Genomic DNA, 72,089 nt, shown 5'->3' on the forward strand with positions numbered 1-72,089 from the left:
ACTAAGCTTTCTACAATGTAAAATCCTCTGTGCCCTGCCTGAATTAATTGCTGCAAAAGTCTTTATCATCTAAATCCTCTTTATGATCACAATGAAAGATTCTCTGTCCAGCCCATTTCACAAAAATCAGGTCTTTGATAAATGACAGAAAATAGGGGAAAATCTTCATTTTTCTTCAATCTTCACGTGACTTCCACACTATGTACACTATCTTAACCACAGACAGAGGCCTTTGGGTCTTGAACAGAAGTTAGCCCATTGTGGGTTAATTTGAAGAGCTTTGTCTTCAAAAACCATTTCACTATCATTACCTCCGTCATGTAAGGAGGTTATGTTTGAATTGATATTGGTTTGTTTGTTTGTTTGTCTGTTTGCAAAATAACTCAAAAATGTGTGAACTCATTAGAATGAAATTTGCAGGAAAAGTTGATAATGACACAAGAAATAGGTGATTAAATTTGGGCATTGATCAGGGAATTTGTGTGGATTTTTGAAGGATTTTGATATTCAGGCAGATAGGGTCAATAAACTTGGGAGTACAAGCTGCGCATTCCAGGTTTGCATGCACGTGCCCTAAAGCATGCTCTGCTCAGGTAAAGGCGCTGCATATAGCTGAAAGCTGATGACGTAAACAAAAGGCTTTATTGGGAAATTTGGCAATTTTCAGCTTGCATATGGGTGGAAATAAGCTGCTTGGTAGAGGTCTACGCTCTGAGTGCTTTTCTAGTTCTTTCAGTGGCATTCACACACACTGATGCTTCTTTTATCCACTACATACATGTAGCAGAGATTACCATAGAAAGTGGCCCTGAGATAGAATGTACCTTGAAACATACTCGCAGGATCATGATCACAGATCACGGAAAGACTGTCATTCTAGGTGTACCAACTACGCTAATTCACTGGCTGACACTAAATTGCAATGCATGCTGGTATATTGTGGAGGAAGGTGACATATCACACATACATGTACTGTAGGTAGGAAAGGCTTGCATCAGAACATCGTGAAACAAACTTTTTAAACCTCAATACACTTCAAGTAGCAAAATAATAGCAACAATGAGAATCATACTGATGATTTGAAAAAATACCATCTTAGTATCATGATGATAGTGACATTAACAACAATAATTATGTTAGTATATATTCTTATAATGGGAATAAAACTGACAATATTAACAATAACGGCAATAATGTTAATATCTTACTAAAATGATACTGTGGAAAAAATAGCTACAACAACTGGTAACATGTTGTTTGGAGCACTTGATCACACATTTCTTGGTACATTTATGGCATAAGAAATGAAATGATTTAAAAAGTTGCATGTTGGCATGTACATTTGTACTAGAACATCTGTAAAGTAAGAAAGACTACCATGAACTTCATATAGCCTATAGATATCACATTTACCTTGCCAAATGTTCTATAGTTGTGTTCTTCAATTCAACAGGAACTTGTCATATCTTTAGACTGTATTTGTAAACATTTATGATTTATTCTTTCATATCAGTTCAATAGAATCAGAGGATGGTTTTCAAGTCATTTTTCTGAAGATATGCCAACCCTAAAAATGCTGACTTTTAGACGGTAAGGTGTTTGTTTTTTCAAGCTCAAACTGCAACAAGAGACTTATGAGAGCTGAAATACTAATCATTCAAAGTGGAACCTGTTTTGTGTGCTTAGATCTTCGACTAGATACACAGTTTTGTTGTTGTTGTTGTTGTTTTGTCATGTTGTTTTGTTTTGTTTGTTTGTTTGTTTTTTATGGGGGGGTTGCCACTAAAGCAGATCTATTATCTACTGGTCTGATGACAGATCTGCTTTAGTGACAAATTTTAGTGACATTTTATCGTCTGTCATGAGTACTATAGTTTCTAAACTGTCAGTAGAAGAAAGAAATCCAAACTTTCTAGATACAATACTGCAAGCATAATACCATAAGCCACAACTTAGCCTAAAAAATGAAGGACCAATGCATGTCTACATGTATACACATATATAATGGAGCAAAGAAACCTTGTGTAAATAGAGTTAGACTCTTTTTAATCTGTAGCATGTAAACACAGCTTGTAAATACATCAGGTAGCCTACTAACAGCAACAATTCAAAAAGCGCCCTCTGGTGTTCAGAGGCAACACAGTTTTACATAGCAACACAATACAGCCACCCCGATTCTGTAGAGTTAATGTCTACATTGTTAAGCCTCCGAGACAGTCGTATCAACATTCATACAGTTTATTACTGTATCAGATTCAGGTAGTCCATAAAAACAAACTGATCAGTATCACTTCCACTACCAGTATTCCTGACTCAGAACATTTTCTTACTGTACATTTCCCTACTGCCGTTAACCACCCCCCTTTTAACTGTACATGTTTATTCGATCATTACAGTTATGTTGCCTGGTTCTGCAAAACAATTGTCATTTTGAAATTATGTGCAGAGCTCTTCTGAATGGGTATAACTTCACCTATGCCACTTGCAATAATTGATGTTAGAAATCACACAATTGCAGGGCTAACAATGCTACACACTCAAAAAAAAAAAAATCAAGATCATACTTGTTTTAATTTGGTGATAATGTACATGGAGTATTTGACAAAGAATCAGGGTACCTTTGTTGGAAAATATATTGTGAAATTACATGACGAAAAACAAAAAAAGGTCACCTCTAATACATTGTATATATAACAGAGCACCATTTTGTTTGTGTCAAATCTTAACCAGCAATATGAAAATGAGGAGCAACGTGTACTAGGGTGAATACAGGAAGGTGGGGTGGGAAGATGCTCTGATTGCAAAAGGCTCAACGTAATACTTGCTGCAGAGAGGGGGTACATGGGTACCTCTTGACATTATGTTGTACAGTACACTCCCGTTATAACAAACACTGTTAAAACGGAATTCTGGTGTCAATGAAGTAAATATTCAGGCCCTTACATTATCCGCTATATGTTTTTATTGATTGTTGGGTTATAGCGGAATTTTTATATTTAGACAAAAGAAAACTGCCGGCCTCAAGGATTACATTATAGCGGGAGTAGACTGCACACAGACATGATCCTTCCTTCCTCAGCCAAAGGGATAGTACAGTTTTGGTTGAGATGGAGCTTCAGGTTTCCAACATTTTGTGAGATAATGATAAGCCTCTGTAATATATAATATAAAAGGGCATACAATTCTAGGATGAATTCAAAGCTTATCTGATAAAGATTGGCTTTGACCCATTTAGGACGGGCTTATTTTGCTATAACACACATTTGCCATAGACACCTGCCCAAGTATACTCAGGACTTGACACAGTCTTCAATGGGTTAAAATAGCAGAGATATCCGAAAAGAAAGGTCCTGATAAAAGATGGGTCCCACTTTCCATTAGGACCACATTGTTTTACCTTGTTTTGGGAAATCTAAGTAACTTCAAAACCGATTTTCATCAAATAAACTTTGAATACAGGTCTCCTAGAATTGTATGCTCTTTATTATTTCATTAGTGGTTCCTAATTATCCCCAAGAAAGTTTATCTAAATCCCCCATCTCATCCAAAACTACAGAGTATGCTATCCCTTTCAAGTTACAAGGGGTGGAATATTACATGTTCTTAAAAGACAGTATGCAAATTACAAAGTGAGATTCTTACCTTTAGTTGATGCTGCAAAACCTACACCCTGTCCTCTCCTAGCACTCCCTGTATAGTAATTCACTGGGGATGTCATCTCTCTGGACACTGGGCCACAAGAAATACAAGATGAAGCATGTTGATAACAATGATACACACAGAACTTATAGCATAAAATGTTTGACAGACACTACAATCCCAACTCGGCAAAAGTGGGCAGACATTGTGCAAATTGACAAGCATCTTGTACAGTGTATGTCAAAAAACCAACAACCAACAACAATAAAAATGGTCTTTAGTGCTTCACGAATTCTTACTATCTGTTCAAAAAATCTAAACTGATGTAAGAAAGTGTTCCATATCACTGCTCAGTGCTGGTAACCAATAAAAGTTTGCATCCACAATACGATTATAAAATTTGAGCGTGGTTCAGTTAGCTAGGAGTTGGTGGTTCCTAAATAGAATCTTGTGAAAATGGCCGCCACAGAATTGAAATCCTGCTACCATTTTACAAGGTATTTATATTGTCACAAATGTACACACTAGTAGTTATGTACATATGTATGATGTACTGTATGCATGGCTGTTTTAATGTGTATGTACACAGGTTGACCAGATTCATGGAGAACATTCTACATGGTATAGATATAGTACATACAGGCTGACCAGATCAGTGGAGAATTTTCTAGGTGGTATGCAATGTAGATATACAGTACATGCATGTAGCAGGAAATACATTATAGCTCACTCAATTTAGATTGATTTCACCCATTCCAGAATGTTCTGGGAAGTGCTAACATATTTGGCTGAGTGAGGCACTGTCCCTGTAGCCCAATGTGATTGGTAGTTATTCTTGGTAATGATGTTTTGTACATAGTTAGGCAGTGAGTCATCCAGGTTTCCTGGAACTTGGACTGGCTAGTAGGTTGGAGAGAGTTATAGAATGTGCTAGAAGGGGGTGAATAGATAGTATATAAGCCAGAGAAATTCTGCAGTAGGCAGAGTACCCAACACCTCTGCTCTGAGAGTTACGTCACTCCTGGCTCTGAAGCGACTTGTTATAGTCAGTCCTGTGTTACCTGCTGACCTGTTATGTTTGTGGAGATACTTGGCCTGGGAGACATTTTGCCTGCAGAGAATTAATGTGCCTTCATTGGACTCCATATTTTATGTCAATGGACATTGCTATGGCAAAGCTGTGATGGGCTGGATTCTTAGCTGAACATTATTAAGTGAATCATCATTCAACGCATCAACTGGACGTGGTCGTCACAACGTTTGGACTCTGCACGTTTCGCCGTGGACATATTTCGTGGATTTTACCCCGGGTCTATACCGTGGACTATCGTAACCTGCGCCTCTGGAGTTACGTCGAAGGAATCATTCATCGGTGCATCACGGATCATTCATTTGTGCATCAAGCATCGTATTTGGACATTTCCAGGGATATTGCGTGTAATGTGTACGTAAGTGATTCCATTACTGACTTATATTTGTTTCTCGTGATCATTATTGTATTGATGTGACGCCGATTACCAGTCTGTACCCACAATATCACTGTTAATAAACCGCCTGAACATCAGTTGATTGTTTCTTTTGTGCGATCATTCTCAGAGTGATTTTGGTCGTAACAATATCAAATAATTCACATTACTCGCTCAGGCATTTGCAATAATTAATCGTTTGTCCACAGTAACTTTTGAACACATTCAGCTTTGCCTGGAGTGTTTCAAACTGTACGGTCTTTAATTACAAATGTACAGACGTATTTTCAGGTGGGTAATTCTTATTAAAGCCTTGTATAATGTATATTATTTATAGTATCAACCCGATAACTCCATGATGGACTCTTGAAATGTTTACTCAAAATGTTGAAGTAAAAAACTGCACATTTCTTCTTTAAAATTCACTACAGCAGTTCCATGAGACTCATCATACTTGAAAACATTCTTTTTCCATACATCAGGAGCTTCTACTTCTTCTTCTTCTTTGCGGTGTGTGTGTGTGTGTGTGTGTGTGTGTGTGTTTAAACTATAAAGCAATCCCCTGGATGCAACTCACAATGCAATCACTGTATTACCCTTGTCTTAAATTCTCTTTGTCGCATAGCTCTCCGAATCTGAGCACGTGTGGCACTCTAATTTTTTTTTACCTTTAATTCTTGGGATCGTAAACTTCCGGTTATGAACGCGCAATGTATAAATGTATGCTTTTATGCACATTGAACACCAAAGTACTAGCTAGTATTCATAGATTATCTCAAATTCTGTCTTATAATCTCACGATTAATAGAGTTATTTTCTAATCTGTAACTTTACATTCGATAAATGGGATTCTTCTGCGAAGCGGCCCAATGCTGGGCCGATGATGCCAAACGAAGAAATCAAGGAAAATATCCAGAGATGAAGGACGTGACGTGGGTGAAGTTCCCAACAAACAAAGTTCAGCGGAGAACTGATGTTTCTTCATTGTGATGTATGATGGGTTTTAGCTACTCAGCTTCTCAGTAAAATCACGTCAACTTCAACTTGTCAGACAAAATGCTTCATGAAATGCCCCCCTGAAGTCAAACTCGCATATATTTGTTTGAGACATTTCCAGAAAGGAATGTATGATCCAAGATCATACACTGTGTAGGATTTTTGGTACGATTTTCCAGAACCGCAAAAATGGAAGTATACGTCCCAAAAGTGATTGATCAGATATCGGTACTGCAACACGAGGTGATATTGCTTGATATCAGCTATATGCGATAGGGATACATTGTATGAATTCTATGCAACACAGTACTTGTCAAGCAAGAGGCACTGCCCCAACAGGCAGTCGATATCACCTACAGTTGTACAATGTGTAAACATCTACCAATGTATTGTATATTGATTGCAATTCATGACACAGAATTAAGAGAATGAAAAACTTCCACAAACTTACCAGGAACATTTGTCTGCTGATGTTTCTTCATTGTGATGTATGATGGTTTTTAACTACTCAGCTTCTCAGTAAAATCACGTCAACTTCATCTTTTGTTGATATCCTTTGAGTGTCGTGTGAAGATTTCTAAGTGGTATCAAAATATAGTAAGAGTCAAAATGTTAACTTGTAAGTCAAGCCCTTGGTAACACAATTTGTTTCCAGTCATTAGAGGCTACTATCATGGTTACATGTGCATTGAATTTTGATTCATCAGAGGAATAATGCATTCCCTGCTCCATTAGCTTTGATTGGCATGCAGTATTGGGTCATTCCATGGGGTTGGGTCTTCTCTAGATTTTCATGTTGTGTAGGGAATAAAAGTCATATTCTGCAAAATTTATCAAATAATTGTCTGTGGTTTGCAGTTATTCTTGGAGAGAAATGTGTGAAGAATTATTTGATGAAAAAAAAACAAGCCTGTGTACAAATGTATTTTGTCTATGACTGTTTCACTAATGATGTCCCATGGTTTTTTGTGGTTTATGTTGTGACATAAATATATGCCATTTTCATGGCAATGTAAAACAGGAATATACAACCTTTCAGCATTATGCCTATCATAATTAAGAGAGGCAAGGTGACTTCTACAAAGACTATAAGGCACATAAACATTTGTAACAAAATAAGAACACCAGAGCATCTTCAAGCAACCTCATACCTATGTTACAAACGATGTCCATGGCAATTTTTGTTGTAACATAGGTATAGCATGGTTTTACATACACTTCCAATCATAATATGATTAGAAACTTTATTTCTATAATGAGATTTATATTTCAGGAGTATTCTTATCCAAAAATTAGCATCAAAATCCTCCAAATAAACGAGAAAATACGGAACATATCACTGTACTTCAGTGCGATGTCCGGCCTCTTCGTGTAACGTAGGTAAGGAAAGATGCGTCTCGCGATAAAAAGAAGAGCTACTAACTTCAGCAATCATATTCATGTCACTGGCAGTCCTCCCCCAATGGCAGAAAAACTACTCACAGCCAATATACACCTACCTGGACAGCACAAGATCTGTTTTTCTGCCGTTGTCCATGTAACGTAGGTACAGGAGTTTTAATGTTTCTGATGTCAATTGGTAAGCTTTTACGCTATTTTACGAAAATAATAACATTTGTCATATTCTGTAACTCTATTAGAGGAAAAAAAACGACATCTAAACCTCTGAACTGGCCAAAAATACTGTGGACGATGATACTGTAGTCCCACATACTGAGATATTTGTTACAGGTTCATGTTCATAATTTTGATTGCCAAATTTTCCGTCCATGCCGGTCTCTGCAAAAGGAGCATATATTCCTCTCTTAGAAAACCATACAAAAGTATATCAGTGTATCTTCACTGCAATATTAAATTGTTTTACCTCCCGATTATTGTGAATTTTTGGACCCTTTTGTCATTAGGTATCTACCAAGGTAGACGTGCTAGAGTTAGTATTAATCACTATATACTAGTTGGAAAACGTAGATGTCCAGACTGCATCTGAACTAGAGAAATAGAGTTTGCCTTATTTTGCTGGTGATATTGAGGGAACTAGGAGCTGTGAAATTCTTTCTCTTTAACAGATTTACTTCGAAAATGTCAATGTTTTCCTTCCAAGATTTCACTGACCTGTTAGATGCTCTGATGAAGTTGTTAACATTTCACAAGGATTCACCATTTCCATTCCATGTTCACCCACTGTGAAGTCTCAAAGCTAAAATGCCAGTGTCCTATTCAGTTTGGGTGGGTAGTGGGTAGGAAAGGCTTCAATAAAATTATGAACCCCAATCAAAATTGGACTATTATTGCTCTACACTATCATTCAAAAAGAGGGCGACAATTTGGATGGGGGATGAATATAAAATAGGGCCTAGTATTATTTTGGGAGTCTATTAAGGACCATAACCGTAAACGTAACCCTGACCCTAGCCCTAACCTTAGCTAGGACACTGGGGGCAGCGACCTGCCCTTCCTACAGTGTAGCTTGCATCTGAAAACAAGTTTTTAGCATAGAGTATGAAAATGATATTTTCCTATGTTTTACATGCTATATTATTAATATTTACATCATTTTAAGCATAACCCATTTTTTTTTTCAATTTTGGTGGGAGGTACACATGGAACTCTAGCTAATGGGTATGCCAAGAGGTAGAAATGTAAGCAAAATTGTTAAAATTGTTTAATTTCATTCATAAACACACAGATACATCAACAGGAATATATAGTCAACCCCGACAAAAATTTTCTTTTAATTTTTTTATTCTATTTCTCTTTACACCTTTTGTTCAGTTTTTTGATGAATCTGCCATGGCTCCTCCTCTACCACCGCTACGTGTTAAACTACATGAAAGAGTGAAAAGGACACATCCACAGCACTCCACAAACAGAGAGGAAGCCAACAAAGCAACACCCAAGAAGAGCGAATGTAACAAACTAGACAAGAAGAAAACTGCACAGAGGGAAAATGGACAGAAGAAAAACAAAAATCGAGGGCTAAATGGACATTGGACAAAAGAGCAGAAATCAATTTCAAACAAAGAACATGGAAAAGACAAGAAGACTTGTCTGATTTCTCTTTATTAGTTTTGTTAGTTAGTTGCCAACTAGTTGATGATGTTGTTAGTGTATATTAGGTCAAATTGTGTAAAGCTTCACTTTCTTCTTCTTCTTCTGATTAAGTCTGCCTTCTTTCATATCAGAGTTACAAAGAATTGAAGTCTGTGTAACATAGGTATTGTTCCACAGGTGTGCAGTAGATATAATTCCAAAGAACTGTTACAATAGTGTTATTTGTGGGAACATACATAAAGTCTATATGTGTAGGTTTTAACATCTCACACCACAATAAAGGAAATCAGTTGATATGTCGTAGTGTACCTATGTTACAAAGACATACTGTCCGTGTAACATAGGTAGTACACTGTGGGCGAGGTTGTTTTCTGAAAACCCCTGATTATAACAATAAAATCATGTTTTCACTTGAATACCCATACAAATCACTTGCTTCAATTGTGGTGCTTTTAAGAATATTGTCATTGTATCACTCTTGATGAAAAAGTTAAACCTTTGATTGAAATTGTTTATGGTTTGTAGAAAAAAACATGTTAATAAAAGTGGCTTGCAGTTGACATCAGAACATACAATCTTACTAATAATGATCTCATGCGCCTGTTACATAACATGTTGATGTGCTATGGACGAAAAAAACGTGGATGTGTTCATTGTTATCATTTCAGAACACAAAATGATGAAGGATGTCAACAAATGAAGTCCGTGTAACATAGGTATTTTGCCATACCTGTTTACCCATGCTGACTGAAAGTGTGCGAAGTAATAAACAGATTTCTAGTGGAATATGTTGAAGAATGGGAGTAACAAATCAGGGGGAAAAAGGAAATTTCAATTTACCCAACTTGAATTTTCAACTTGTATGTCACAATTTCAGTCCCAACCCCATGGAATTGCCCTATTCTGAGAAAAGCTTAAGAGCCAAAAGGTAGTAAAAACCCATTCAGCATTTTGTCAGTTTCAGTAGTAGATGTGGCATGGAAGTAATTTTGAATGCAAAAAAAAATTGAAACACTTTTAAAGGTATATGTATGAATTTTAGACAGGTCACTTTGGGCGAAAGAAATTTCATGTTGTCTTAATTCTCTTCCAGAAGATGTGGTCTCGGCATGCTCAGTGAATGCCTAAGAATAAGCTGGGCAAGCATTGGAAGATGTATTTGACTACGAGTAACAACTAGCACTACATGAAGTCCTTAGTCTCAAGAAGTTTGCATCCCTCCATGTATGTTCCATAGCCTTTTAAGAATATCACTTTACATACAGTATTTGAATGAGATTAGCCCAGGCTACATATTGGATCATGATCAGCCGAGAATACAATCCCCAGCTGGGGCCTGTTGCATAAAACTTACCGTTGAATTTCAATGGTAACTACCGTCAAAATTAGGCATCACAGCCAATCAGCATCAAGGATTATAAAGTTTACCGCTAATTTGAAGACTTACCGCTAGAAAGGAGCGGTAAGTCCAGCGGTAAGGGTTTTATGCAACAAGGCAGCTCTGACCTAGACACCATAGCTCCGGAAAAGTAAGAGAAAAGTAGGTAGCTAAAATAAAAGCAAAGCACGCAATCTGACCATATAGCCTTTTGAAATGTCGTCCAATAGACATTGCTTTACTTCAAACACATAAAATGCATTGATCAGTATCCACACTCCATATGCCACAGGTCATCAGCATATTTATAGCGGTGCAGGCTAGAATCTCATTGTTGGGTAGCTAAGCTACACGTTGTAGGTCAAATAGATCTACCCAGGTAATCCTCCATTTGCCAAAAAAATTTCCTTCCACGGAATATTGATGTGAATCAAATACAAAACTTTGTATTGTAAGTCCCCAAAACTACATGTGAATATCATAAAATTACACCAATAAAAACTAGAGCACTCGCAATCCAGCACACGTACACTGTATCCCCCGAACCCATCTCCCATACAGTACCCAGTCTGGATTACTAGTACTTTTCAGGCCAGAATTATGTACAATATGGCAACTTTCACAGGATACAATAAAATCCAATGGGAAATGAGGCTAGTATATATTGCACATACAAGGAATATGACATGTCATCCTATAAAAGTTTGAACAATGAGAGCGCTGGCAATGAAAATTTTTGTTACCTAGAATAACTCCCCATAAACCTCCATAGCAAGTTTGAATAAAATCTGACAAGAAATGTGGCTTATACAGCATTATATACAAGAAATGTGACATGGCCTCCAAGTCGGAACACTGAGGGCGTCGTCACCACAAACTGTTGTGTCCTTCATGTAGAATGACTACCCATACGCTGTACATCTCCTCAGCAAGTCTGAATAAAATCCATCGAGTAACAATCAAGTTATTGAATAAATAAGCACATGATCAGGATGGCCTTTGACTTTGTAAAAGGTGGAACAGTGAGGGCAGCATTATCAATAGGTATAGGTGTATAGATTTGACTATGATACATTTACATACCAAATTTGAAAAAAAAAAAAAATGGTCAAGGAACAAGGCCAGCGTTGCAAACAAAAGCAGACCCTGTTACATTTTTACCTTTTCATGCATAAAGACGGAACAAGTATTGAGTGGTAATTCAGGTAGCCCATTGTCAAATTGTGAGTTTATAGATGGGATAGCTAACTATTTGAGTTGGTGGCAATGAAGTTCTTCCTTAATCGTGTTAATCCTATTGTATTGTTGGCCCAAAAAAAAAATTCTTGAGGATCCAAGACAACATCAGCTGACATACATGTGCACAAATTATTTAATACTCATGAAATCTCATTTCACCGAATACAAGACAAGTCCATATTATTAACATTGGTCACTGTTAATCAGGTTAATGCGAAAAATGGTCTAGCTTAGTACTTTGAAGTTTTACTACTACTTCTAAGATGAGGACCGAGGTCTAATTCAAGTAATTGCTTTTCAATACCGTACCGGTACAATAAAAGTATTAAAACTATTAAACCTTGTGTGGTGGCCAGTAGACTTATGAGTTATACTAGTTCTACTAGTACTAGCTAATTCATGATTGTTACCAAAGTACCAGATGAATCGTTAAGACCTGGTTTAACGTTAGTAGTTGTGGTAATACCTTGTTGTTATCTTGTTAACTTGGGCCTTTGGCTTTGGTCATTGCACATGCACGGCCCTCATATTGAAGTTCGCGCCTTGCAGTTGCACTTGCAGAGCCGATCCGCGATCAACCGCCAACATGCCTACCGAGTAACAAAATAACCTGCAGTGCAGTGTGACTGTGAGACGTAGGTTCTGGTTCCTGGGGAACTATTAACTTCGTCTGTTGTAATAATGTCGCATCCTCCAAAGTCCTGAATTGAATACCGAGGATACCTGTCTCTCGAGTTCTCTGCAGTCTGCGTTTAGCTTACACCGAACTGTTCGAGCTTGACCGTACCACTGCGTAGCTGCTTCGCCAAGCGCAGCCGGCCCGCCCGCGGGTAGTCAGTACCGTAGGCCTAGGGCCAAGGGTGCAGCTTCGTTGCGGAGCGCCAGTCAGCTGCATTGGTTGCCAAATCTGTGCATGCTGCCCTCATACGACCAATGCCAAATAATCTGAACTGAAGAAATCGCGTGTAGATCTCTGTGGTGTAGATACATACATGCTTGACGATCTTCATTCGACTCTGGAACTATCCGTCACAGAAGCGCAACAAAATGCCGGGCTATGAAGTAGCGCTGATTATGAGAGTGATGAGACGGGTATGAAGTTTAATTTATGAAAGTTTTTGTGTTTAATAGTTTATCCAGAGGACGGATTTCGATGTTGTAGCTTAAAGCTGCTGTCAAGCGCTTCGATTGCGAATGCGATTAATTCGGTCCTATATGTTCATTTACGTGTTAGTGCAGTGGCCGGACGGCCTGTAATTATGATAACCGCTGCGCTGACGGCATAATGTACACCGGCCCATGTTCATGTAAACTTACTGTAGACTACTGAGTATGTGGTACTGTATACACAGTCCCCAGGGACTGGGTACAACCGTGTAGGCTAGGCCCTTTTCAGGGCCAAATACACGTACATACCATAGGAAGAATACGTGGTGCACACTTAATCCTTCTACCACACAACGTTGTAAAATTGTACCGCTACGCGCTACGGAAGCCTTCGGCTTCAACGTTCAAAGTCCCAAAGATTTCATCAGACAAAAAAAGGACAAATGCGGAAAATGCACTGATTTTCTCTAAAGATTATTTCCTAGTACATTGAACTTTTATTTATTTGTCAGTAATTGGGGGTGGAGGAGAGTATTTGTAACGTTTGTTATACTTGTAGTAGATCACCACAGAGGACTCCCGTCATAGGTGACATAACGAAGTCCTCGCGACTTCAGGACCGGCAGTTTCTTTCGTTATATCGAAATTTCATCATAATCAAACAAACAAAAAGTAAAAATAAATTACATAGAGCCGATAATGTTGGGACCTGAGTATTTATTTCATCGTAACCGGAATTTTGTTATAACCATGTTCGTTACATGGGAGTTCACTGTAGTATAGTCAATGTACATGTACATTTTTTTTTTGCAACAAAATACATCCTTCTCCTATTCAAAAGAAACAAATTATGCTTTGTATTTACAATTATGCTGTTTTGAATTAAGATGAAAGGATGGTAATAATTTATGTATCTCTCAAACTTTTTCCAAGCCTGAAATGGTAGACGCTCTGAAGAGGTCCCTGACAGAAGTCATGAATAATGGTGGCATCGTGCGAAAGATTGAGAACCTGGGAGAGAAGAGGCTGCCCTACCGCATGAGAGCCCACCGTCAGAACTTCAGCCATGGACAGTAAGTAAACTTATTTTTATATGTATTTTATTTTCATGTCAAAGCAGAACATCAGTTGTCATTATATGATGACAAATTAAAATTCTGCACTGTCAAAATTAACAAGATAGAAAATTCCACTTTGCCATGCAGTAAGGGAATCACTTTGCTGTTTTATACTCGCAGAAGGAATTACATGTATCTACACTGAATCTGCTTTTCCCTTATCTCTTTTCTTTCTGTGATTGTATTTCCTTGTTATTTTGGTACACTTTGTATAAGAGGTATGACTTTGATCCTTTTACTGATTACATCCAGAAAGCAAGACTTCAGTTGGCCACCAGTAAAATAATGTTTGCACTTCAAGAGTGGAGTATTAATTGCTTGCAATGTTTATCCAGTGAGCTTTTTTCTGAGAAATAATCTGTGAAACCCACTCGATGTAAATTCAATTAATGTGCAAGGAAAGAACAATCAAATTGTACAAAAACAGTGTGGAAGTAAATCTTAAGAATTTCTTGAACATGTCTAGCAGTCTCAGAGGTGGAGCAGTATTTATCAGATGTCCAGAAACAAATGTTAACATGAATAAACTCTTGTGGTAATACAGAAAAATCTACCAGGTGTCTTTGGAACATGACATGTCAGGTCAGAAGTCATGTGCCAATGTCATATCCTGAAGCGACCATGACAGTGAAAGAATGTATCATTAAAATGAGTGATTCATATTTTTGCCAACTTGATATTAGGCTTGCTTGCTGAACTTTACCACTGGATATTTGATCAAGGGATCTGAGAAATGTGTACATACAGGTTTGGATAAGACAGGTCAAACTAAGTGTAGACTGAAAGAAAGGACATTGGAAGAGTTATAGGTTCAGATCATGCTGTTGAATTAGGCTGGTGTCCATGCTAGGTTGGTATGAAAAAAAAAAAAATTCTTTAAGAAAGAGTATGGTTGTAGATGCAGGTAGCTTAAATTAATATACCTAATGTCACTGATTATTTTTTCAGATATTTTGTGGTGGACTTTGATGGACCACCCACCATTGTCCCGCCGGTCATGGAATACTTCAGGAGGGACATTGACATCATTCGTCCTACAGTTCTGCGACGCGACACTGAGCAGTGGTCAGAAGAAGAGGTTCCATGCGGCAAGCCCTTTGACGAGAAGTACAACCCCGTGGTCTCCAGCTCCAAGAAACTCAAGACCAACATCGTGCAAGAACTGAAGGATGCCAACATTAAACTATGAAAACATTATACTGCTCTGCATTTCAGAGGACACTCTTATACTGGATTTTCATCCTCAAATTTGATGACAGTCTTGGACAGCAAGATGAGGCTGCCAGTGTGATGAGGCGTGCTGCTACTGTAGGCCTTGGTCTCTCCTAAACAGAACAATGATGAGTCGGGAGAAGGGGCCGAGAGAACAGACCCAGCTTGCAAGGCATGCTAGCATATTAGGAGCGCCAGACCTGGGCTCCACAGCCATGGACTCTGTCAGTACATCTTGGAGTAACATCAAGTCGTTTTGCATCTGCATTTTCCGTCTGAATCAGAGACAATTGACCAAATAAAAGCAAATACAGTAATTTCTGTCACAATTGATACCCTACATGGCAGATTTGATATACAAAAACAATGCACTATCACATAGAATTTGTGTGCCTTTTTTTTCACCAATCTGCAATCCGATGGTAGAGAAAACCATCATATTTTGTAGATGAGCATTGCATATGATTGCATTTTCAAAAGACTAGGACTAGCCTATAGTCAAAAGACACATGAATGGCATTCGACCAAGGATTGAAAAAATATTTTGAAAGAAGATTTGGAGAATAATCATTTCACTTGTGTGGGGCAACTGATCGATTTTGTGCATCACAGTGTGAATGGAATGGCTTTGATATACATGTACAGTAAACCGAGTGCAAGTGGACATGCACTGGACTCGGAGACGCTCTGTTGATCCGTGCAATTCGTTTGACTTATGCGATGTTGACTTATGCAAAGTTTACCTGATCGTCCTTCTCTTAAGGTGCAAATGCAATGTGGGTATTGATTCAAAGTGCAATCAGATCATTTACTGTGTCAAGTCAATAAGGAATTCACATCGCAAAAAGTCAGCCTGCATGTAGCCGAGGTTTTGGTTTCAGGAGTTGTATCTTTGACCTGAGGTGACAGCTGCTATTATGTGTACCTGGTACACAGTGAGAGAAGAGGTGTCTAAGTTACAGCAGAAGATATAGCTATGATCATGTAAAATCCTGTGTGCGGAATAAAACATACAAAGTGTAGACACAGAATACCAATTTGTGTATTGTTTTTCATAATAAATGTGAATGACAGCAGTGTGTGAAGAATGCAGGGCAGGGTGCTACAAACCCACTAATGTACTTGCCAGGGCAAGTAATAAAAGCTTTTTGCTTTTGGGCAAGTAGAACAAATACTGTATGCCCTTGAAGTACCATGGTGGTATGGCGTCTTGGCCCTTGCTCAAATTGCCATGTGGACACAACTTTCACAAATGAGAGAAATGTGTTTGTTTGTTTGTTTGTTCTGTTTTTGGGGGGTGTTTGTTTTTTGTTTGTTTTTCATTTTTGTTTTTTAATGAATGACCTATGAATGTACCATGTTTAGTATCAAATGTTTCCAACTGTATGGGTGTGTGTGAGAGTGTGTGTATGCATATATATTTACTACATTTGGGATAAAGCTGCACAATTGATATTTTGAACAGAATTTAAGTGCTCAGTTGGAAAATGTGCATTTGCTGCCTTTGTTGTCGCATCTACAGAGTGGAATTAGCAAGAGAAGTGACATTTGTTTTGTATTGTTTTTGTTTTTTCTGAAGGTGAGATACAAGCTAGAGTGACTGAAGGCAAGTAACATTTTCATGGTTCATGCCCTGAGATATGGCACATTAGTTTCTTGACATTCTGTTTACTATTATGCTATAGAGGATTTACATATTTACCAGGTACCCAAAAATAAAGATGATTACAAAAAAAAATAAAATAATAAATCCATATGAACTGTTGTGGTGTTTACAAAACTTCGCTACCATCAATCACAACTTTCCTTATCAACACAAAGTAGAGAAATCAGCGGATGGATAGCAACTGATCAGTGGGATGATCAGTAATGCGCAGTTTAATGTTTCCTGGTTAGCATGCCTGTACAGTGATGGGGCGATCGTTGACATTAAACTGCACATTACTTGAATATGAGACCATTCTGAAGCAAGTGATTTTCACACAACAATAGATATATAATGTACTCTTAAATTAATCCCACAAGGATTGGAACAATCATCCCCCAGCATTCCCACTGATTCCCACTGATCAGTTACTAGCTATCCCCTTTAAATGCCCATGTCAAAGGAGTACACTGTACTCCATTAGTTCATGAAGCTGCACTGCTTTTTATACTGGATATTGCAGTTCAAGCGTGAAGTAACCTGCTGCATTTCCATCAAAGTACAGTAGTTCTGCTGAAACTGCTGATGGACACTGCTCCTCAGCTCGTAATTTGTCTGGCCCAGTCTTATGAAACTTGGTACAAAGTATTGATATTGATTTCAAATATCATAAAACTTTCAATTGAGTTCAGCTTGAGATGAATTGCAATTATCATATACCGTGCGTAAAGATCAAAACTGAATTGCAATCAATCTATATGAATTGTGTTAATTTTATGTCGATATGGCACAAAGTATACAAGTAGGCCGACCTGAAATTTTGGTGTACGCTGATACACCACAAATACTGGTATTGAAAGAAGAAGAACCCCTTATGTACAAATATGACTACCCAGTGATCTTTTTCACTACTTTCATGGTAAAGAGTTGTATCTTTTATTCCAACGGTATTTGTGATTTGATGTCAATCATATGCCAATCACAACTTCTTTATTTATAATTATTATTATTCTAAGATGGATTTGAAATCGATGGGAAAGTTTGACAAAGACGTGTCCTACTTTCTTGGTCAGCTACTTTCTTGGCATGCTCGTATGTGCACAAACAACATTTGGCCATCCCCACAAAGCTAGCTGTGTACATGTATGTGGCGAATGATCGCGTGGTGTTGAACCTTCTAACAGGTTACGGCCGATCAACAGTTAGATCTCAATTGATCGGTAAGTTAATCCATCGAACTTATTTATTGAAAACCAGTCAAATCGACATGTTATTACGTCAATTATATTTTATACATGATGAGCTCTATGTTTTTGTTTCAATCTTGGACTCGAAGGACAACGTAGTGGTGATACACGCGAATGAGTCAGTACAGTCCCACTCGTTCAGTGTTGTGTGTGATTTGTCGTTTGACGGTGGAGGGACCGAATTCGAAGTAAATTACAAGTTGTATGACACAAGAGCAATAAATATATCACTTTAATTCTGCTGCGACCACTTGATTATAAATACTGGGTAGTCATATTGTCAATGAGATAAACTGGAGACTAACAAAGCCTAGCAAACGCGAGCGATGCCAGAGGCCTGTTAGTGTTATGACTCGGCTTCGTGTTGATGTTATTTCAGTTCGGGAAACCCACTCACAAGGGGGGCCCCTCCTTATAAGTAACCCGTCCCCCTTATAAGTAACCCCGTCCCCCTTATAAGTAACCCCCGGGGCACCCCTAATAAGGAGTCTCCACGCTTTTTTGCAATGCAACGCGAAAATGAAAGGACTGCGGCAATTCTCAAGCATTGCCGCGCCGCCGCGCCTGGCGACACTCACGCCAGTAATCGCTCGCATTTCAGCATTCGCATGGGTTGTTTGACATCGCATTTAAATCCATGATTTTAGATATGATGCCTCAAACCGATTTTGCTCAAATTTCGTGAGTAACTAGGAAACTTGTGAAGCTTTATGGACATAATCAAGCGAATTGCCGCAGTCCTTTCATTTTCGCGTTGCATTGCAAAAAAGCGTGGAGACTTCTTATAAGGGGTGCCCCGGGGGTTACTTATAAGGGGGACGGGGTTACTTATAAGGGGGACGGGGTTACTTATAAGGGGGACAGGTTACTTATAAGGAGGGGCCCCCCTTGTGAGTGGGTTTCCCGAACTGATTTGGGTTGTATTATTTATGTGTATTACTATTGACTATTGTCTAACGTTACACTTTTTAAATGTAACGTTGTACTCGAGAGTAGAATTTAAATCACATAGGTCTATGAGATGCATCGGTAACTGAACTTTTCATTTAAAATCAATCGTCAATAATGTTTGTCATCGACCGCAAGGCCATGATAATTCATCAGTCATCACTATCAGCTTCTCTTGTAGAGACTCCAACCCTGGCCAAACACCTTCTGATCTGGAGATTCTCCCGCCTGAGACCCCTGGCAAACAGGAGACTCCAACTTGATGTGCCCGAAGCGCGAAGTTCCTTGCGGCCGGCGGTCCAGGGCCCTTAAGCGGGCCCTGGAGGCTCTAGGGTTCTAGTAGCCCCGGAGACCGCACCGCAAGGCGTGGTCCTGGCGGCTACCTCGCAGCTGAGCGGGAGCAAAAATCACGAATAACTCCATTGCCACATTCACGGCGACTTCACAAATAAAGCACGGCTAAATTTCCATCATAAACACAGTGACGATAAGAAATGAAATATACATTACCATTTCGACTTGGTTTTTCTCACCCATTTATCTAGAAACTGCAAAATTTTCTGCATTTTTTAGGAGTAATAAGCGGCCTGCCCTAGTGCAACAGTAGTGGAGAGACTTGCTGCTATATCCATTAGTACGCATTACGCATGCTGTCAATGCACTGCACTGCATGCATGCTGTGCGCACGCCTGGGAGCTGTGCGAGTGATTGTGAGTTTCAGTGAGCATCGGTGAGCTGAAGATATTCGAGTTATAAGACAACATTTTCTGCATCATAAGCGAAGAAATGCTTCAAACAGTCGCCGAAATTAATCATTTAGGTTTAATCGACCCATGTAAGTATTCCTAGTAGTTTTTGTTGAAAAATTAAGGAAATATAGCGCCGAAACGGCACCGTTTTGTACAACTCCTCGATCTGAATGCGAAAACGTCACAGCCCCAACGCTGCACGTTGGGGCTCCGCAGTTAGGGTTCTAGATGCTCTCTAGTGCTATCTAAGGCTTATTTTTCAACATACGATGGCAATAAGTAAGGAATCATTTCAAGCGGGAGACACAGAGCCTGGGCGGGAGAAATCAAATCTCAAGCGGGAGAACGGGAGATTTTGAAAAAGTGGACTTTCAGCGGGAGATCTCCCGTCAAAAGCGGGAGAGTTGGAGTCTCTGCTCTTGTTTTGACATGGAATGTTGTTAGAACTGGAACTCGTGGAAGCTCTAGAATTTAAATATTGAGTAAAACACCCTGTTTGACAGATTGCGGCAGGCTTTGTACAGGGTGCCTATTTGCGGCAGGGGCCATTTTATTCATTGATGAAAAGGCTGAATCAGGTGTAACTTCCCATAACACTTGCAAGTAACTCCTGATTAACTTGTGTCCTATCTGGGACTAGGCTCACATTAAATGACATGTTCATCAGCTGTTTGAGTGTTTTATTGATGAATGAAAATACCCCAGCCAGAAATAGACACTCTGCTGCAGACAGCCAGGGTTGTTTACTCTAGTTTTGTGTTACTTTGACTTGGTTGCTCTTCATTCCTGGATCGTCGACTTTTCAATAACTCGATTTGAAGCACATTAAAGGTCTGTTTTGGTTGACTCTTTCGACCAGCTTACTTTATAGCTCTGTTAATTGTCTGTCAAAAATTCCCTCTTTCTCTTTGCTTCAATTACTACTTAGATCTAGGCCTTAGCCATTTCAGCGTTAGCAACATAGAAATGGCCAACAAGGAGCTTAGCAGGATGTCCCAACTGCATCGACAGATCCTTGCATGCATGTGTATAAGGTCAGAGCTCAGATGTCCAGAGGACAAGAAATTAAAAAGTACTTTGTAAAGATGTCTGACTTTGTCTTTGATGTAAATGACGATGATTAGCTTGATAATATGTTGAATGCATCCAGCAAAGTTGCTTCCATCAATTTCAAGATGACTTTCTCTTCATGAGTTCCAGTGATTTTTTCTCATTCATACAATGTAGGCCTTCCAAGTGAGTCTCAGTGGCAACGGCATCAACTTAAGCTGGATTGGGCTTCTCCCTACTCATGTTTGCCAGGGATGGCTGAGTAAGTGCCGTTCCGTCGCATCAGACTGTCTTCCACCGAGGATAGAGTGTCTTGAATAGTGACAGTGATGAGCAGCGGGGATTTGAAGAGGAAGTCTGCTGGGGAAGGCGAGGACACCAGAGATGCAACCAAGAAGACCAAGATGTCTTTCAGTCTCGGATTGAAGAAGTCGTCTGATGGATTGAAAAAGGCATCCGATCAGCAGGAGGAGGAGGACGGGGATTCTGCGCAAGAGACTACGGGGAAGCGCATCATGAAGATAGCCCCCGTCTCGATGAAGCTCAGCACCGTGGTAAAAGTTCACCCCTCAGTCTTTTGTTACTCACACCCATGCATCACATTTCTTTATTTTTCCCTGCCCCCCCCCCCCCCCCCCCCTCCACTGATCCTTTTATAATCTTCTCCTCTCTGTGATGAACAGGTTTGTATTGCTATACATCATTTTTTTTTTCATACAGAACCGCAGTTGTATGCATACATTAGATACAAAGTTAACTCTTCTTGTCTTACATTGGTAAGTCTGACTCAGTTGATGGCTTGCCAACTTTCCACTTTTGCTCAAAAGTGCACTGGTGCACAAACTGATCCATAAATCATGATGTGCCTCAGTACATTGAAAGTGCCATAGCCATAGTTTTGTCATTAAATTTGTGTCATAACAAAGCCAGTGATTTTCTCCACAACTTTGCCTGTACTGCATTACTAGCATAAACACTTCTACAAAAAAGTTTGGGTGATGCATTGCAATTTCAAAATGATGTGGCACGCAGGGCATTTACACCATGGTACACAAAGAGTTAACCACACTGGACAATGTACCAGTACAGTTTATTTCATAACACATGTAAAATGTACCATGAATAAAGTGCCAACAAGTCATGGATAGTATGTTAGTAAAATGGGAATTCAAGAATCTCTGAAGTAAACTTGTGAGTTGAGAATTCCTCAAGAATTTGGTTGAAGTCATAGTTCTCCATTAGTAAGTATAGCCTACCCTTGCTGTGACCATTGATACAAAATGAAAATGTATTTTAGACACCAGGTAAACACAAAAAGCTCTTCCTGCAAGTCAGAATAAAAATGTCTTTAAGCCTCTGCCCCAGAGGGCGCTAGAGGCATTATTTTGGAGGTTGTCCATCTGTTTGTCCATCCATCCGTCTCACATCTTGTTATTGCAATGTTAAACCGCCAAACAGATTTTCTTCGTACTTGGCCCATGTATGCTACTCAAGATAGAGATGTAATTTCGGGTCTTGGGCAAAGTCCCTGGAGGGGAAAGGTCAAAGGTCACTGGACGTTGGTTAGAAATGACTTTTTCTTTCAGGTGTAAATTTCACCGAGGACTGTCTAGTGATAAGTTATTTTGGTAGAAAGGGTGAAAGTACAGAGACAATCATTTACATGAAATGATAGTGGTGTAAGGTAAAAGATAGTGGTGGAAGGTCAAAGGTGACTAAAGGATTAGATAAAAATGCTATTTTCTGGCCATAAATTCCACTCTGTAAAAGTTCAGTATCTGATGTTATTTGGTGTAATGGATAGAAATGAGTTGGAAAATAATGTTCTTATGTATGCAGAAAGAGTTAAAGGTCAATCTTCTATCCATGGTGTACTAGATCATTTACATGTAGCTTCAACAAAGTATAAACAAAGGACCATCAAATCATTTTGTTATCCATTAGGAGAGCTTTTCACCAAAATTGTAAAAAAAAATCATAAACAATAAAATGAGGAACATGATGACTTCGAAAAAATGTCAAGGGAAGTTTGTGGATGGCCTTTTTTACGATCAGTGGTGTAACTTTTATACTCAGAGGGTCAAAATTTCAAACAAAATATTTTTTCATTATTCTGTTTGATTCCTGTTGGAAAGTATTCAAATTTTTGAAAAAAAAACATTTCAGACCTTAAAGCTGAAGAGTTATTGGTGTAATTTAAGGAAAACCCTGGCACCTGAAGCAAATTTAAGCAAAATTTTGTTTTCATGAATTGCACCATAATGACAAAACTCTGTAGTCAAACTTCACCATGCAAAGTTTATATGGTTAACAACAATATATAGTTTGTGAATCAAAACTATTTGGGGGTTGAATATAAAGTGAATTAAAAAAGAAATACATGAGATTTATAAATTTTTGGTAAAAATACCAATTGACATGCAATTTTTAAGATTTTAACTATTTATTGGAGGGCAAGCCAGATCAAACTCTATACTATAACAAGTCTTTAAGAAGGGCTACCTTCCTATGTAGGTTAAATGAAATTCCAATCATTTCTTTAAATCTTGGATTTTTCACACATGGATGTTTCGGAGGTGACAGTTAACATAATAGAATGTTTCGGAGGTGACATTAATATTAACACTCAGTTTTTTTGAGAATAAGTGACAATAACACAAAACTTCTTCTTTTTATCAATGTTTTTAATAATTATAACTCGAGAACAAGAAATTAACTCCTGTTTCAAGCAGATAAACCACACAGAACAAGTGTTTTTTTACACTTCATTAATTAGCATGGGCACTGGTAGTTTGCCTTCCATTTGGACGAAGGTTGTAAGCTAAATATTGTGATCTGAAGAAACATGGCATTCCATTTTCTACCTTAAATTGAGATGAGGGTGTGAGATCATTTTAGTAATGTTTCTTTGCTCTCAGAACATTTTATTCCACAACACCAGGGAAGAATCACTTCGTTTCGGAGGTGACATTCAATGTTAACATTGTTTTGAAATATTCATTTACAGTGAGAATATGACAGACATAAGCTAGATATTGTAACCTGAAGAAAATTGGTATTCCATTTTCTACCTTAAATTGAAATGAGGGTGTAAGATCATTTTAGTAATGTTTCTTTGCTCTCAGAACATTTTATTCCACGACACCAAGGAAGAATAACTTTGTTTCGGAGGTGACATTCAATGTTAACATTGTGTTCAAGTATTCATATAGTATGTCCCCCCCCCCCCCCCCCCAAAAAAAAAAAAAAAAAAATTACAATTAGACTTTTGCATTGATAGCACCCAATATGATTAAATCAGCTACAATTGTAAGATCTACTTTGGGGTCTTAAATTATAACATCTTAGCTCTATTTTGCAGAAAGCCCCAGTCAATTTGGTTAAGTGGTCTCAAAGAAATGTGGATTGTTATAAAGGATGTCAGGAGACTGATTCTTCCAAGTTAGCACTTGGATGCTCTTGGAACTGCATATTAATGTGTAGATACAATATACAGAACTTGGAGGGAAGGGATTCCTGACATGCTCTACAAAAATCCTCATTTCTCTTTGACCTCTGAATCAAATTGAATGGGGTTTTCTGTAAGGTGTGGGCAATGAGTTATAGTTTCAATCCCTCAAATTGTATTTTAGATTGATTCACTATCTTTAAAGTTATCGTTGCGGAGGGTACCATTGTAATTTTTTGGTGGGGACATAGGTTATGAATGCCAAAAGCAAAAATTCTTATTTGACTTGTATTATGTTTTTGTTTGCACATAGTATTATAAATAGATTAATTCAAGGATGTTCATGAATTCTTCATCATTCTTGATAGCCACCATACAAATGTTATAATACTGGTGAAAGGTGTTTGGTTCATCTGGGATAAATTTTCTATATAGCAGATTCATTTAAACTGTTGACATTACTAAAATATATTTTATGTATCTTTCTGAATTGCTTGAAAATTACCAGCAAATCATATATATTTTAGTCACTTTTGAGAGTAAAAAGTATAGGATAAGAAAAAATCATTTTATTGTTTTGGAGGTGACACAACACAGAGACAACCCAACTTCTCAGGTGTTACAATGTAACTAATATATTGTGAACATTCATGTCTTTCCTCATGGCTTTAATTTTCAAATATAAGCTCTTTCTTTCAGTTCTTACTTGTTATTTTGTTTAGTTATTCTCTTTCATGATAGTGGATACCAGCTCATATTTTGTTTTAGATTGTAATTCATACTAATCTTTAGCAAGTATTTACAGTTTGGTTAAGACAACAGTTTGTGTTTCCCAGCTGAAGAGAGCAGCATAATGCTTTTGTGTGAACTTATGGGGAAATTTTTTTTTTTGTTCAGTAATTTTACCCATCAACTTCACAGAAGGTCCCGGACACAAACTGGTCTCAAATAACCCTATAAGGGACCGAAAAAGGACAAGTTCACCTCAATAGACACGAGGGTTGAGTAAATACAGCAATATTAGTAAAACACATCAGTGAGAATTTGAGGAAAATAAGACAATCCGTTCCAGAGTTATGAATTTTTGAAGTTTCTGCTCAGTCAAAGCTGAATGAGAAGACTTCTATAGCTTGTGATGTCACACGTGTACAAGGATATAGAGAAAATATCAAGAAAATTCAACATATTTTCACTTTTCTTGCATAACAAAAGAACACTTGACTTCTCTCTTTTGGAAGGCAGGGTGAATAATATTGCCCTACAGCTGTAACATACATCAGTAGCAAGTTGAAGAAATGTGCACTTTTTTCAAAAAGTAAAGTTTTGTGAAATTCACTTATATTTTCTTTATATCGTTGTATGCATGTGACATCATACACTGTCGTAGTCATCTCATCCAGCAGTGATTGCATAGATGCTTAAAGAAACCCATAACTTTTGAGTGGATTGTCCAATTTCCCAAACTTTCAATGATGTGTTCTACTAATGTTGTTGCATTCACTCAATCCACGTGTATGTGAAGGTGGACTTGTCCTTTAAGAAACCATTTTCTTTTCCTTGAAATTCCAGTACTTAAAGCAAAATTCTAAGATAAAACATAATAACAAAACAAGGTAAACACGTCATCAAAATTATATTGAGATAGAACTACAAATCTTGTTTTTGGATCTTTCCCTTTCCAGTCCTGGGGACTTGTTCCTCTGTTCACTTTAGTTGTCAGATAACTTCAATAATCTTAAAAAAATACAATGTCATAAACAGTTGGTTCAACTTGGAAAATGTAATAATTATTGTCATATTTAAAAAAAAATCACATAATTTTGTTTATGAATACCACGTTGTACATGGAAAAACAACAACTAAGAATTCAAGAACAAGTTGTGCACCAGCTAAAGGCATGTGGCCTTTTTGTGGAGTTTGATTATTTTATGATTTTTTTTTTAAAGATTGTGGACTAGGGCATGCATGAAGTGCCACATGTATCACTTTGGTATCAAGGGAATTCTGGTGAGCTAGGTATACAAAAGTCACTTCTATTGTGATGATTTTGTAGATATTAAATGTATTTGAAAATGTTAATAGATAGTGAAAAGGAACTGAAGTCTTGCCTTTCACTATCACATATAACAATACGGTGTTAACAAACAATGTCACCTCCGAAACACAAGAAAAAGCAACCTACATGGAAAGCTGTGATTGGTAAATCTTCACAACTAAATTGCTTAAATTGGAAATCAAGCTTCTAAGATGAAAGCATCTATATGTTTACTTAACTAAAGCAGGAGAATTGATCTTGATTACAATATTATATATACAACAGATGGGTGTATTTTGTGCATTTTCTTTGTTAAAAAAGTGAAAAAATGTAAATTTACCTAAAACGTACAGTATAGTAATAAAAATAGGAGTGAGAGTGTGTTAGTTGATTTCTCCACTTGGAGACTTATGTTACTAAAATAAATGAAACCATTGGTGTACATGATATGGTTTCTCTTCAATAGAAATGAGCAAAAACTCTTGTTAACAGTGTTTTGTCACCTCCGAAACAGTAATTCTTCGTTTTTATTGGATTTTTGATTAATCTCTAGAAAATTCTCACTTCCTGTTGCCATATTACTATTTTCATCCAAAAGAGATTCCTGTCAATTGGACAGAATCACACAAAATTGCTTTGTCTTCGAGAAATTATCAAATATAATACGCTTGTTGTTTCGGAGGTGACGATTGTTTCGGAGGTGACAAGTGTTAACGGAAAATTGTAAATTGCTCCGAAATGAAAACAACAGGCTATATTTCTACTACCTTCCTTCAGAGATAATGTGAGGGGATATGTTACATTTTTGTAAATGTAATGTATAACTGATGTCAAGAATAAAAAAATCAAATACATAAATCTGTTGTCTCGGAGGTGACAGAAAAGTTAACGGAAAAGTTCAATAAATTTATAAACACTCACCAAAAAATTATAAGCTATTTGAATCATATAATCTTTGGATCGAAGTTAAGTCAGATTGATTACTATTCTGTTTTGATGGAAATTAGCAAAGTTGAATTTTATAATTGTGAGCAAGAGCTAACTCAAAAGAGGGGTTAATTGTTAACGGAAAATGTCACCTCCGAAACATAAAGTTTGGACAATTTCAGTCTTTAAAGAAGACAAAGCAGAACCTGGTAAACATAATAGTTCTTAATGTTGGATACCTGTCTATCACCACAACAACAAAAATAATGAAAAGGAATGAACAATTTAATATTCTAGGTCTGACAAAAAAACCATGTCAGAGTGCATACACCAAAAGTGTTGGATTTCAAGCATGTAAGTGCATGCCACATCTGAAAGAAAAAGAGAGGAAAGTTCATTAAGGTACCCAAGGTAGACACTGTGGGTGGTAAGTTTATGAGAAAAAATAATGCATATCTGTCAGTGTATAAGAAAGTTCTACACCAATTAGTGCCAAAACCGTGTTTTACACCACTGATTGTAAAAATGGCCGGATACAACCACCTCTGATTTGTCGCAAAGTTTCTTTGTCATAGATCACTAGTTTCTCATTTGCCTCTGGGGTGACATTTACAAGAAAAATAAAAGATTTTAGAGAGAAGAAAGAAAGTCTATGGAGATAACAATTTACTGCAGTTGCATGGCTAAACAATCTCTCTCGAGTCTTGTTAAGCAAGGTTCAGATGGATCCAAGATTTTATCTGAAATGATTTCTCAGTAAGACTGTGCAGATCGTTACATTTCTGTGTGGCAATGCATGTCTGTCAAAATCTTTGTAATAGCCGACCAGTGTGTACTGCGTAATACCGCATTCCACAGAGATTTTCTCTCGTCAGTCACTCATCAGAAGCTAAGTTTATCGCTTCCAGCCACTCACCGAAGTGTATCAAATCGCATTCTGATGAATCAAACCTGTGTTGGTTGACAATCAGGTCAGAGTAAGACATGTCGGGCGATGATCCGATGAGGCAAGATCGTCCAATGAGGATCATGTGTGACATGTCTGACACTCACCTAATACTTGACCAACCAAGTTGGATTCATCAGACTGGGATCCGACACATTTTGGTGGGTGGCCAGAAGCAAAAATCCATGCTTCTGATGTGTGACCGATGAGAAAAAAATCTCTGTGGAATGGAGGTATTACATGATCAACTATTCAGAATGTACAGTGAACCTTGCCTAAGTCGAATCTAATTGGACTGAAGAAATAGCTTGTCTTTACAGAAAATTTGACTTAAGAGGGATTAAAATCAATAGAATATAAAGAGAAGAGGACTTGAAATACACCTTCAACTGAGGCAATTATTCGACTTATGCCAGGTCGACTTAAAGGAAGGGGATACCTTTTACAGACCTCCCAAAATGCAGCAAAACATTAAATATGAACCTCAGGGGACTTGTTTAGGCCACTGCTGAGAAATTTGGAAGTCAACAGTTATCTACAATTTGAATAATGCACAAAACTCAACTACTCAATAGTTCTGTGTGTCAGCCACACTTAAGCCTTTTTGTTGCAGTCTTCTGTATTTTTTATCTATAAATACAAATCTAAAAGTATAAGAGCTGATGTAATAGCATATAGAGTGTGTGGCAAGAATGTATTTAGAAATGTTTGTAAGTTTTGATGAACTTTCTTCACAAAATATACATGATGGACACACATGCAGTGCATGGGTCTGCAAAGGTAGCCTAGTAATGTCCTGGAATTTACGGTGAGCCCCGAAAAAAATTCAATTCAAAATCTAACGGTCAATAGAAATGTACTAAATGTTACTTTCCACTTTCAATACTTTATTGGAGTTTCTAAAATGATACTCTCTTCAACATACCACTGTATTTATACAACTCTTCATTTAAGGCATGCAAATGGGATTCCCTACCTTTAAGCAAGGTTGACTGTATACATTTACTTGTGAGCCACATTTGATGGCTAAATGCTAATGATACGAAACAGGAAGAAATGTTGTTACTTTGTACAAATTCTTGCACTGCACTGACAGTTGTATTCAATTTGCCACATTTCTTTTAAAAAAATGATTGATTGATTGATGTTTGATTTCCTGTCTGCCCCATCTCCCATCCTATTTAAATCCCCATTATTTTCATTCATTTTCACTCCAAATCTCTCCACATTGCAGAAGCCCAAAGAGCTAGAGAAGAAAGTGGCAAAGCCCAGCCGGTCTGTCGCCAAGGCATTTGCAGATGAGAGTGATGTGAGTTCTCTTTGGACCTCTTTTCTGTCAAGCAATGGACAGTCTGTGTGTTGTATGTTTTGTATCATTGTAAACATGTGTCAACAATGAGCCAGTTCGGAGTTCTGCTTTGCGCATGAGCGGAAAAAGGTCATTTGTATTGTACCAAAAGGAATGTTGGTTTTCACATTCACTTGGATAATCATCTGTGATGTAATGATTATTCATTTTATCCTTATAAATGCTGCTTGCCAGCACATCCACCTGACAGCAAAAGTGGTATTTGGCAATAGAAAGAGATTGTTAATACATTCAATGCAAAATAATGAAATGGATACTTTCCCATGTGTTAATTGATGGATTGTTCTGGCCATCTGGTCAATGCAAGTTCATTCTTTGCTTGAACACAATTGATGAATCCCATGTCGTTCTGAAAACGAGTGAAGTGCCCCTAACCGACTTAGAAAAAAGGAAGGTCATTTGTACCAATGTGCCCATGAACTAAAGTCCAAACTGGCTTATAAAGAGCTTTCAGGATGTTTAATCAGTTGTATTTGTCTGAAATGAATGCATGAATGACTGGGGGGGGGGGGGGGTGTGGGAATGTGTCCATTGCACAAAGATATTGAGAACTCTTTAATAGAATTCTGCATAGTTTCACACATTAACTTGAAAGAATGATAGCAGTTGCAATCACACACCCCTAGTGGAAGAGATGATGATATTGTGGCCCAACAGCAGTACAGAAGTATTGTCAAGATCATGTTTTGTTTTGTTTTTGTGAAATATTTAGCAAGTGAGACCCCTTCCCCCAGTAATCCATCATTGTTAGATAATTGTAATGGAACAGCAATATGATGCAAAGATTTTATTTTACATCAAAATTTTTGTGAAGATTTATCTACAGGCAAACTAGGAGACTAAGGACATGATGACATCATCATCTCCTTTGTTTTGCATGTAGTTCAGTTTCAGTTTCAGTTTAGTTCAGTTTAGTTTATTTCTGCAAGTTCAGTTAAATAACATATAAATATACAATCAATCAAATCAAACATATACAGATACAAACCAAAAATTATTTTGGGTAAGTACATAATCACAGTTAAAAGTTAAAAGTGTGTGTTCAAGATTGTTAAAACAATGAAAATAAATGGTGGAGGAAATCAGCAGTAGGCCATTGGCCTTACGAGGCTGATCCCATGAGCAAATATACAATATTAAAACTGTTGCGACCAATATCACTGTTTTGGTGGGGGTTTTTTTAATATAAATACACATGTAACTTCAAATTGCTGTACCATTTTTATAGTATGCCTGGTGTTTGATGAAACTTCACCATTCTGTATGGATAATAGTTTTACTTCTGAAGCCAGCATTAAAACATTGAGCTGCATAGCACTTTGGATGACTCTAGCTTTCTGGTCCTTCGTTGGCCCTCTAGTGTTGTGTGGTACTGGATATGCACATTGCAGTCGTCGAGACCAGTGTATTTATAGTCAGCTTCCTTTAGTCCACTCGAGTCATTGTTTGTCAAACCCCAGAGAGTCTCTCACTACTGTATACCGTGTGCTGCATATTCCCTGGTGTTTTTATTTTTGCCCATTTTGCAAGTCAACTGATATTACATTGTAGCAATATTAATAGCTCACAACTCTCCCATGACATATCAAATGCGCTGTGTATCATCAATGGGGGAAATAACTGTCTTTTCTCCGGAAAAGGGATCAAACATATTTCTTATTCCATTACCTCAGTTCTCAATCTCAAATTGACCACTCGCAAGAGTGCCTTCTGAGTTCCATCTTTCGAAATATTGAACTTGTGAGATATATGGCAGATAGAGTTTGGCAGATTTCACTGAGATGTTTGATCTCAGAGTAAGTCAGATTCATACGTAATGTACTTTGCATACTGAATATCTAAGATAAATATAGTGTGTGTATATTATATACATTATTATACACCACCTAGTGCATTTCATATTGACTTCTCCAACTCCATAAAGAGACAGCATATATATCTCTAGTGAAGTAAAATTGAACAATGGAACTCAAGAAGAAAGATTTGTGCAGAAAGTAAAATTCTCTCCAATAAAATCATTTGCAAAGTGAAACAAAACTGAGACGGTGTTTGCGTGAGCTGGAAAAGCAATTTCACCAAAATGTGATCCCTTTATTTCACATAGAATGTAGAGTATAATACCTTATCAACCCTCGTAACCTTACCTGAGGGATCATGTGACTGCAGGGTTGTTTTTAGAGCACTCCTTAATTGTTTTGTCAACAAACAGACTTAGACTATATTTTTCTTTAATTTCATACTGGAATTGACTTCCTTTGTCTAAGAGGATGTGCTGGAACTTAATCTTTCTGATATATTTTTAGCACTGTCGTGAGAGCGGTTTATTTTTTGTTTTCGCTTTCCTGGACACCAACTTCTACCATGTCTAGTGACCTTTCACACTCACACAAACACACATACAGATTATGTGGAGGGGGTGCAACGAGACACGAATAATACATTCATGCGACTTTGTGACTGCTCTTTTTAGTGCTTGTATAGGATTACATGTTAGGTGACATTATCACATTCAAACTGTAGGGACCTTCCTACTTGGATACGTGGTACAGTGCTTGCCCGTTAATCTGGAACTGTTTTAGCGGGAGCCCCGCTCAAGTTCAACAAAATTTGATTTAAGATATTTTTCATGTGCTACCGTATTTCCATAGCTTGATCGGAACCATAAACCACTTTATCGGAACCATAAACCACTTTATCGAGACAAATTCTGGCTGGAACACTTCCATTCTCCATCATGAATGTCCAAAAATTATGAGTACATCCTTAGAAATAATCACAAGGATTTCATTTCCTTACCATAAAGTGTTTGGGTTTTTTTTTTTTTCAAACCAACTCCAGATAGATTACAGGGTACACATAATATGCCAATTGCACAGTCTAAACATTTGCCATTACACAGTAGGACGTACTGTAAGAGTGGATATTTTCGCATGACTAATTTTTTGCGCTCAGCAGGGTAAGAAGAGTTTCGCGTCTTTTTAATTACGTGGAATCAAGACCTCAAATACTGGAACATATAGCACGCAAAAATGTTCACGTGCTTTTATTTTCATGCTAGTTTCTGGTTGCGCGAGAAGCGCGAAAATTTCCACTTTTACAGTACAGGTATAGTGCAGGCGGTCACATTGAGCGTCGTCAGCTTCTACAGCACTTTAATATGCATATATACTACACCTCCAGTGTGATACGGAGAGTCGCATTCCCCATGTGTAGCCAATATTCTTCCTCTGTGTGCATGGTACGCATGTAGTGTGTGTGTTTGCGTGTGACAGACGGCAAAGAAGGAGGTATGAATATGAGAAAAATGTGTTTGTCACAATCACTGTCGTTAGAATGTGCATGTTAACACATTAGAGTCAGAGACTCCAACCCGAAGCACCTTCTGATCTGGAGATTCTCCCGCCTGAAACCCCTAGCAAACGGGAGACTCCAAAGTTTATGTGTGCGAAGCGCTAAGTTCCTAGGGTTACAGAAGCTCTCTGGTGCTATCTAAGGCTTATTTTTGCAACATACGATAGCAATAAGTAAGAAATCCTTTCCAAAGGGAGACATTGAGCCAGGGCAGGAGAAAATAAATCTCAAACGGGAGAACGGGAGATTTTGCAAAAATGGGTTTTCGGCGGGAGATCTCCCGTCGAAAACGGGAGAGTTGGAGTCTCTGTAGAGTTGGCAATGCCGCCTCTTTCTGTGCATTCATAGGGTCATAGGTGTCGGGACTTGTTATGTACAGTACAGTACTCTGAACTCTAAAAAGGTTAATTTTTTGGAAGGGTTGTTCTGATGATGCATTAGCCAAAATTATGAGGCTGCTGTGTCGCTTTTTTTAAATCACTGTTTTGTGTCTGCATGTCGAAGTGTGTGTACTTATTGCTGTGGTTATCAGTTGGTCCGGGTTTAATAAATGTGTATGGTTAAGTGTAATGCCCACGTACAGGACTTCATGTTGTGTGGTTTGCAATAGCAGCCACCGCTTAAGTGGGAGTACCACTTAAACAGGAGAAAAAACTTGTCCCCTAACCCCTCCCAATTTAGCGGTGACCACTGTACTGTGAGGGTTCTGTCCATTAACCCTTTAATCTCCTGAACCACCCTGGTCAGCCCCTCATGACTTTCACTGGACCAGCCCTTGGACTGCCTTGAAGCACATGTGTATTTGTGTAAGATTGTTTGTCTGTAGGGTGCAGTGTATGAAAATGTGCACATGCGTGGGCGGGTGTGTGTGTGTGTGTCATCACCAGGTTTGTATCATGCTGGTTTCACTCTACCCTGGCACTTAATCTCCATAAATACACAATCAGTTTGTCAAACACATCGTAAAATTTCAGGCTGCTGTCAGTTCAGTGGAGGTTGATGTAGCAAAAAAGCTCTATAATAAACTCCAAATGTGTATTATCATAAACACCCGGTATATGTGTATTATTTTATTCAAGTCTCTTTTTTTTTTTACATCACTGCCCTTTAATGTCATCAAAATAGCAGGGCAAAAGAAAAACTGAAAACTATTCAGTGTGATCCCGGATCTATTGGACTAATTGCATTTTCCTACATTAGTGGTTAGCTGTGGTTCTTCTTCCTGTTTCACATCATAGCTGTGCTGCTCTCTTGTAATTTCTCTGTCATTTTTTGCTTGTTTTGTTTTGCGTTCGAGAGTTGTAACTCCAGTGTGTGCGTTGTTGTTGTTATTCTTTCTTTCTTTCTTTGTGAGCAGGAAGAGGAAGAGGATATGCCCCCCGAGGCCAAGATGAGAATGAAGAACATCGGCAGGTGAGACGCAGTTATTAAAGGGGGAAATCCAGTCCGAATATAAGTTTATAGTCTGATAAGGAAGAGTAAAATATTACCAGTTCAACAGTAAAATTTTGATCGAAATCGGGTGAGAAATAAGGAAGTTATGACATTTTGAAGTTTCACTGATTTTTCAGGAAACAGTTCTTGAACACTGAGTATGAATATGCAAATGTCAAAGTGAGCATGTCATCCCACCACCACTTGCCATATAGTTTGTACATAAGATTTTGAAATTTCCAGCGTTTCATTCAAACGCAATTATGCCCAAGACTCAAAATCCTAGATCTAATTGATCACTATTCTGAAGTCACTCAACCAGGAATTACAATATGTTTTAGACGTCTATGACAGAAACATTGAATTTTCATCATTTTTTGGACACGATCAATGGAAAATTATGAGGTTATGACATGGTTAGCTCACTCATTTGCATATTCATACCCACTGCGCAAGAACTGTTTTGCAGAAATTAGCAAAACTTCAAAATGTCATAACTTCCTTATTTTTCATCTCATTGCAGTCAAATTTTTACCATTGAACTCATTAAGATTTTACTTTTTTTAATCAGATTAACTTATATTTGGATTGGATTTTCCCTTTAACTCATCAATGCTCCAAAGCCACGCTTTATATGGTTTGAGGATGTTATTGTTTTTTCACAGTTTCTATTATTCATTTATGGTGTATCATTTAAGAAGAACTTCAGTAAATATGCTTACATGTTTGAGTCCTTTTATGTTCATATGCATAGTTGTTTTACTTGCAGAATTACAACAGAAACAAAACCAAAAAAATCACTAAATTTCCTAATTATGGTTCTATTGGCAACCAGTTTGTAGATAAAAGTTCCTTTGTCACCTTTGAAATGAAACATTTTCTACACTTCTTCCATTTTTCTTTTTTCTTCTTTTTTTTTTTTTTTTGTAGAGATAATGAATTGGAACCATTTAGGTTTATTTTCAACCTAATCATTCTCCAGCTAAAGCTAAACAAAAAAGTATGTAAAGATTGTATATAGATGATAATTTTGTGGCCTGAATTTTTTCTTCACTGTATAACAAAATTTCATTACAATCTTGTTTGTTATAATGGAAGTGCACTGTATAGTGATAGCATGTGATGCTTCATCATTCCATAATTTTCCAAGCTCTGATCAGCTTTTGATTCACCATGTGCCATTCTGCTCGTCTAATTATAGCGTGTTTATGAAATTCAACTCGAACAGCGCGTAGAATTACACTCTTAAGTGCTCTTGAGAGGTGGTCAGTGTACTTAAGTAAGTCAACTTGTCTTACATCCTCACCGCAAAATATTGCTGTAGGTAACTGTCGGCAAAAAATAGCCCTGGGAAGGTAATGTTTACACACTGCTCCAATAAAAATACTGTCCACTGGATCCGTGTAGTCCAAGATGAGGCTCTGTGAACTGTACCTTCAAACAGAGTTGTGACTACTACGTTAGTCGATTTCGTGTGGATAACGCTACACGAGAGGAACCCACGAGACTCTGTAAAATGTCGGCCGCGGCAGTAGACAGAAAAATCTGTCTGTCCGGAAGAGTCCTTTGTCATTTTTTTTTTTACTTTATTGGCTCAGTGCTCCCCTCCGGAGAGGATTCCAGAAAGCCAGACGCAGTCTCTTCAGAACATATCCCCGACGACCAGATACAGATCTTTTGGTCAACCACGGCAGATATTCCATTTCTGTGTCATTGATGTGGGTGGACCAAGGCTACGGTTCAGTGTCGGCACTGATTTTCGCCCACCATGCTGAATCTTCCCCATCAGCCCCTTTCAAATCCCCTCTGTCTTGAGTTTGTCTCGCAGTTTTTAATATTTGGCCGATACTGCAGCCAGTTTTTGACGGTTTGCACTGAACGCCTGAGCTCCTTTGCAACTTTACGAACAGTTTGAGCTATACCTGGCATGATTTACCGCGTCCATCACTACCTCTTCAATGTTTGTTTTGCTGTGTCCACTGCGGAATGCCAATCCATTGTATTGGAAGCACCTCTTCTGCAAACTCTTGTCTATTTCTATCTGTCAGCACTCAAGATAATAAACGCTTCCTTGTTATGCTGTGAGCATCAGGTGTCCCCTGTTTCTGCCTTCAAGAGCGTCATCTTACAGAAAACGTGTATCAGTTTTGCTCACATCTCCCTGAAGCAAACAGAATTTTTAGTCTCTCACCAGGATATCAATCCTCTCGTGGTGCGTTTCATCTTCAGCCAATTGCAACTCCAGGTCGTTGACCTCCTGCGATCTCCGTCCAATTATGACAGAGAGAAGGTAGAGATTAGAAATTGTGTCCTGTGATTCAGTTTGTACGGCTGTAATTTCCTTCATTTTTATCTCACAACCATTCTACATGGGAAAAAAAGACAATCATAATCTCTCAATACCCAGGTACAGGCTACTCCTGTTATAATGAAGTCCTTGGAACAGGCAGTTTGCTTTTGTTAAACAAGCTGTATTAAAATTATGTTAAAGTCAAACAGTGCTGTTCACAAAGATATAAAGGCAATAATTCTATGACCTGAATTTTTACTTTGTTGTATGGAGAGTTTGTTGTAACTGTGCTCATTTTACAAGGAGTGCACTGTAAATACATTTTGTCTTCCTTTTTCTCTCTGTTTTTCTGTATGTCCTATCTATCCACCTGCATATCTACCTAAATACTGGTACATTTGAAATTTAGAATGAAAGTGACAAGCTGTAGGGAAAAACATGAGATACATTGTTTTCTACAATGTGAATTAAGTTACCAAGTGAATGACCATTTCTTCAATGTATTACAATTCATGTTGTTTTTTTTTTCCTTCAGCCTCATGATAAAACATTTCATTCATCTGTTTTGTCATATTAAATTCCTTGCAGGCAGGGATTCACTTCATCGTTACGAGATAGGGCAAGCCTCCGGCAAGCTTTGTGGTTGTTAAGGGCAATTTTTGTGAACAAGACACATATAGAATTTTAATACATTACTGAAACAGTCTATATTGTCAGTGAATGCTTTCAGCACTACAATGTATATGCGAAAATGTCTTTAACATTCTGTCAATCATCAGTCCAGTGCTCTTTTTCTGTCATCATTTGCCCACAGAAACACGCCCACATCGGCCGGTCCCAACTCCTTCAACAAGGGAAAGATGGGATTCTGCAGCCCCTCGGCAAAGTGGAAGGTCCAGAACCTGAAGTCGGAGGCAGAGAAGCGGGAAGAGGAGAAGGGGAAATCATAGCATTCCATTTTGTGAGAGAAAGAGAGAGAGAGAGAGAAACATATGTGCATGTGAATATGTTTTGTGTGAGAGAAAGAGAGAATGAGAGATGAGAGAAAAAGAGATACTTTCTCCGTATTGTTCAAAGAATTATGGTTGGTGCATACTTGCGTACATTTGTATGAAAAATGTGTGGTTTATACATTAAGCTCTGAGGAGGATTCCCGACATCTATCGTCATCAGACGTCATTTACAATCTGACGTGGTGCATCAGCAGTTTGACATGATATGTACTTCTAAGACGTTCCTGTACAAAGATCCGCGCGAGAAGATCAATAATTTTTTCTAAAATGGCTGGCCACGTGTTTCCATGTGTGTGAGTGGAAATGCTTTGTATATTATGTGTCTTTCTTTCTGTCTATGTAAAATACATTCAGTGGTCAGAATCTGAATTCTTAAGCCTTTAGTCAATTTGAAAGAAAAGTATGAAGTCATAAAGTGAAAATTGATACAGTTCCCCGACCTCCACCCCAACTCCCATGTGTTAGAATCATTTACTGTATTGCTTCTCAGATTGAATGTAAGCTCTTCCGCAAGGGAAAATGTTTTATTGTGTGAAAACAGTAGCGCAAAGCAAGAGATACGAGAATGATTTAGAGTACAATTCTACACCTTGCTCTAGTAGACCTTGATGAATTGAGTAACGGGCAGATAAACAAAATTTTTGGAATTTCATCAGAATTAAACATAAAATAATTGTTTTCTGAAATACAAATCATTAAAATTCCATAACTTTCTCATCATAGTACTCCTCTGTTTTGCATGTAAAGTACAGAAGTTTGATTGATCTCAAGTATTTTTTCTTCCTGTCTCCACAAGATATGTCCTGGATATTGTTTCTCACACATCTACGAAGAGAGAGAGTGTCGGATTCTTCATATAGAATGAGAAAAACAAGAGTGTCCTGGTTTAGTTATTGGTTTTTATTTGTTTTGGGGGCGTGTTTTTTAATTTACAAAACCAATGGAAATTTGTATGTGAAATGTTTTAGTTTCCAGAAAGAAATTTCTCTAAGGATGCCATGCAGTGATGGCTATGAGGATATATGGCTGACATTGAAATTGTAATAACAAGGATGGTATTTAAGAAATTCTGTCAACATTTTGCTCGCTTGTTTCTTCTCCTTCTTCTCCTTCTTCTTCTTCTTCTTCTTCTTCTTCTTCATCTTCTTCTTCTTCGAGCCAATTTATCTTTTCATCTTTTAAGTAGGTATGACTTTCATAGGCCACTCCTGTTCTTTCTATGTATTTGTGGCTGTTGAAAGACTTAAAGGGATGGTACAGTATTGGTGGAGATGAAAATTGGGCTTTTAAATTTTTGCAAGATACCAAGAAAACACTTATGATATTGTACAGAGCATACCATTTTAAGAGGAATTCAAAGTTTATTTTATGAAAATCGGGTTTGGAATGACTGAAACATCCAAAAACAAAGTAAAACAAAGCGATCGTAATAAAGTGTGGGTCCCACACTTTATTAGAATTACTCTTTTTTGGATATCTCAGCCATTTCAAAACCAATTTTCATCAAATAAACATTGAATTCCTCATAGATTTACATGCTCTTTCATATTTCATAAGAGGTTTCTCATTATCGTACCCAAAAATGTTAAAAACCTGAAATTAGGTCTCAACCAAAACTATACGATCCCTTTAAATAGCAGTATCCACTGCACCAAAGAATGTGATAAATGCTGGCCTTCAACAGATGCTTGTTCACCCAAAAGTCTTACTTTGCTCGTGATCAGGCTTGAAAGGTCCTCTTCGTTTTCATTATATTACAGTGCCATCTGTTAGCATGAAAGTAATGGCCATGGTGTTTGGAGTTTGGTCCCTGATCAATTATTTGTGCTCAGTGGCTGTGATTTAGTCCGCAGTACAATGTAATCATGAATTTAATCTGAAAGTTCCAACAAGCAGGAGATCACACCAGCCAATACAATGATATGAAAATAACTTTCCCTTGATATTACACAGAGAAATTGTTTTATTTTTCTATGAAATCAATAGATTGAAATGAATTGAATTGAATTTGATTGGAAATTGAAACCGTTTGTTAAGGTGACTGGATGGTGCACCCAGTACATGGGGATTTGTTAGTTTGTTTGATTGAATACATATTGTCATGAAGGGTAGGTGGCCTTTGTAGGTTTGTTGTTGCAGTGCGGACAATTTAACTTCAGGTATTTGTCTGGGGTTATGTAATGTAATTTCAATCTCTTACCAAAAGCAGTCAACTACTATGCCATTCTGAGTAATGGTAACTGAGAATTAGGGATCGAGATTAAATTTGATGAGTACATGTAGTAGGCCTATGTGATCATGAAGATTCATTTAAGGGGTCTGCACGTGATTTAGGACTTGAGACTAGCCCAAGATGTGCTCCACATGAAGTGTTGTTCATCTTTCAGACTTACGTACATGTATACCATGTGTGTATTTTGAAGTTTTAGAAATGTGTGGGCAAGCCCTTCAGTATTCACATTAATAGAGTTCATGGAGTAACGAATACAGCGTACATTTGTCCTTGGCAATGTAATCTGCAATTCTTGTCAATGCAAGTCATTGAATATAATAATGTTCTGCATTGTACTTCCCAGAATGTCTTTGAATGTTGAGCTTTCCTCTTACATATTGTATTCATTGGTGACAACATGTACTCTTATGAGAGAGTTCTGGAGAAAAAAAAAAAAATATGTAGAACAGACTTTCTCTTGACTTTCATTTTGAATACTACAGCGTAATTTCAGTTGACAGGTTTGCTGTCTTGTAAGTACATGTACTCTCTAAAAAAAATTAGTGAAAATATTCACTCTTAAAGGAGTGAATACAAAAAAAGAGTGAATTTAGAGTGAAATCGGAGTGAATTTTGAGTGAAAATGTTACCTCAGGGATCACTCGAAGATTTAGGAGTCATCCCTGAGGTCACTCCAAAACGAGTGAAAATGAACATTTTCACTCAAAATTCACTCTTTTTTGTATTCACTGCTTTAAGAGTGAATATTTTCACACGATTTTTTTTTTAGAGAGTAATTGTAAGAGGAGATGCTGTAGTGTGTTGGTCGGACACTTGGCTCTCCACTAGAGGGTCATGGGGTCAGACCCCATCAACGCCCGTATATGTCCCTCAGATTAAAGGACAAGTTCACCTTCATAAACATAAGGATTGAGAAAATGCAACAATATTAGTAGAACACATCAGTGAAAGTTTGAGGAAAATTGGACAATCGATGCAAAAGTTATGAATTTTTTAAATTTTTGTGTTGGAACCGCTGGATGAGGAGACTACTACAGCTTGTGAGTCATATGCGTACAACAGTATAAAGAAAATATAAAAGAAAATTCAACATATTTTCACTTTTTTTCGCATAATAAAAGAGCAATTGACTTGCCTCTTTCTAAGGGCAGGGGGAATAATATTACCCATAACATGTATCGGTAACGAGTCAGGGGAATGTGTACTTTTTTCAAAAGGTGGAATTTTGTGAAATTCTCTTTATATTTTCCTTATATTGTTGTACGTATGTGACATCTAAGTTATTCATACACTGCAGTAGTCTTCTCATCCAGCGGGTACTGCACAAACACTTCAAAAAATCATAACTTTTGAACGGATTGTCTGATTTTCCTCAAACTTTCAATGATGTGTTCTACTAATATTGCTACATTCTCTCAATCCTTATGTTTATGAAGGTGAACTTGTCCTTTAAAGGATTCCAAATATGACAGTGTCTGCCTGATATCTTCAATTGAACTCGCATTTTTCAAAGAAAAAGTATATTCATTGTACCACAATCACCAGCCAGCTAAGGAATTCTTCCCCAAGATCATAGTTGAGTTGTTTACTTTAGTAACCATGGAGACAGGATGTAGTACATGTATGCCAAAGTCTGTGGATACGGTGTAGAAGAGTGCTACGGTATTTCACACATCATTATATTGTCCATACCCTCATTCCGTTCATTCCATGCTTTGTGACAATAAACTCTGAACAGAAGCATATTGTTATGTTTCTAAGATTAAGAAAAAAACTCTTGTGATCAGTCATACTTTGAACTTTGTCATTTTTGCTGTCTCTTGTGCTCTCATGTATTCTAAGAACAGACTGCAATACCCTGCATGAGTTGATTGTACTGAGGTTGTGGACTTTGACCAAGCTCAATTTCAATGATGAAATATACACACTGTCCTCAACATTTCAGTCTAAGAATTTGTGTCAACATCAACAGAAGTTGTAACTGTAACTTTTGAAGAATTTTTTGTGTGTGCATTGTATGTATGATGAGAGTTGCTGGTAACTTTCTAGAAGTCACTGTTGTGTAAAAATTATCCTGTTACTGGTCCTTATATTTGAAGAAACGAACTTAAAGGTCCAGTTAACCTTTGGGAGCAGTGATTTTAAAAATTTTCAAGATATCATATTTGATGCATATGTGTAGGTCTGTTGTATCACAAAACATCCTACCATATAACGTTTTCGCAATAAAGCCTAAGATATAAGGAGATATCAGTATTTTTCTTAATAAACCGTAACTGAAGACAGTTTAGTCTGGAAACATTTGTATTCTAACTATTGTTCACATTAACAATACTTAACATCGATGATATGGATTCAAATTTTTACAGTGGTTGTTCCTATCCCTAACTCACATTTTAGAACTATTTCAAAGCACCAATGCTAGGTTTTTGTTTTATCTGCAAATGGTAAATTGTGCCTTTAAGTACAGTTTAGCTGTTTGTATTGTCACGTTCATTGCACACAAAATTTCTTGCTGTTGTATGGAGATAGAGTATTGTTATACTGTACAATAATTGTAGTTGTCATGGTGTTAAGCACGAGGAAATGCAAGGATAGTTTGAAAGTTGGAACCATTCCATTACTATAATAACAATGCTTAGATATAACTTATAACGGTGTACGTACGCAAAATGTTGTACATGAATAATGAAACTACACAAGGAAATAAATCAACAGATAAGTAAAATCCTGAGTAAAATTTATTGAAACTGGAAATTTACTTATACATTGTGCATGTATTTCATTGGAAATGAGGCATTTAATATAGACTTTTTCACTTTGCATGGTGGAACCATTTTGATTTTAAAGTATTCCCTTAATTTCCATTTTCATAAAGGAAAATATACTCAAAATTTGCGTAGATACCTTCTTAACATGAATACCTCACTCTTTCACTCAAGTTTATGTGTGTGTGTGTGTGTGTGTGTGTGTGTGTGTATATATATATATATATATATACATATATACACATTGTGATAGCTCAATATGAGTCGTATTACAAGTACGTACACATATTTTGATTTGTTTCGACTAGAGGGTTTTTCTTGGGTGTCTTTAAACATTAAAATTTGGTTCATGCACATCCTCCTTATGCAACAATCATCATTTTCCACAGCCCACTTAATTCTGGACCTGTTAAGAATTACATGTACAGTAGTTTGAAAAGAAAGAGATAGATTTGATGTGCACGACAGTGAAAAGTTGATCTAAATTAGATAAGAGTTCAGGAAGTTATGCAATAAAATTGTGAAGGGTTGCTAATTTTCGCAAGGCATATGGTGCAGATGTACCGAACAGTCAATGGATATGTATACATGTTATTGGTGAGTTGGTGCCATTGCCCCTGGCGTGTATATCTGACTGATCATTACTTTGAGGTTATTCAACCAGTTGTACACTTTTATGACAAAAGAATAGTATTTTCGTTATTTTGCTTTGTGGTTTCTTGTTTGTTTGTTTTTTTGGTTTTGTTTTTCGTACACGAATGGAAATTTGTGACGATAAAACATCAGCTCACTCACAAGCTTTTTATTTCATGTATGACATTCATATTTCATTTATTAAAGTTCCAGACACCGTGTTGTATTTGCAACATACATCCATGACAATGTGAGGTAATATATGAATTATAAGTTCAGCATATTCTATTCATTTCTTTTCAATCATTTATTGTCCATATCATGGATATTTTATTTTGTTCACATATAAAGACTATACACTGTAATAACATTGCATGACACAAAATCAATTTAAATCAATCTCAAGTACGTTACATTCATGATGGATGAATAAAATTGAGTGCCGTGGGAACCTACGTAGAAGCAGATGCTTGTGAAAGTACGACAGTCCCGGGGGGGGGGGGGGGGGGGAAGGGGGGATCAATCACAGGCAGTTTGCACTCACATATACTAGTACTCACTCTGCACGCACGCTAGTGCACCTCAACAAGCGTGAGTGCACACACACACACACAACAAAACAGACGAGAATGTTGAGAGAGGGAGAAGGAGAAAACACTAACAAGACCGTCATCATGGTCATAGGGACGGTATCAATGGGTGTTGTTCGTTATTCCGAAGGTTCGTTAATCCGAAACACACAAATTCCCTATACCTATAGAGGTTCCACTGGCGTAGCCAGGGGGGGGCGATGGGGGCGGTCGCCCCCCCTAAGATTTGGACCGGGGATTTGGGAGGCGGAAAAAAAAATGCGTGTATACTGTATGCATGCACATGAAGCGGGTCTCCTTTGCAACCTTTCATCAAATAAGATATTTTTTTGAATATTTCACTCAAATTGTGCACCAGATCGTTGAATTTCAATTCAAAATATGCAAAATCTCTCGTGCTTGGGAGGGGGAAACCCCCTCCCAAACCCTCCCCCTCTGTGCCTCTTTCCCTAGCTTAGTACACTTTTTAGATTTGCACAAAAATTATGAATAATTCTGAGTGCACAAGACTTATCACTTATATTCCGAAAACTCAAGGTTCCCTCATGTATAAGGGGAGTTTCCCCTTTTAATCGACCCTTTCCTCCCTCAGTCCCCCCCCCCTCCCCATCAGTTGTTTTTTTTTTTTTTTGTGATTTCCCAAATGTTGATTCCATCAAATATGCGTATACGAGATATCTCAATTTCAACCTCAAAAAGGCAAAAGCTCCATCGGAAGGGAAGGGTGGAGATAACACTCGCCCACGCCTTCTCCCTGCTCGCCCGCCCCTCCCCCCCCCCCCTTCCGCCATGCATAGAAGTAGACTGTGGCTATACCCAGATCGCTTTATTTCAATTCTAAAAACGCAAAAGCTCCGCGAGCGGGAGGGGAAATCCCCCTTCCCGTAAGCTCTACCTCACTAGACTTTATACATACACACAGATGGTGCACATTCGGAATAAGAGCTAAATTCCGTGATTTTAACACTTCGATGAAAAAGTATTGCACCAAAAATTTGCACCAGATCGCTGAATTTCAGGTCTGAAAACGCAAAATCACGTTCGTGTGGGAGGGGATATGCCCCTATCATCTACACCCTCGTGTGCATGCTTTTTCTGTTTGATTGCTGAACAGACAGCGTTCATGATATTCAGTGTAAGAATTAATACAAGAAGATTATTTAAATGATACCATTTTATAGGCATATTGTTCAATAATAATCTACACTAAGATATACTGCAACCTTAAACAAGTGGGACTGTTTCAACTCGTTAAAACACGCAAAAACATGCATCAAATTGCACCATTTGCAACATCAAAATGCAAAAAGTTCTCCAACACCTTCCCCTCCCCCCTCGCTCGCTCCGCTCGTTCGGGTTCAGTCGCGTTCATGATATTCAGAGAAAAAAATTAATACAAGAAGTGTATTTAAATCATTCCATATTACAGGCTAATTGTTCAATGATAATCTACATCAAGATATACTGCAACCTTAAACAAGTGGGACTGTTTCAACTCGTTAAAACACGCAAAAACATGCATCAAATTGCACCATTTGCAACATCAAAATGCAAAAAGTTCTTACCGTGGTAGGGGGGAAACCCCCTCCCACACCCTCCCCTCCCCCTTCGCTCGCTCCGCTCGCTCGGGTTCAGTCGCGTTCATGATATTCAGTGAAAAGAATTAATACTAGAAGTGTATTTAAATAATACCATTTTATAGGCAAATTGTTCAATAATAATCTACACCAAAATATACTGCTACCTTAAACAAGTGGGACTGTTTCACGTCGATAAAACGCGCAAAAACATGCATCAAACTGCACCATTTGCAACATCAAAATGCAAAAAGTTCTTACCGTGGGAAGGGGGACACCCCCCTCCCACACCCTCCCCTCCCCCGCGCTCGCTCCGTTCGCTCGGGTTCAGTCGCGTTCATGATATTCAGTGAAAAAATTAATACAAGAAGTGTATTTAAATCATGCCATATTACAGGCAAATTGTTCAATGATAATCTACATCAAGATATACGGCAACCTTAAACAAGTGGGACTGTTTCAACTCGTTAAAACATGCAAAAACATGCATCAAATTGAACCATTTACAACATCAAAATGCAAAAAGTTCTTACCGTGGGAGGGGGACACCCCCTCCCACACCCTCCCCTCCCCCTTCGTTCGCTCCGTTCGCTCGCGTTCAGTCGCGTTCATGATATTCAGTGAAAAGAATTGATACTAGAAGTGTATTTAAATGATACCATTTTATAGGCAAATTGTTCAATAATAATCTACACTAAAATATACTGCTACCTTAAACACGTGGGACTGTTTCACGTCGATAAAACGCGCAAAAACAAGCATCAAATTGCACTATTTGCAACATCAAAATGCAAAAAGTTCTCACCGTGGGAGGGGGGACACCCCCCTCCCACACCCTCCCCTCCCCCTCGCTCGCTCCGCTCGCTCGGGTTCAGTCGCGTTTATGATTCAGTGAAAAGAATTGATACAAGAACTGTATTCAAATTATACAATTTTACAGGCAAATTGTTCAATAATAATCGACATCAAAATAAACTGCTACCTTAAACAAGTGGGACTGTTTCACGTCGATAAAACGCGCAAAAACATGCATCAAATTGCACCATTTACAACATCAAAATGCAAAAAGTTCTTACCGTGGGAGGGGGGACACCCCCCTCCCACACCCTCCCCTCCCCCTCGCTCGCTCCGCTCGCTCGGGTTCAGTCGCGTTCATGATTCAGTGAAAAGAATTGATACAAGAAGTGTATTTAAATTATACAATTTTACAGGCAAATTGTTCAATAATAATCGACATCAAAATAAACTGCTACCTTAAACAAGTGGGACTGTTTCATGTCGATAAAACGCGCAAAAACATGCATCAAATTGCACCATTTACAACATCAAAATGCAAAAAGTTCTTACCGTGGGAGGGGGGACACCCCCCTCCCACACCCTCCCCCCCCTCGCTCGCTCCGCTCGCTCGGGCTCGGTCGCTTCGCTCCCTCGCAGACTAACCGCCCCCCCTAAGATGAAATCCTGGCTACGCCGTTGAGAGGTTCGTTAATCCGAAAATGAAAAAGGGTTCGTTAATCCGATTATTTGTGGCGTTATTCCGAAGATTCGTTATTCCAAAGGTTCGTTAATCCGAAAATGAAATATAGGGTTCGCTATTCCGAAGGCTCGTTTATCCGAAAATGAAATTCGGTTCGTTATTCCGAAGGTTCATTAATCCGAAAATAAGATAGGGTTCGTTATTTCGAAGGTTCGTTGATCCGAAATGATGCAGGGTCCGTAACAAACCTTCGGAATAACGAACTTTGTTTCATTTTCGAATTAACGAACCTTCGGAATAACGAATCTTCGGAATAAAGAACCTTCGGAATAACGAACCTTTGGACTAAAAACCTTCGGAATAACGAACCTTTGGACTAAAAACCTTCGGAATAACAAACCTTCGGAATAACGAACCTTGAGAATAACGAGCTGTATTCGTATCAATGACGGTGCCTGCATCTGTGAGAGAAAAGAACTATGAAAGAAAAGAATTGAAAATAAAACCATGTGAACCTGTTGTGCAGTCATGCCGAAAAATTTATGCAATGTGTATCAACATTAGTTATATCAAATCATCTGCTAAATCATATTAATTCATGTTATCACTGGAGTACAGCATTATTTTTAAACTTACGATTGAATGAATAACATCCGGGTGTTTGTTTTATTTCACTTTCTAAAGAATTCCTTAGTTTGGGGCCATCATAGATAAAAATATTTTGCAATATTCGTAATAGAGTTTTCTGTAAGGCTTATATGGTACATATCACTCTGACGTTTTTCTTAAATAAAAGCTCCAAAACTTCAAGTAAAACACGATAATTCAATTTATACATCAAAACTCCTGAATTCATATAGGCCTACAAATCATCTATTTTTAAAATCTAACTAAGAAAGTGGATCAGTATATGTGCATATATCTTACGTCCATAAATACATCTTAAAAGTCTGTTTTGGGTGACTAGTATAACTTATCAATATTTATCTTGGCTGAACTTCCCCACGCTAATATTCCGTAATTCAAATATGGCAAAATTAAAGCTGAATATAACATCAACAGTATTTTAATCGGATAAAACTGCTTTGATTTATAAATAATCCTTGCATTTCTTGAAATCAGTTTATTCAAATAAATGAGAACTGTTTGAGAACTGTTTTGCAAGAATAGCAATTCCCCACAATTCCATAATCTAAATAATTTTAATCTGAATTTGATCATATTTTCAGTGTTGTGCTTATATAATTTTACTTTTGTTTTTAGACTGAATCTTAACTTTTTCGGAATCCCCCTTTAACCCTTGATCCCCACTAACTCAACAACAACAGCAACAAAATTAAATTCATGCTCAACCACAGTGAGCAGATCTATTTGTGTTTTGATAAACAAAGAAAACAATGAAAGATCTAGTAGAATCAGACTAAAAGAGAAAGAGGAATTTTTTAAAGTAACTCTTGTATCATTTTGCTGTTCATCAATGAAACGAAATTCTACAGAATATCCAATTTATGATGAACTGTTATAATTTTAAATCATTTCACATTTTTGTATGTTGCGTATGGGGTCAACATCATATGAAACAATATACCTCATTGTTGTTATTGTTGTTTGTGTTTTGTTACAATGATTTTCAATAACGTTTTACTAAATATACAAAGAGAAGTTGTACATCATGCTACCGTGATCATGATGGGGAAAATTAATTTGCCCAGTTTAAGATTTTAGCGTTCATTGAATGAAGTTTGTATATAAGAAAATTGAAGGAAAACCTCCCTCTTCCTTTTTTTAAGGAAATGGTTGTGGAAGTGATTGTATAATTTACTCTTTCTTTCTTTTTCACGAAAAGAGAATAGTTGTCACAAATTCTCTGAAACGCTAACATCATAAGTTTTGTTTTTTGTTTTTGTTTTTGTTTGTTTGTTGGTGGTTTTTTTCTTTTTTTTTCTTTTTTTTTTAGTGTTCATGCTCATTGAATGACGTTTCGTAGTAAGAGAAATAAAGAACCACAAGGAGAGAAATGGTTATGGAATCGGTTGTATAAGCTCTCCTTTTTTTGCACGAAAAAGGGAAAGTTGTCGCTAATTCTGTGGAAGTCTATCATCATCTACCTATTTTGTTGTGTTTTGTTTTCGTGTGTGGGCAAAACTACGATGTAATCCGACCAATATAGTGACGTGTTGTTGTCCTTTTTTTCCTAATTAAGTGTTAAATGGCATCATCTATGTCATGAATTTCTACGATTTTGTCTGTATTAAACGATGCTGACGTATGTTTTCTTTTGTAAACCAAACGGCAACATCATTGAGAAGATTTGCGGTTCGATATATACTTTTTTTCAGCGAAACTGCAATATTTGTCATAATTATCATGGAATTCCATGGTAGTTATGTTTCATTTTGTAAACAGAACAGCGATGACATTACGATGGTATCGTCAATTTGAAGCGGAACAGCGGTATTTGCCGTATAATTAATACGGAATTCTACGGTTCCTGTGTTTTGGGATGTGTGTGTGTGATCTTATGTACAAAATTCTTTCTTTTTCAAGCGTAATATTGACAATGTGGAATTCATATTGTCATAATTTTGTGAAATTTGTGTTATCTTCAATGCCATGAATTAATTTCTATATTGTTTTATCTGAAAAAAAACCAAAATGATTGGCAAAAAAAGGAAAAAAAGTGTGTGTTTGTGTGTGTGTGTGTGTGTGTGTGTGTGTGTGTGTGTGACTGTGTATGCGTGTGTATTAGGGGGCAGAAACGCCATGTCTTGGAAGGGTACAGTTTTGATATGTTTTGAAACGAAACAGCGATGTTATAGCCAAGAATTATGTTTCAAAGAAAACTAGGCCTAGTAGATATTTTCTATTTATTTTGATATACCATTTATTCTAGTGACGATTTCAGTCATACTGGATTCCACAGTTTGTTTGTTTGTTTTGTTTTGTTTTGTTTCGTTTTGTTTTTTGTTAAACTAAACTACAAACATTATGTGTATATATGTGTTTATACATGTACATGTATATTTCATATACATATATATATATATATATATAATTATATTGAAACAAAGAAATGGAAAACTGACCATAAACAATTGATAAATGGTGAAAACTTTGAGCAAAGAAAATGGAAACCCATTTTCTTTTCACAAAAGTTTTACTATGTATATATCATATATATATATATATATATATATATATATAATAAAATTTTGGAAAAATGATCATTATAATAAGATAATAATAATAATAATAATAATAATAATAATAGTAATTTTAATAATAATGACAATATTAATAAATCATCTCTCTTTTTAGCATTAATTGAACCATGCTGGCTCCTCCAGATATTCAGATACAATAGATAAGCATTATTTCAGGTGAGTAGGGCACAGAGTTTTGTATAAAAGATTTTTTTAAATAGACAGAAAAGGTCATGTTTCGTAGAGAGAAAAAAAATCGTCACTTTTAATGATCACTTCGTCATTTACTATGCAGGCCAAGCACGCCAACCCGGACTTCACGTGTGCATGGAAACGGATGTTTCAAGCAGAGTCAGTCTCACTTTTTTTTCTTTTCTTTTTTTATTTTATTTTGCGCTGCCATCAGGCGCCAGGCATATATTATAGGTGTGATTCTCTCACTCTGCCGACATTATTATCATGATTATATAAGTCAAACCGGATAAACTTGATCTGTCAGAGATCATTCGTATTTGCTTCCAACGTGGCCAATTGATGACATCATAGACACAGCATTGAAAGTGAGATTATTTTTAGGTTCGGGGAATCACCTGGAAAAAAAAAGAAGACATGAAAATGTGTACGTAATGAATGCATTGCGAAACTTTACCTTGATAAACATAATACCTTAGCGTATAATAATACTTATGTAGAGACATTCCGTCATATGATATATATATATATATATATATATATATATATATATGTGTGTGTGTGTGTGTGTGTGTGTGTGTGTGTGTGTGTGTGTGTGTGGATAGATACTGTGAAGACGTGTTCTTAAATATGATTTATATTATATGCTGTGGCCAAAATTTCGGAAAGTTTACAATCGTAAATGGTATTTATCTTCTATTCTCTTGTGATTTTTGTTGATGATATAAACCGAATATACATATTTATTAATACATATATTATACATATATATATATATATATATATATAGAGAGAGAGAGAGAGAGAGAGAGAGAAGATATAGATAGAAAGATAGATATAGATATATAACTCGCTCGAATAGCCTTCCTCAGTGATGATCTCAAAGCGTTTCTTACAGTCCCCATTTTCAAAATGTTTAAAAGTTTTTTTGTGTTTGTCTTAATTTCAGCGATATGGTCGAATATCTTTCTATTATGTCAATGTATGTCGTGCTATGTCTATATTGCTTTCAAAGAATGTAGCATGAGTTTAAAATCTAATATTTTGACTTCTTATGATTTATTCCAGATAGATCATGAGCTTGATTGACACCTTGGTATGTTATGGCTTTATGTTGGTATATATACCCTGTATGATTGTCGTTTGTCACGTTTTCCGTATACATTATCCGCAGTAGATTTATATTATCAGATTTTGACCTTTCGATCTGTCCCACAATTAGCCTTAACTGAACAGAATGAATAGCTTATAGGCTTTATAAATCCGTACATATCATTACTGATGTGTGGAAGATGATTCGTAAGCCATCCAAATATATACATGTAGTTCTAAATTACCTGGCTACCTAGAAATTAGAAAGAAAAATAATAAATAATAATAATGATAATAATAATATTTATAATAATAATAACAATAATAATAGATAGTGAAATTCCAAATACAGTCAGGATGTCTTTCCGCGTATTGCCCCTATTATCATGAATATCAAACTGTTAAAACGGTGTTTTCAATAGTTACTCGAGTCATGATTACACTAGTTAATTCTCCGAACATTCTCTCGAAAGGTATTTCGATTCATTATCCCCATTCGACACAGTCATGAAGCAGAAAAAGGGGAATCATTATTATCATTTTTAACAATTTAACAAGGCAGACAGCCAAGGTACGCTGTTTGGAGAAAAGGAAATACACGGTAGAAAAATAATGCCGCGTTAAGAGGAAACACAAAAATCAAATTGCACGTCCATGTCATGTGGTTTGTAATTTTCTTCAATGTTTTAATGAAGTATGATAGAAACCATATACAAGCAAATTGGGGGAGGTGACGATACCATTAAACCACGAGATTTCCATTGACCTACTCTCTTATTCATAAAAAATCGGGATCGTCACTAATTTTCACTTCAATATATTTTTCTTCTTCTTCTTCTTTTGTATACCCAGTAAATGAAATCAAAATGAACAAGTTGCGCCTTTCGATTCAAAATGATAAGCAATGTAGTTGCATAATAACCTGTAAACGGTAACTTTAACTATAAGAGACTTTAGCTGTTAAATTATTTACCAAACACGATGTAATTCTTCATTAGTCTACAAACCATTATAAGGGACATTATGAGACAATGACTAAAGTTGCTTCTTCCGATTAGCGTGTTCTGTTTCGTGGTTACGACTGATATCTTTATTCCACATAATCATGTCCACTTCTGCTGAAACTTTTGTCATTCTTTTTATGTCCTTCGTGAAACTCAACTTGAACGCGGCGTGGGATTGCATTCGAAAGAAATACAAGTATATGCAGCGTGATCAGAATCGATAAACATCAACACGCGCAGACACTCAATCAACATGGTACATAGGCCTATAGTGATTCACAATATAAACACGAAGTTTTTCCGATTCTTAGCAACCGAAGAAAGAGAAAGGGGAATATTATTCTCCCTCCCATTTTTCTTTTCACCCTCTCCCTCTCATTTCCCGCTCTTCTCCTTCTCTCTTTCTCTCTCTCTCTCTCTCTCTCTCTCTCCCAAGCAATTTGTATTCAACAAACCAAGCAGACGACAGGCAAATTCCATGAATAAGCATGAGTCGTATTGCCTTTTACAAAACCTCTCAGTTTCCACTTAATTACATTACACTCATTTATTTTACACATTTACTGTACAAATATATATCATAATATATATCCTGTCAGGTAATTATAAATGTATCGCGCAAGCTACTTCGAGGATTTGATATGACTGGATAAATTGCTTTTTTTTTTTACATTCGTTTTCTTTGAACATTTTAAGATTCCTCTTATAATAGTGATGGAATCATAGTCAGATGGTGAAGACTTTGCATCATAATTCTCTAATTCAAGTCTTCAGAATCTGTGTCCTTTGCACCATATTCTTGCATACAGTTGGGATAATGTAAGAGTGATTGTTATATGATATATATGTATAATATTATATGTATATATTAATTCAAATGGAATGAAATGCAAAATGTACTTTAATAACATCTTGATAGAGCAAGTCTTTTTAGGTTTATCAGCTATCTAAAGTTAGATTAATTTCCTCTTATTCATCTAAGCGTCTTTCATCTTTATGGATCTACACACTTTTTTATTCTAATATATACATTATTACTATCAAGCGATTAGATATGAGTGTAACGTGGTGTATGAATACAATAGTATCATTTTCACCATTATCTACTTTCATTTTCGTTTCCTTTGGTACATAAACCTTGATTTTGACAATTGATTGTCAGTAGTCTATAAGTTTATTTCTTTTGTTATATTGATGTCATTTGAGAAATATGGAAATTAGATAAGATATTTGACCATTTGAACATGATATGATTAATAGCAGATAATAACAAAAACGCAGTTCAGGTCAGTTTATTTCTTAATCTTTCCATCAAGCAAGAAGTGACACAAAGTATAATATGATATGAAGCATACTTAAAACAATCACATGGTTTGATTAATTTCAATCAAGGAAAAAAAAGAAATACAAAACGAAAATTGAATGACTTAGAATATAATAAGATATGATATAAGCAGAGTATAACTAGGCTAATAGGCTGATAATAACCTACTAGGCTAATAATAACCTAACACCCTATGCCATTAAGACAACTATAGGCGCCTGCCCCCAGAAAAGGCCGAGACTTCACCGGCGTCGGCGGGCGGGTCCTCAACCCGCCCGCCGACGGGAATGGCGTGACCCTGCACTTCGGTGCAGGAGTAGGCAGGCGACAACTGTTTTCCCTAAACCTATCCCTTTTTTCCTGTGATTATCTGATTTGTAAATATTAATCATAAGTACAATAAGTTATTTTTTTTTAATAATCAGTAGTAGTGTAGCTTTTTGTAGTTAAATCTAAGTAATTATTTGAATAAATATAAATTTGGAGCAAATTGCCCAACCGGCAAAGAGCTCCATAGATTCAAAAGAACAACAACAGCTATAATAACTGAGAACACCTAGGCATGCTTTGAAGGATAACAATAGAGTATAAGCTAAGCTTGTTTTACATGGATCACTCAAAACACGATAAATAAGTATGCATCATCATTATTCAAACCGCAATTATTTTTTAAGTACAGAAAATACGATTGCAGGCAAATCTATACATACGTTATTTATATATTAGATAACAAAGTAAGGTATCGTTCATTTCAGTCCAACAGTGCTATGGACTAAAATGCATTACTACCCTATATACTTCGTCATCTTTTCTGTACTGGTACCAACACGCGGACTGTATACAACCATCATTATATATATATATATATATATATATATATATATATATATATATATATGTATAATATATATATATATATGTATGATATATATATATGTATATATATATACATATATAGATATATATATATATATTATATGTATATATATGTGTATATATATAAGGGGGATTATCGTAGTTGCTATATAAACTGCATTGTCCAAGCCCTCTTTTGTGGCATCATTAAATTTTCTTTTTCCGCGTACAGGCTGATGAGAGGGTGGCGTTGACGTAATCTTTCTATCCACTTTACAAACATTACAATCGCAGTATCTGAGGGTATCGTGAAATATTCAAATACCACCACATCCTCGTGCTTGTGCGATGTTCATCAAAGTTTCAGACCTCATTTGAATAGAATGTTGAGTCGGGTGTAAGGGTCATATTGCACACGCTACCATGCATGTGAAATATATTGATTATATGTTAATAAAGTTTTCTCTTTCTCCGCGCCAGTTGTGTGTGTGTGTGTGTGTGTGTGTGTGCCTGTGTGCCTGTGTGCCTGTGTGCCTGTGTGTGTGCCTGTGTGCTTATGTTCTTAAAGATAGACATGAATATAGAGAGCATATAGAAATGTTGACGTAATTCACACGAAATAAATCGATATATATCTGAGGGGATTTTTTTAAGCGCTCTTACAACCATCATGGCGATTGACCTGTCTTTGTATCGCTTTTGATGTGGCGTGCAGCTAAGCTCACAGCGCAAAGATTGTGGGTCTGCGGTTTGGGATCCGCTCCACCATCAGAAACGGAATTTGACGATGTTGAATATTTTATAACTTGCGAAGTCTTTGTTCTTATAAGCCTTACTTCGAAGTAATTGGGGCTATAGAACAAAGGTTAAAGGCAATGGGCAGGCGTATCTGCGTTTGTTTTATTTTTTTAAACTTTAATTTATCATACATTAGTTCGAGTGTCGTTAGTATAATTACTTTCATAACATTCAAAATTATTTCGAAAAGGTTCAGTTTTTCATTACAGCCATTCTATTCCAGAAGAGGCGAATAATTTGGGACAGATTACATTGTCTTAACGGAGCCTTATCTTAAAATTCTTGGGATGTAAATTCGATTCAATTTAATTTAATTCAATTCAATAGTTTGTTTATTTCCACCAGAAAATACATGATAAAAAGCGGTACATGTGTCAATTTGGCTTTCATCCAGCTGGGAAGGACAGTTTATTGAACACAATATAAAAGAACAATGCACACTTTGTCATGGTATCAAAAAAGAAGACGTAATCATAACTATGGAAAAGAGTGTTCAACTTAAAAGCTAAGCTTGTATGACGTGGAACACTGAAAAGAAAACAACAGCAACATCAATGAATCAATAAAACGTTTTTATGTTAAATTTGTCTATGTATATACCATCGCACATTTTCCGGTCATTTTGATGCTGATAATATAAGCATACCATCAGCAATACTTGTTCTAGAATGCGAATAAAATATACTGTAACATAGCAATGTTATGGCACAGACACAATTCCTTTGGCAGTGTAAACCAGTCAGAAACATTGTGATCAAAAGAGAGGACACACACGCAGTCACGCAATACAAGAACAAGAACAATAACAATAACAACACAACACAGAAATAACAGAAATAAAGTATACTAAGCGTGACTATTATCGTAACTCTCAACAAATCATTCGCTGTCTTCGTTTAGCAGGCTTGATCGTCTTGATGTTAGTTAGATTCTTTTTGTTGTTGTAATGTTTAATAGCTGTGCACACATACACCCTCACAACATTTTCTGCTCTTTCCCCAGAAATCCAAAAGGGAAATTAGGAAATCCATCCTTCTCACGAAACTTCACCTTCATTTCCATTAACTGCCCCCCCCCAAAAAAAAGTCTCTTTCCCCATCAGCCGTCTAAAATGATGCACGAAGAGTTACAGACCAGACCTAATACAAGAAGAAGAAAGTATAGATATATAGAGGTAGATTCGAATGATTGAAGTATAGATTAACTCATCATAGCGTCCTGATCACTGATGATTTGTGGTTCATTGATTATCAGTAGATTTTGGTCAGACGGAAAGACGGGCCAATGTCGATAAATCTCGGCACATTTCTCATACACTGTATCTCCATCTCCCTTTGCAAATCTCTCGTCATGTTCCTCATGATGTATTGTTATCTCCCCCTCCCGCTGTATATGTATTTATGTGTCTGTATCTTTGTAAGTTTGTATATTATATATATATATATATATATATATATATATATATATATATATATATATATATATAATTATGTATGTCTGTATGGCTGTGTGTTTATATGTATGAATTAATGTATACCTGTATAATAATGTATATGCATATATGTGCGTACAATCTTTATACGTTTGTATGAATACGTGCGTCGGATGTCTGTTAATATGTATGTATGAGTGCATATGTATTTGATAATGTACATGTACATGTGCATATATGAAGAGCTTGCTTCCAATAGGCGCTAAATCCATTATTTTTCAATGGATTAAGCGCCTTTTGGAAGCAAGCTCTTCATACGTTTAGTTGTACATCTATATCTACACAGTAAAATCTCGCTTACTGTCTTTCATCTTCCTTTCCTCTCTCTTATTATGTATATTTTATGTATGCATGTATATGTGTATGTATATGCATATAACGTGCGTATGATTATATGAATGAATGTATATGTGCATGTACATGCGTATTTCGTGAGAATGCATGTATCTTTCTATGCAACATGTTATACCTGCCTATATCTATCATCTACCTACCTACTTTCCGATCTATGCTTTCCGATCTACTTTCCTACATATCTATGCATTTAATATTTCTCTTACTCTCTACTAATACTTAGCTCTGCATCTTTTTCTCTTCCTGCCCGCCCACATCTTTTCACCCTAGATTTATTTTACCTTTTATGTCCTTCGAGCGCTGCATTTACACAGAAAATCCCAGAGCGTTGTACGCAGTCCCTGGCACAGAGTACTATAGTACATCAAGGAGCTTGTGTTTAAAGCTCCTTGAGTACATGTATAGTTATTATGTGATTATGTGGGGGGTCGTGTCTGAGTGGATAAGACCGCTCATCTCTGACTACCATAATAATATGGTGGTATGGTTCGTGGGTTCGAGCCCAGCGAAGACCGACACGTTTGCCCTTCAGCAAGGCACTTAGTCCACACTGATGTTCTCCACTTACGAGTTTTAATGGGTAACCGGTATATTGATGGGAAAGTTTATGTAAAGAAGGTTGATCAGCATGTGCGCGCCTGTAAAATGACTGCGACCAGCGACTGGCTGGAAAGCTCCCCAGGGAGTGGAGAGTGAGGACTGTCGGTGCTGCTGGAAATAATGTATCCAGTGACCGAGGTAATAGCGCATTGAGATTGCGATATTAAGAAAGAAATAAACAATAATTATTGATAATTATTCATTTATCTATTTATTTATTCATTCATTCATTCATTCATTCATTTATTCATTTATTTATTTATTTATCTATTCATTCATTCATTCATTTATCAATCTATTTATTTATTTATTCATTCATTCATTTATTTATCTATTTATTTATGTATTTATTTATTTATTTATTTATTTATTTATTTATTTATTTATTTCCAGCAATAGGGTGGAGAGCCCTTTCAGCACGGCTGATTTTCAAAGAGGTCCACTTGACATACGTATTAAGATCCACATAAAGCAAGAGCGATGCTAATGCACAATAAAAACTTATCCACCATGGGTATAAACTCAAGTGACTTAAGTGTCTTACATAGACATACTATGATACACTAGAGTAATTGCAGTCACAGAAATAACAACCATACAACAATTATCAATGAATCACATAACGACGATACTTATCTTTATTTATAATCTACAGAAAAAAAAAAACCGGAATCGGCACGTTGGTCGAGACAGTGATAAGAGAGCATTGCATAGACAATAGACTGTGTAGACACTACTCCTATAGGATGGAGCCACCGTAAGATGAATTAGGAAAATAATGAGAATGGGGGAAATCATTAGAAGGGATAACGAGAAAAGAATCAATATTATGAGCTCATTTTGATAGAAGCGGAAAGATCGTTAAAAAAATGGATGCACAATACTTTATTCAGAAAACAATGGTATATTGTCACAAAGAATAAAAGCAGAGCAAATAAGTTGAAAAAAAACTAGCTCAATCAGTGCGCATTTTCCAAATACCTATAAGTTACTCGAGTGGCTTCTTGATAAATGAGTGTATTGTTTACCAAGCAATTTGCGGTTGCGCGTGTATCAATGTTCCTGTTGGTGAACATCGGTAGATCGGTTCATTGCCTTTTATTCCAGATAACAGTCATCTGCTCCACTGTACGTACTCAAATGCACGCCTTCATCACAGTAGTTGACTAGAACAAGAAAAGGAAAAAGGAAGAAGAAGGAAATAAAGAAGCTTGCCCAAGGCTTTATCCGGCACAGCAACCAATATTGGCAACAGGTATATTGCATGCGAACAATGTACATTGATGCACTTCGTAGAAACAGGTGAAATAAGAAGAAGAAGTACTCCCAAGGTCTTATAACTATAGGACATATGAGGAGATTCCCATAAAAACTTGAGTACGTTGGTGTCACCCACCTACAATGTACATGTACTTCCATTTTCTAGAGCTGTTCTCAGCTTATTGGCTACAAGTGCAAAGATGCTTAAATAATGGAGAAAAAAAAAAGGAAAATAAATGTAACTTGCACTGTATTCGTTACACGCATAATGCTTGCTATGACGATTATAGTACTAGTACATTTAATATTCAAGTTCCATATTCCACATTCCATATTCAGGATTCATATTCCATTTGATTTCGGAGTAAAATATGTATAACACAACATTCAATTTTAGACATAATTTCACCAATGTATAAGGACATGTAATAAAATGATGTGTAAATATGAGGAACCTACTAAAAGCAAAGCTTGTAGGATGTAGGTTCCACATAAATAATATAAGCGTTTAGTACAACATGCTAATTACGAAAGATGACGAAACACAAGCAAAAATCGGTATGTCGAGATTATAATAAACTCTACGGAATGTACAAAATAGTTTATGATGTTTAAGGTAAAACTCAGGGATCAATGCTCCATAAAAATTACACTATTGGTCAAAGAAATGTGGTCAAATGAAGTCACCCGAGTGAGGCATCATTGCGAATAAGAACAGAATAAGAAATATTATATGCTTGCTATGACGATTAGATTAAATGAATAAAAATGTTTCTTGTATACTTCCATCAATTACCTTTCTTCTATAATGCGAGAATTATCACAAGGACATTGTGGCTGAAAATTGAAGCTCAAACTTCCTCGAGGATTTGTTCTTCAGCGAGGAAATCCTTCTTTGGCTTTGAAACCTTGTTCGTATATTTTCTCGAAAGATAAAACCAGAAACATGAGACACAAAAACGTTCAGAGTTTCACCTCACCAAATCATGCTTATCACATTATCAAAATCATCACTATCAACTTATCACATTATCAGTTTATCAAATTCATAATTACAGTTTAAAAAAAAACACCAATTCAATTCGAACCACAAGATATCAAGTCAAATCAGGTGTTAAACACTCTTGTTCTCATGTCGTCACAAAGCTTCTGTCAAAGGAGGAAATATAAATCCATCTAAATTCAACATCGGATAAGGGACAAATAGAACAACCATTGTCGTTTGTTATCTTGCTGTCTTTCCTTTGTCGATTCAAATATTTGAAGTAACACGAAAGGAAGGAGAGAGAAAGAAAAAAAGACACATCCTGGATTGTTATCAGAACTATAGGAGCCACTCTACGCGGCCAAGGTCGACGTGCAAATTTTGATGACCCGGCTCTCGGAAAGCATTAATCATAGATAGCGCGTTTGCCGTTTACCCTGAATCGCGCAAACAAACAAGCAAACAACAGCATAATGGAAGAAGAAAGAGAGAGAAAAAAAAAACATGATTCATAGCTCAAGATTTAACTCGTGACCGTTGCATCATGGTACCTTAGATTAATTTGAGCGTGTAATTTGTCATCCCTGCAGACCGTTAGATTACGCTTTTCTCGGATTGCAACGTGTCATATAGCATCTTGCCTCCATTTCACTTCGTTTCATTCCATTTATTCATTTTCATTTTCAACAGAGAATATAAATGTACAAAGCAGATCATGCTAAAAAAAATATATATATATATATATATATATATATATATATATATATATATATATATATCTGTTTTGTATATTTATATTCTCTGTTGAAAATGAAAATGAATTAGTGGAATATATCAAAATATAACATTTAGAATCACACCATAGGTTGTGAAGCCAAGTTGCGTGATCCCATGACTTCTTCCCTTTCATTTCCTCTCCTTTCTCTTTATTTCTTTTATACTTTTGTCCTTTTTCCTATCCCTCTTTCATCCATTTACTTCCTATTTCATTTTCCCCTAATTATCTTTTCCATCTCTTCATTCTTCTTTCCACCCCTCTCTTCCCTCCATCTCTCTCCATCTCTTCCTCTCTATCTCTCTCTTCATTTCTCTGTCGTTTTTTCTCCATTATATCTCTCTTTCACACCGCCTATATGTCATTCTACACTCTTTAAACATCCGAGTCAGAACTGACCTTGAACTGGGTCCGTTGGGGTCACGCACACCGTTCCGGGTCAGAAATGACAAGGAATGGGGTCAGATATGACCCATTCAGAGTCATGAATTGGGCCAGGGTGACCCCATTCGGGATCTACATGACCAAATTCCTAGTCATTTTGACCCGGAACGGTGTGTGACCCCAACGGACCCAGTTCCGGGTGGGTCAGTTCTGACTCGGATGTTTTAAGAGTGTATCTTTTCTTTGTTTCCCTTTGTCTCTTGGCTCTGAGGTATGGCATTGAAATAAGTATGAACATGGCACCCCGATGAAGGTGTGTGAGCATGAAAGTGCATGGAACGTATAAGAGATGAACATTGTCACCTTACCCATGGCTCGACATTAACTTTTTTGTTTGGTGGCCCGATGGGGCCACCAAAATCCTAAATTTCAAATTTTTGGTGGCCCGAGAGAAAAATTTGGTGTCCCGAAAAAAACACAATAAAAAACATTAAAAGTCCTTTTTTTTAATGAGTCAAATATTTAAGATTTATGATAGTAAGAATTAGAAGTTGGACATATCTACTCATAAATAAACTTCAACAATCTTGCAACACTCACTCTCAGGCACTCATTCAGTCTTTTTCATCCATCCTTTGAACAAATTTAACTGCTAATTTTCGGCGCAAAAAGTTACGAATTTATTGACATACTTTTCAAAAAAATTTGGTGGCCAGAGGCGGGCCACCAAATTTGCCCTTTTTTGAAATTTGGTGGCCCGACTTTCATTTTTGGTGGCCCCGGGCCACCGGGCCACCGTTAGTGTCGAGCCCTGCCTTACCTGTTAAACGAGGAATGCTCGCGTGCATTTTAATTTCGCGAATTTTGCGAGAGGCAAGATTCGCGAAATTGAAATGCATGCGAAGGCTCTTGTCTACTATAATGCACTGAATGCCAGAGGCACTTCGCGAAAATGTCATGCTGTGTTAAAGGCCGTCGGCTCCAATTCGCGAAAATTTCATGCCGCTAAATATCATATTTTACAGTACCCATCTAGTTACTCTTCTTTAATCCCCCCCCCCCCAAAAAAAGAACAATTTATGATGTATTCATTTCAAATTACTACAGTCCTCGTTATTCTCATTCTGCCGCTATCTCCTAGGTCGGATTCTTTAACTTTTTCGAGATGAAGATAATATGGTTGTTCAGGAATTTTTATATACCGTATATGTTTCCCCCCCCCCCCCAAAAAAAAAAAAAAAAAAAAATTACAACGGGACCCTCCGCAATGATAACTTTAAAATAGTGAATCAATCCAAATGCAATTTCAGGGTACGAAAAAGTAACTCACATTGCCCACATCTTACAGAAAACCCCATTCGATTTGCTTCAATGGTCAAAGAGAAATGAGGAATTTTGTAGTGCATGTCAGGAATCTCTTCCCTCCAAGTTCTGTCTATCTATTGTGTTCACACACAAGAGCATCCAAGTGCTAAACTTGGAAGAATCAGACTCATGACATGCTTTACAACAATCCACATTTCTCTGTGACCGCTTAACCAACTTGAATAGGGTTTTCTGCAAAATAGAGCTAAGATGTTATGTTTTAAGACCCTGACGTAGCACTTAGACAGTTTAATCATATTGGGTGTTGTCAATGCGAAAATCTGATTGTAATTTTTTTTTTGACACACTGTATAAAGCGCTTTCAACCACAGTTCCCTATTAGGGTTCGAACCGCGACCACGACACTTATGTATCAGGCTAGATGGTCTCTCTCTCTACTTTAGGGCAGGGCTCGACACTAACGGTGGCCCGGTGGCGGGCCGGGCCACCAAAAATGAAAGTCGGGCCACCAAATTTAAAAAAAAGGCAAATTTGGTGGCTCGCCTCGGGCCACCAATTTTTTTTTACAAGTATGTCAATAAATTCGTAACTTTTTGCATAAATGCATAAATGCTTGCAGTAAGTTAATGTTTTTTATTGGGGTTTTTTTTGGGGGGGCCACCAAATTTTTCTCTCGGGCCACCAAAAATTTGAAATTGATGATTTTGGTGGCCCCATCGGGCCACCAAAAAAAAAAGTTAGTGTGGAGCCCTGTATAGGGTGTATGAAATATTTGTATTGGCACTAGGTAAGAAGGTGAACTTAAATGTGGTTGGGTTGTAGACATACATTATCGCCCTACTCAAAGGGGGAACATCAGGGCCGGCTCAACCGGGGCCGGGGAGCACCCTATCCCCCCCCCCCCCCCCCCCCACTTTCTTTAAAAAAAAAAAACAGGAAGAGGCAGTAGAAAAATTGCGGTTACGTCTTGTCAGCTGATTAACCCCCTGTAATGGCACCAAAAATGAATCCTGCCCCCCCCCCCTTTCAAAAACGCATCGGGATATACACACATGTGTGGTATGTAAGATTTTCATCTATATGTGTTTATGTAAGAAAAACTGAAGTTTTTAGATTACTAATTACGAGAAGCCACAAGAGCACGCCGATTCCTTATGGGTTTTCTTTTCTTTCTTTCTTGTTTCTTTTTTTTTTCTTCATACGATCATTCTGAATTGCTTGCATAGAAAACCAAGAAAGACATTATACATTATTATGATTCCAGTCATTACAAGGTTAACTAACCTCCTCCGGGCGGAACCCAATCTTTAATGAGGGACCAATTGTACAGTATCACATGATGGCGCATTGTGTAAACGTAGTCATGTGATATACAGAGACCTTTTTTTTTAAAAGAATCGCCGTTGCGAGAGCAAGCTATCGATTACCCCCGACAACAATACGATAATGGATCTCCAATAGGACGTGAATAAAAATTATGATTTTCGCATCCGGGTTCTGTAAATGCCGAGTGGTGGTCTCATATGAGATGGGGGGGGGGGGGGGGACGCGAGTGGCATAAGAAGTTCATTGGTACGCTGGTCACCCAATATGCTTCGTGAAACGTAACCATGGTAACTCGATCGAGTCGCCTGACTCGAGGTCATTGGGGGGAAAGTCCGAGGGCTTTGAAACATGACGAGTATGACGAGGCTGTACATAAAAGTATAGTCGTACAACTGTGACTCGATAATAAATAGCACGCGTCAGGAACGAATTCTTAAAATAACGCCAGAAGCACAATATGTGATGAACACCCACCTTGCCCATTACACACTCCCCCTATATACTAGTGCATTGTACTCTAAATTTGTCGCTAATTGAAAACGATTAAAATGAATTTTGGCTTTGAGGATATATCCGAAGCCTTGCATGGAAGAACCTAACTGTGGGTTAGCCCTAATTACCATGAAACCCACACGTGTCTAAAACAGCTTTGAATGTTGGAGGAACTTAATTTTTTGACATCATTATTGTGCAAACTTAGTCGCTCTTGGCAGCTTGGTCAGTGACCTATGTGTGGGTTCTGATAAAACCCATGAGAAATAGAATATATAATAAGTAAAATAAAACTTCCTTTTTACAGTGTACATTAAAATGTCAAGAGATAATCACCATGCCACATACAGGCTTTAAATAATCTGAATCAATGGACCTCCCTGTAAAGTTATTGCCGAAAGTTCAATACGTGCATGTTTTGTGCTCTTCTCGATTAAGTTTTCCTTATTCACTGTTCTGTCATCTCCTGTACATGAACGAAGTACAAAATATCTAAATTCCCAGTGACTTCAGAGTTCTGCAGGTTACTTTTTGTAATATTAGACCGTAACACTATAGGGACATGAGTCTCACCTCCTTGACCGTAACTATAATCGCCAGATCTGAGGTGTTTCCAATGTCTCCCGAAAGCAAAAGAATCTCATCTAAATCCTTTAACTGATATATCATGACATGTTACCTATTTGTCTTCACCTGATTATGAGGGCAAATCAATCTCATTGCACAAACCAACCCCGAACCTATAATCATATTTTTCAACATAACATGCACTTATATTATGTCATGTACCAAAAGCGAAGCACTCTTATAAGGGGTGATAGAACATTTTCTGTCATAGGTCCAAAACTTCGATCTCCCCAAAAGATTCATGACCAAATTTCTGCAACAGACGAATTAAATCAAAACTTAAAACGTACTTCTTCGACCTTCAATCATCCATTTCTTATATTTCTGACTGTTGCTTAATCTCGTTCCTCTGTTCCTGGTATATCGTGTAATGATTGTGTCGTTGATTGTTTGTATCGGCGAAAGACGGGCCTGTGTACCTTATCATTATCATTATTTTCGTTAATTATTATCATTATTGTTAACATCAATACTATCATTATCATCACCATTTTCATTATCATCATCATTATCATTATCATTACTATTATTTATTATTACTACTGCTACTATCTCGAAATGATGTAAAATAATTCAATTTCAATTTCAATTTATATACTTCTCGTATATCAATAATACACCAAAAATAACAGCACAAGTTCTTTTTTTCATCTTGTCAACAATATAAAAAAATACATGCATGATAATAACACAGTAATTATAACGATAACTGGTAGAAATCGAAGTCGGGTTGTGCAAAGAGAGGTATGGCGGGGCCTACATGAGTGCAATCTTGTTTGGCTGTAAGCCCCGGATAATCGGTGTTTGTGAAAGAGAAACGGAGAACGGATAGAAGTTCAGACCAGGTGATTTAATGGTACCATAATAGGGAAGCGGAATATGCCTATAATTATGATTAAGAAATAAAAGAAAAAGAAAACTATAATGCAAACCATAATTGTGACTAAGCTATCATATGTAATGATAGAAAGATAAATACAACGAGCATTTTATAGTTTACATAGCATTATAGTAATATTTGTAATATTACTCTATAGTTTTATTAAAATCACTTTTTTCCCCAAAGAAACAAAAGAAATGGAAGTGAAAACATGTACCAATCATTTAGTTTTATCATAATGGAGTAGTCGGGGTCAATTTACAACACAGTATATTCCGAAATCACATTGCTCGCGTGGTCTGTGACGTGGAGAAAAAGAGAGCTATGCTTGCGTCACATCTCTTAGGCATCACAGTCATGTGACGTTGTGACGTCATCCAGCGTGCCGCCACGTCAGGAACTTAACTTTCGCAACTTATGAAATTTCATCTTTATTCGTTTTCCGTTAATACTCGATCGCTGATTTAAAACAAAACAAAACAAAACAAAATTATCTAATATCTATATAGCAATATTTAGAATTAAGAAATGCCTTCCTCTTCCTTTTTTTTTTCGAGCAGGATCTGATCATAATAACTATTCTCTGAAACAATTGTATTCGCACTCATAATGTTCACCACACAAAGAAAATTACAGTCTTTCACAACACGCTTCGACAAAAGCCGAGGAGTCGATAGGTCTCTCACAATTTAGAATTTCGCAAGAAACTTCATTGTAACCTTTCACAGTGATGGACCAATTATAGCGGCGATTGCCCGAAATAGATATGACATCATTGTATAATTATGACTTAAAAGATGGTCTTTTCTGGATAACATGGACCTTTACATAATGAATATGCATAAAGATATACTACATTAAGATATCATATTGTAATAGCCATTTCCTGTATTGAATTCTTGAGTTTACGAGAGTTCATGGGATTCAGAGAAACTCGCCATCGTTAAAGACTGTGAGGCGGAGAAAAGTCGATGCTGTTATGAATTATAGGCACAACTTTCAGAGTATTTTGTTCAAGTTTTACATGCTCTGCATTTCTTATTTTCTCAGTTGGGGGAGGGGTGGGGAGGGTGGAGGAAAGTTTGGGGTTGAGCGTGGCAGCAGTCACCGCTATGGATAAAGTGAATGCAACATCTAGATCTCACAATTTTGAATCTTTTGAGATCTAGTCTTCCCTGCGGCTTATGTTATATAGCTACGATTAACTGTCCTTTCATATTTCTAACCAGACCTTTGCGCCATGGCTTTTATTGCAAGTGACATTAAAGCTACTAGTGTGTGTATAATTATGTTTGGTATATAAATGCATGTGTGCATGCATACGTAAATACATACATACATACGTCCATTCATATACATAATTATTATATTTTACAGGTATATTACACACACATAATTATTATATTTTACATGTATACTACATACAAATATGAATACACACTCACAGGGTCATGAACAAAATATACATTTATACTGCATCTATATTGTTTGGGGAATATTACCTCATTTCAGGTGGTGGTGAGGAATACAGTATACGTCATAGATTACGTGCACACGGTAATAATCACGTAATATCATTATGTTTGTTTGTTTTGTTTTAGTTTTTTTCGTTTTGTTTTGTTTTTTGTTTTTTTTTTTTGCGTAGCATCGTATACCTTTGAATCAAAGTGATTACATTGAAAGGAAGGGAAGGTCACGAGGCATTTGACAGGCTTTCGTCTCTGGTCCAGAGCGTGATCTAGTGTTATTATCATGGATTTCATAATGTCTTAACTTGGCGCCAATGATGTGTTGTAATGGAAAATACGCCTTGGATTTTGTTTGTTTTTGTTTTGTGTTTCTTTTTTTTTACTAAGTTTACTAATGGCGTTTTTGTTAATGTTTTTGTTAATGTTTTTTTTAAATGAATCCCCCCAATCTCCCGATCTCTCCTCTCCCACACCCCCCCCCCCCAATTTTGCTCGCTCCTTCTCTTCACCTACACACAGAGCACACACAGACACTCACCCACACACACACACATATATATATATACACAGAGACAAATATCCATTCACTTATCCATCCATCCAATCATTCATACATTCATTCATCCATCCATTTGTACATACACTCATTCAGTCATCCGTCCATACATTCATACATACATGTGACATTCATTCATTCATTCATTCATTCATTCATTCATTCCATCCATCCATTCATCCATCCAATCAATTTACCAATCTGCAAGTATGACTCATAAAAAATTAAAAAAAACCTAAACTGTTGTAATTATTATGATGCATAGTGGGTGGCTGTGCATGTATGTAGTAGTGGGTTTTTGTTTAATAATGCATCAACACTATTGACATTAAATCTCAACATCATTCCACCCCTTTCTACTACTCAGTATATTGTTTGCTTTTACCAGTGTATTCTCCCTGAATACATGTATCACAGTGGCAAGATTAAAGAGGTAGAGCATGCCACAATACTATCCTCATACTCCTTAGTATGTACCAAAACCCTCCCAACTCTATGAAGTTTTATTGCAAAATGAGCTAAGCGCCATTTTTAAACATATTTCACAGTAAGTCCATCATCAATAGAGCAAAATTAAGCCTTTGCAGTAATACCTCATTTGTAACATGGCAAGGACTATTCTAGAAGTTATGATTAAAAATATCCTGAATTTCCTTATCATTTTCTTTGTTTTTTAGCAGCTTTAATCACAAATATCTCAACTTAACAAAAATGGATTTAGCTTGTTTAGCGATAAAATCTTCATATGTATATCAAAGACTTTTCACACCACTCCAATAACGTCCAATTTGGCATTGAAGTAAGAAAAACAAACACACAAACAAACAAATCAACACTGATAATTTGCTTTTCCTGTTTTTTTTATTCACCAGTTCTTGTGAACAGCAACATCTTTCAATAAGTTTTGAATGGCACACACACATTTCCCTTTTCAAAATAAAAGGATACTATTCACCCTCATCCCCATCACTTCCACACAATGCGTACATTTGACAGTTGTCACATGCACAACCACAAGGGTAATTATGTCATATTATATCCAGTAGTCACTCCAATGCAACCAATGTAATCTAGAGGAGATATAAAAAAGAACATGAGCAAAGACTCAAAGACGGGTTGTCAGGAACGACTATAACGATTGAAAAAAACAACAATTTTTTTTTTCTCTATTTGAGCTTTTTTTTCTGCTTTTTTTCTTTTGCAAGAAAACAGTGAATACACCGTTTAACACATTATAGGACGACTGCTAGACGATAAAACTTCATATTACTCCTGTGTCGAAGTGTAGGTATTACATCTCCAAGTAAAAGAGTATTGCAAAGGGGGAAACAAATCTGGTTTTCTCTAGGAAAAATAAAGCTGGCACAGCCTAGCAACAACTCTATATGGATGCAGTAACTAACTGCTCTGTTAAAGACTATGGTGTCTGAAAAAAGACAAGCATAACGAGAGAAATCAATGTCATCGCTTATATTCTAATATTCTTTCTCATTATATCTTGTTTAGTTTATGTACGCTCGGGCAGTGAAGTGTCGACTTCTACAAGAGGCAGTTGTCAGTTTGTAGTTGGTTTGTTCAAAGATTCCGGACACAGATTTTCACAGCAAACAACAAGAATGTCCAAGAGTGAAAATGGTATTATACATGTAACAAGAAGTAAAGTAACAATGATGACAACATAAATAATCATACAAAAACTATAACAATACATGATGGATTATAATTTAACCATGAATAAAACTAAAGCTAGAACAGCAAATGATAATATGGTGGAGTAAAAAGTCTCATTTACACATTTTTTGAATTAATTCACGGCATGGAGAACTTCAGGAACAAATCAAGACAAACTTACTGTTAATGAACAGCAACAATAACAACAACAAAAAGAGAGAAATAAATCACTCAGCTTAACACCTGAAGTGAATAAAACCAATGAAGACTGATGTCGGTACTGGAACCTAAAATCTAACACAACATGCTACTTCTCTGAGAAGCATATGGCTCAAATGGTATATGCATGACACAGTCATTTTGTTTAATACTTCAGTTTAATGAATAATACAAAATCTTTGTAACTGCACCCTCACTAATTTTAAGTACAGGTCTGAAAGTGAGGACAATACATCTTTGCCTGATTATATTCATAATTCATTATATGCTGGTAAAAACCAAATATGTGTTCACACTGGCCAAATAAAATCAATCCTATGCTGACATAACTGGAAATTCAGTGTCTGGGACTGAGCAGAATATGTCATGTTTGTCTATCATTTCTCTGATGCACATCATACTACAATGGATGCATTAAAAATGTGGTATTGGATTCCACCATGCGTACACACTAAATCAAATCAAATCAAATCAAAGCGTGTCTACTCAAATCAAAACTAGCACATGCCTCTAGCAGTGCTTACATTAGTTATGATTTCAGTGGTTTTGCAGACATCTCGAGTTTATCCTGAACGAAAATATCACTTGCACGCTGCATTCACGGCTTGCCCCATCAGAGATGCAATGTTGATCCGTAAGTACACACAGGCACAAAATCTTATCGACAAGAACTCAACTTGGACAAGCAAAGAGTTTTAGATATTACATTCCTTTCAGTGCAAGTACTAGATCAAGAAAGTGTGATTTTATGATAACGATATAATAATTTCTGATAATGCACAGGTTTGCTGTAAACACACACTACTATTTGAACATAACTACAACTCTCCTAGTACCTAAAAAAAAAAAAGAAACACATACATGCATGCCTCTGATGCTAGATGTTTATCAACAAATATGTGTACATGGGATTACAGAGTAATAACCATTAACATTATATAGTTAACATATTAATAATAACATTAAAATAAACATCATTAAAAAATTATAATTAGCCACCATACATGTATGTTTATTCTTCAATCGTACCTCTGGTGGTTTGGATACAAGGCATGAGTAGATTAGAGAACGAAAGTCATAAATATCTTTAAATCAAGAGTTACGTGGTAACTCTGAGGTTATCACCGTCAAACGAACAATGCGAGAGATCGCTTCTTCTCAGTTTGTGGTGCTATGAGATTACACCAAGAGGACAGACCTTCTCCATTGCTACTCCATGCATTCATGTACTGCACTCGCTATTCCATGCATTCATGTACGGCATTCACAACTAATTGCATTCATATACTGCATTCGTGACTAAATGCATTCACGCACTGCACTCGTTACTCCATTCATTCATGTACTGCACTCCTTACTCTATGCATTCATGTAATGCACTCGCTACTCCATGCATTCATATACTGCACTCGCTACTCCATGCATTCATGTACTGCACTCGATACTCCGTGCATTCATGTGCTGCACTCGCTGCAGAGCAGCTGCTCGATGTGTTACATCCGTCCACAAACAACACAACGAATGGAGAAAAGTCGCACCCTTTCACCGTATTTTCAGACACACGATGCATCTGTACGGACTGTACTATCAGTATGCAATATACATGTATAACCATAGAAAATACAGAAGCATGAACAACGATAATCACAAAAAAAAAGAGAGAAAAAGAAAAAGGTTTATTTACATCTCTAAAGTCCTACAATTTTTATATTCACTAGTACCTGTAAACAAATCGTGGATATTTTTTCTATTCTTTTCTAGCGTTTACTCCATGAAAACATGGTACTAAACTTTCATACAAGTTAACATTTATAATATTAAAATAAAACTTTTCATCATATAATATAGGACTTGACATATTTCACTCTTTTAATTTGGTATTTGTTTTTGCAATTAATGCAATACATCATTATCAGTCTCACATATCATTACTGATATTATGTCACAAATAGCTCACAAAATATATAATAATTACAAAAAAAATCCCCTCTGTATTCTTCATTTAACAGTGGGTGTAGTAGGAAGATGGTGAATTACAAAAACTGGACAAAAAAAGTCCATACGTATAATTGTCTTATATTCTACAGCGACCTATATACATGTGAAGATTTGTGTATTGTTACATATATGACAGTAATATACTGTACGGTATATTGTACCGATACTATACACATTTTCATGTTTGACGCCAATACTGACTCGGCTGACCTCACGACGCAGTGCAATATAAATAAATGTCGGCATCACATGCAGGATATTACAGAGGCCA

General features: G+C 36.9%; 2 protein-coding genes across 2 annotated transcripts; both read left to right on the forward strand.

Annotated features, from left to right (window-relative positions):
* Positions 1-12,760: 12,760 nt before the first annotated feature.
* Positions 12,761-15,514, forward strand: LOC139710557 (small ribosomal subunit protein bS6m-like). The gene is made up of 3 exons (XM_071622487.1): positions 12,761-12,861; positions 13,810-13,949; positions 14,943-15,514. Exons 1-3 carry the CDS (start codon positions 12,817-12,819, stop codon positions 15,181-15,183), a joined length of 426 nt encoding a protein of 141 aa, XP_071478588.1. The 5' UTR covers positions 12,761-12,816; the 3' UTR covers positions 15,184-15,514.
* A 2,488-nt stretch (positions 15,515-18,002) lies between these two features.
* Positions 18,003-37,729, forward strand: LOC139710569 (PEST proteolytic signal-containing nuclear protein-like). Its single transcript, XM_071622496.1, has 5 exons — positions 18,003-18,071; positions 21,023-21,399; positions 29,436-29,510; positions 34,279-34,334; positions 37,460-37,729. The coding sequence occupies exons 2-5, from the start codon at positions 21,175-21,177 to the stop codon at positions 37,593-37,595; spliced, it is 492 nt and encodes a 163-aa protein (XP_071478597.1). The 5' UTR covers positions 18,003-18,071; positions 21,023-21,174; the 3' UTR covers positions 37,596-37,729.
* The last annotated feature ends 34,360 nt before the right edge of the window (positions 37,730-72,089 follow it).

This window comes from Diadema antillarum, unplaced genomic scaffold (genome assembly GCF_040938485.1).
Source record: "Diadema antillarum isolate AM-2024a unplaced genomic scaffold, OU_Dant_1.0 seq00001540_RagTag, whole genome shotgun sequence".
Classification (NCBI taxonomy): Eukaryota; Metazoa; Echinodermata; class Echinoidea; order Diadematoida; family Diadematidae; genus Diadema; species Diadema antillarum.

Coding starts and splice junctions, on each gene's coding strand:
- LOC139710557 (XM_071622487.1), top strand. CDS start 12,817: ATGCCGGGCTATGAAGTAGCGCTGATTATGAGAGTGATGAGACGG. Junction 12,862..13,809: donor TTATGAGAGTGATGAGACGG/GTATGAAGTTTA, acceptor ACTTTTTCCAAG/CCTGAAATGGTAGACGCTCT. Junction 13,950..14,942: donor CAGAACTTCAGCCATGGACA/GTAAGTAAACTT, acceptor TTATTTTTTCAG/ATATTTTGTGGTGGACTTTG.
- LOC139710569 (XM_071622496.1), top strand. CDS start 21,175: ATGAGCAGCGGGGATTTGAAGAGGAAGTCTGCTGGGGAAGGCGAGGAC. Junction 21,400..29,435: donor CGATGAAGCTCAGCACCGTG/GTAAAAGTTCAC, acceptor TCCACATTGCAG/AAGCCCAAAGAGCTAGAGAA. Junction 29,511..34,278: donor CATTTGCAGATGAGAGTGAT/GTGAGTTCTCTT, acceptor CTTTGTGAGCAG/GAAGAGGAAGAGGATATGCC.